General features: G+C 42.9%; 2 pseudogenes; both read left to right on the top strand.

Annotated features, from left to right (window-relative positions):
• The first annotated feature begins 27,631 nt into the window (after positions 1-27,631).
• Positions 27,632-27,769, top strand: LOC127204826 (uncharacterized; annotated as a pseudogene).
• Positions 27,770-27,985: 216 nt separating this feature from the next.
• Positions 27,986-30,469, top strand: LOC127204249 (high mobility group protein B1-like; annotated as a pseudogene).
• Positions 30,470-72,089: the final 41,620 nt, after the last annotated feature.

Consider the following 72,089-nt stretch of genomic DNA (forward strand, 5'->3'; position numbering starts at 1 on the left):
CCAGCTATTCCACTCCTTGGAATATACCCAGAAGATGCTCCAGCACACAACAAGAAAATTTGCTCAACCATGTTCATAGCAGCCTTATTCATAATAGCCAGATCATGGAAACAGCCTAAGTGTCCCTCAGTAGAAGAGTGGATAAAGAAACTGTGGTACATATACACTATGGAATACTACTCAGCTATTAAAAACAAGGAATTCCCGAAATTTGTGGATAAATGGATTGAGCTAGAAATCATCATAATGAGTGAGTTAACCCAGAAGCAGAAAGACTTAAAAGGTATATACTCACTTATATCTGCATACTAGCCCAAGGGGCATGTCCCATGAAAGCCTTCACTTACCAGGAAACTGGGACAGAGGGGAGGACATCCTCCTGGGACTCTAGATGAGAGAAGCATGGGAGAATGGCAAAGTAGAAGGATCCAGAGGGTCCTAGAAACCTACAAGTAGAACATTATGATAGGCAGATTTGGGCCCAGGGGTCCCGCTCAAACTAAGGCACCAGCCAAGGACAATACAGGCGGTAAACTTTAAACCTCTACCCAGATCTAGCCAATGGTCAGAACAGTCTCCACACTTGAGTGGAGAGTGGGATATGACTTTCTCACGTACTCTGGTGCCTCACATTTGACCATGTCCCCTGGAGGGGGAGACCTGGTGGCACTCGGAGGAAGGACAGCAGGTTACCGAGAAGAGACTTGATACCCTATGAGCATATACAGGGGGAGGTAATCCCCCTCAGGAACAGTCATAGGGGAGGGGAATAAGGGGAAAAGGGGAGGGAGGGAAGAATGGGAGGACACAAGGGATGGGATAACCATTGAGATGTAACAAGAATAAATTAATAATAAAAAATTAAAAAAAAATGTACAGGCTTTTTTCCCTGTCGTCATTTCCTTAACACTATGGTCTGACAGTTATTCACATTGCAATGGGTGTTGTAAGTAATCAAGAGATGATTTAGGATCTACAGTCAGATGTGTGTGGGTCACATAGCTACTACAGCATTCATATAAGGAATGTGAACCTTCATTGGCTTTAGTACCTATGAGGGGTGATGGGCAATATTCTGAAAGTGACCCCCCTCAGACACTGAGAGGTGACTGCTCTTTATTGCAATTTGCAATGATTTTTGATGACATGGTTTGCTCCCTTAATGGATGATCCATGCCTCCCATTCAACTGCTAACCTGTGAACATAACTGCATCTGCTTTGCTTCAGAGCAGTTCCAAGATCATGTATCCAAATACTTGACACAACACAGAACTACACTGCAGAATGAATAAATAAAAGGGTGAAAAAGTGACTAAAGTATGGGCTCCTAAGGTACGTATTTCATTTCCATAGCTAATGAAATCCTTGTGTGACAATGGCCTAATTACTTATGAATACTGGCTGCCACTTTGTGTTCCTTTGGATATGAGACTTTTTAAATTGAGCCTCTGAGATATGCACCTCTCTAGGTTTTTCAATTATTTTTGCTATGCCTAGAGCATTGTTACAAAAAAACCCCACAATTAATAAATGTTATATGTAAGCAAATAATTTTGAGCCTTCAGGATCTACATTTGAGTCTCCAAGGTTATGTGATAAAAACCAACATGCTAAGATAATTCAGACTTGAGCACCTTTGCGATTCTGAAAGCAAACCGTACTAGCAAGAAAATAAAAAACAAAAAGAACCACTTTCTGAACACTCTTTACATGTCAGGCACTGAATTAAAGCTTTCACACACACAGCACATGTATAGCTCTCATTTGCCCAATGAGGGAGGCCGGGTACCCTTCCCATTTTAGAGAAGACATTAGAAAACTGAGGCTTCGAGGCTTGGTTAACATGATCAGGTTCACCCAGCTTGCAAACAGTATAGCCATACTGTGTCGCCAATCACTGGGCTGGTGAATAGGCACTTTCAATTCAAATGACAGGAGACGGTGCAAAAGGAAGACAAAAGACAGCTAGGCCCCAGCCTTGTATCTTGCAATTATCCCGTCCATTAACAAAAGTGGGTTTTCTACAGTGAGTGGCTGTATCGGTTTTTTTCTAATTTATCTCAGTCATTGTTATGCAAACCTCATAGTTCTCATTTGCACAAAAGTCCTGGGAAAAATCTCTAGCAGGGCTATCTTTAGGCCTTGGAAGCTATTCTTTCCTTTCCAGAAGGCTCCAAAGTGACAGGCTAATGGGAACTGCACTCTTTTGCCCTGGAAATGTGTTCATTGGATCATTTTTCAGAACAGGTCCCACGGAGAAGACATAGAACCAAAAGCTTGGGAGCAGATGGGCCTCTGACAAACTGCATCCCTCAGCCCTGAGTTGCAGTCACAAGGAGGAAGCCTGGAGATTAACAGGCACTAAGGAGGCTAGAATTGCAGTCTGTTTTAAGCAGATTCCTTTTACCTCATACTGTGCTGTCTACAGAGTCCTTGTGACCAGCGGATTCTCGTTCATCTTTTTGCTATCTTTGCATCTGAGCAGACACGAAGTTAAGTCATACTGTCAGAACGTCAGGCTTTGCTCTGGGTGCTCACACAGAGGAGGGTCAGGAAGATGTTGGAACCATTACAGGCGACAGCTAATGCAGATGTAGTGGGACACGGCTACATCTATCAGCTGATTGCCTGGCTTGATAGGCTTTTTTTTTTTTTTTTTTTTTTTTTTAGTTTAATTATCAGTGACAATCGCTGCCATTCGCAGGTGCTGTGTTGCATAGAGACACCTGAGAAGGGGTGAGTCTTGGTTCTTCTAAGTCATGTTGAGCTGGCTCTAAGCTCTTGGGCCTGTGAGGCAGTATCATGTACCAAGAACAGAGGAGAATAAAAGCACTCACCTCACAACCAGAAAGCAAAAGAGAGGGAAAAGAGTACAGATATCCCATAATACCCTTTGAGGGCACGCCCTCAATAACTTAAAGGCCTCCACCTCCTAAAGCTCTACCACCTCCCAGATGTACCCTCCGGGCAGCAAACCTTTACCATGTGGACCTTTGGGGGACACTTATGTCGAAAGGATAACAGGACATCTCTCAAGGCTTCTTCTTGTTGCTATTGTTTGGATCTTGCATGTATCCCAAGTGTCTGTGCTAATGGCATGGGTCCCAGAATGCCACTACTAGGAAGTAAAACCTTTAAGAGGAGGAGCCTAGTGGGAAGGTTACACCAGAAACTGCTTCCTTCCTCTTCCTTTTTGCTCCCTAGCCTGAGACCACAGACCTCTAGCTGCCAGCCAGCCTAGCTACACCTCCCTGTGGCCCTGGTCTCTGCCTCCTAGGGATGTAACTGCCCTTCCTTATCTCTTCTACTCCCAGAAAACAAGGGATGCTTTTGTCTTGAGCAGGCTGTCCACCCTCAGATTTCTCTGAAGGCTTATAGTGAGGGGCTTGTCACATGACAAATCCACCTGCAGCGCTGAGGACCCAGCATAGCCTAACCACTTCGGAAGAAGACAACAGCAGACTGGGTACGAGTGCCTTTTTCTTTTAGTTCCCCCAGCATTTTTCTGTGACGTGTGGATGTCATCCAAGGTCATTGGGAATTTTGGAATGATATACGCAGGGCTTTTTTTTTTTCCTTGCTGACTTTTGGAAGCACTGCAATTAAAGCTGGCCACACTAACCAAGAGCTCTCAGAAAAAAGGAGCTGTGTAAGTACCTGCTGGGACCCAGGATTCAATGTTTCAAAGAATCCAGAAGAAAGAAGTGTGACATGACAGCTATAATCTCCTCAAAGAATTATCAACTCCCAAATGAATGTTTGATACCCTAGAACCCACAAACCATCCAAAACTTTTCACATTGTGCTTACAATTCCTGAGTTCTGAACCTAAAATAGCAAAGGGGGTAGGTTAGACCCCATTTCAACTGCTTGCCAGAAAAAAAATAAATTAAAAAAAAAAAGGCATCATACAGCCAATGGCTATTTTTGAAAAATCCACTCTCCTCTATCTCCTCTAGGGATGAAAACCAAATCAAATGGCTTTTCCACTTGATCATTCTAAAATGTAAAAATAGAGGGAAGTGTGCTTCTGTAAGAGACTCTAATGTATGACCCCATTAAAAATTCACATTTTAGAAAGGAACAGGGCTGTCTCTTGAAGGCCAATGCATTCTTTATCCAAATGGTCAAGCTATAGGCTCCACTTATCCCTGAAGACCAGAGCCTAGGTATGTGATGTCTTTTTTCTATTCCTTAGTATGCTCCTGTCTCAGAATGCTGAAAGGTCACAGAAGCAAGCACCTTCTCTCTGACCATAAAGCAACACATAGAAGCAGCAACATACTCTTTCCTATGATGCCCACAGAGCCAAGGGAGAGGACTCTGTCTGTCCATTCCTGCACCCACAAGTGTTGGCTAAGTACAGGCTGATAATGATATCTTTCTGCATGGGAGCCTTGAATCTGGGGAGAGAGTTTAAACTGGGGTAGCCATCAACAGAAAAAAAAAAACAAAACATGTTTTCTCTATAAAATATAACAGTATGTGAGCATAAAAAGCATATGTCTAGAGAACTGTTAATGAAATTTTAAAATAATTTCTAATACTAACTTTTGTAAAACTATTCATAAAAAAATGGACTCATGTTTTAAGTTTAAATAAATTTAGCATTCCTTGGTGAATTGTACAATGATTCTTCATTTTAAACATTATATACCTTTGACTGTTCTGGAGGGGAAAATGCTTTATCCACAAAGAGTAGTTTCCCACCATCAGTGGTTATTTGCCCTATGAAAATGGTTATTCTCTCTCCACTGGAATCTCAATGGCTATACAAATCACACTTAAGTTTGTGGTGGGGGGGTCCCCTTTTCTGAGGGGCAGTGGAGCAGGAATATGGGGGTGAGGGAGGGATAGAGAGGAGGGAGAGGGCTACAACTAAGATGTAAAGTGAATAACTAAATAAAAAAATTTTAAAGGCCACTTAAGAGTAGGCCTCATGCCCAGCAATAGATGGTCAATACAAAAATGAAGTTAATGGTATTTTGGGAGGGTGTTTTTTGTTTTTGTGTTTTGTTTTGTTTTTGTTTTGTCTCATAATTCTTTGTCTGGGCATATTTTTTTTACCTCATACATCTTTTGCTTATACCATGGTTTATGATTTTGTGGTTTTTTTTTTTTAAGATTTCTATGTATGTGTTTATATCTGCATGTGTTTCTTGTGCTTTTTCTTTAGCTATTTTTCCTATTTGTTGTTTGTTTTGTCCTATTCTGGTTTGTTTGTTTTTATTTTATCTTATTTTATGTTTTTTAGATGCCTGTTTGTTTTCAAATGAGAGAAAGAAAGGATGTAGACTTGTTGGAGTGGGGAGGTAGGAAGAGAAAAACATAAGAAGAATATATGGTATGAAAGAATCTATTTGCAAATTAGAAAAAGTTGTTATTCTCCTGTGAACCTTATCACAATTTTATGAATGACATCATATCCATGGAAGGGGCTCACAGCTTCTATACAATATTATCCCATGAAGTGCACATCTACATTGATACCTAACTTATGATTACAAATACAAATTTTGTTCACATGAAATAAAACAAAACCTAAGAAAATACCAAAATAGCACTGGTAGTAAAAAGGAGAACAGCATTAGGATCATGTCATAGGCCCATAAACTATCCTAAAAGCCTTGGCCCAGCATCATCCACCTCATAAAGGAAAGAGGACTAGGCAATAAAAATAGAAAACACAGATGTCTCACAGAAGGAATGGTCTGCCACAATTTTCCCCAGTTTTCCTGGATATATTCAGAGCCAGAAGTGATAGGACAGAGGAGGGTGGTACCAGGCAAAGGATGCTGAATCTGTGAAGAACACTGACTGACATTCAGAGGTCCAAGCATTGGTGGAGGAAGGAGGAAAGAGATGGTACATACAGATCCTCAGCATCACTCTGCCCAGAAAACCTGGTCAGACGAAATCACACACAACACAGGCAGCAACTAAGAACTGTATACACCTTCCAAGCCAGGTGTTCTTTTAGAGAAAGGATGGGTCTGGGTTAAAGTGCAGAGCCCTTCCTGCCTCTGGAAGAAGCCAAGCTGGCTTTGGTAGTGTGCTGGCTCCATTGCTTTATCATGGAAATAAATGAAAGGGGTTGGTTTCTTCTCCATTGCAACGTGAAAAGATAGAAGCAACCACCCTGAAAGAGCCAAGCGCTGCATTACTCTTCCTGGGTGGCTGTGGGGCCCTTTTTCTTGTCACCTTCATTCAAGCGTCCAGTCTTTCCATGGACCTCTTCCAAATGTTCCCTTTGTGTCGTTACTGCACCAGTAACATCTGTGTGTCTGCTGGGAGGGCTGTGTCAAGACACAAGGTGCCAAATGCTGATGCAGACAAGAGGGAAAGGACCTTGAGTTTGCCAAGCAGTGAGCCCAATAATAGGAGAGGAGACCTGAGCTGGTCTTTAAATATTTTTTAAGGCAAATAAGCTCCCTCTTGAAGGAGGATATGACTTTAACAACTAGAGATAGGAAGAAAAGAAAAGAAAAGAAAAAAAAAAACTCCCAAAGAAATGGGGCTCAAGCAAAGGTTTGGGGCGAGAAAAGGTAAAGTGTGATTAGGAGGTGAGGGATTGATTGCTCCGATACAGGGAGACAATGTCAGGTAATGATGACAAAAAACAGATGAGAAAATAGCACTAACAAGTGGGGCTCTTAGGAAATCAACCCAAGGTAAATTTATAGGTAGACTTCGAATGTGTTGACGACGGGTCTCATACCACCAGAGTTCAACCATAAAACTGGAACACTGGAGAGCAGGAAAAAGAATGCAAGAGAAACAGTGCATGTCTGTTGCAGGTTGTAAGAGCCTGGAGGAAGAATAAAGGCATACAGATGTGGAGAGGCAGATAGTAAGATCTGGTAGGCTTGGTAACTGTGGTGCAGTGGATAGCCAATCCCTCATTCCCATATCTGCCCTCTTTACCATATGAAAGTGCACGGAAGAGGTGGGTCTACTTAGCACCTGGGTCTGGACTTAGTCAACATGAAACAAAGATTCCATGGGGAATTAGACCCCAGACACCTGTATGCCTAGGACAACAGCAGGAAGTGGCAAGGAGAGTATCTAACAGTATCTCACTGTTAGAACATCCTTTCAAATGTTGATGTGACACTCAAAGAGGTGACTCAAATGTACTCCTGGCAATGGCAAACTATAGCCTGGGAGACAAATTTAGTGGGATGCTTATTTAGATGAGTAAAGTTTTGTTGGAAGAGCCTGATTTTGTGCTACACAAGTCAATAGTTATCACAGATTCTAGACAGCAAGCTCGAAGTTCTTTTTCTCCCCCTAATCTGATCCTATACAGAAAAAAAAGAAAAAAGTTGACTCAGCCCAGTCTTCCCTCATCCCAGCATTCTTACTCAGTGCAGCGAGACCATAGCCAGTCCTCCTCAATCATCTTCTGACTCTGGATTCAACCAACAGGAGGAGACAGAAGGCGACACCACTTGCCTATTTCTAGTCAACAAAGTGACTGAGATTTTTGGCCTGTTTTTTAAATGGGTGCCATAAATAATTCCCACTAGAGAGATTATTCTTTGCTTTAGATTTTGCTACTTTGCCACTGCCATGTTTACATGTACTAACCATATCCTCACGGCAGGAACATGCTACGCCTCAAGGAGAACGTGAATACCTAGCCAAAAGAACGGAAGGCTGGCCCAACAGCTCTCCCAGCCAGATCAGAGGTCTGCCTTCCTCCCCTAGGCTTCTTCACTGGTGTTATGGCATTTCTGGTTGGGTTGGCATTGAAAACAATCAGCCTCGCATCAGGCATATATAAGCTCATAGAAAATTTTGCTACATTTTTGTTCTATTTATTTTTCTTCCCAGGTTCCATTTCCCTCCCCCCAGGTTTTTAATAAAGGGTTCTCATCATCTCCCTAAAGCTGTCCTGGAACTCTCAGTCTTCTGCTTGCTCTCCCAAGTACTAGGCTTACAGGCATATTATGCTATCATTCCTGAGTTTCCTTTATCAAAATGTTAAAACACAGATTAAAAACTCACTGGGGCTAAAGATACCATTTGGTGGGTACACAAGCAGGAGACCAAAGTTCTGTCCCCAGCACCCACAAAGAGTCAGGCTTACACACGCACACACACACATGCACAGACACACACACATACACAGACACATACGCACACATACACACATACACACCACAAAGAGCCATGCTTACACAGACACAGACACATATGCATACACACATATACACACACATACACAGACACATACACACACAGACATAGACACACACACACATACACACAGAGACACACAAACACACACACACACACTCTCTCACAGGGGGAAAGATCATTGGTTACAAAGAAGGCAATAAATAATGATAACTACAGTTACTTGAATTGCAAATGAGAAGTGGCAGTGTGTGTTTATGTCTTATTAACTGGCTCGTGGTTATAAAGTAAAAACTCCAGAATATATCTGGACTGTGTGATTTGGACTTATGTGTTACTAGTGGGGAGTCAAGGTAGAAAGGTTTCTCAGTCATATAAATGTTTGCATTAGGCTGGTAACTAATAGGGTTATCATGGAAATGCCCAAAGTGCAAATTCCCTCTGGTCTGAGGTTTAAAACTACGTAAGGGCCTAACACTAGTAAGAAAGGCTGTGTTATAATTTGAAGTGTGCAGAGGTAGAAGTCAAACTCCAACTTGGCACTGGTAGGTACAGGCTAGGAGAGCCACCTCAACATCCCCAATTTGAAAACACCCAGATCCTAACACCTTTGCCCAGGTTACCTTGAAGGCTGTTTGTAAGATGAAAAACAGAGGGCATCTCAAATGTGCATTACAGGAAATGAGTAATGTTCAACTGTTAATATATCTAGGGAGGTATTTATAAATGTGTAAGCACACACTATCAGGAATTACCTATGCCAAGTCAAATTCAATACTGGAAGACATTTATGCATGACATTTTAATAGACAGTTTCCTTCAGCATGTTCCAACAGGGGGGAAAAAATGTCTGAAATAGTCTCAGCTCTTAATAAGCTGGATTTCTAAAGCTGGTGACGACTTCATATGCAAATCGTCAAAGACATCTGCTGGTTATTTCAACTAAGTTTATGTTGATCACATTTCTAATTGTGGTTTCCTAGCCAGCCTGTTGACTCACACAAGCGCATCAATAAGCTGACCTCTATAGGAAGTAATTAGGAAATTATTCTGGCACTGTGCTGTGATTGATGTCTCCAAAGTTTCAAATTAGCCTTTAGAAATCTCCTAAGGTATTGATTGCTTTGTAATGTCACCTTAGAAGAGTAAATAGCTATTTGTTCATTCAAGAGCACCTGGTGTGAACAGAAGCACTATCCTTGGCAGGTTCTGAAGCCCTGTGGTAACAAGAGACCACTCCCGGCACGGGTCTCTGCCAATGCACATAGAGGAGGGGTCTTCATCTGGAGAAGGGATGTCGCAAGTAGACACCTGAAACTGATGATGGCTGGTATGACCAAATTCTAAACAGACCATAATTTCTTTAATAAAAACATACTTCTGATAAAGATCAACTTATGAATCTGGCACAGTAAGAGATTAAAAATACTCAGAATAAATTATGTCATCTAGAACAAAATGGATGCAACCAGGGAGTGTTGTGTCATGAAATAAGCCAAATAGAGAGAAACAAATATCACATGTTCTCTTTCATATGCAGAAGCTCTCCCCCAAAATAGTCTAAGCATAGAAGAACCAAGATTAGAGACTGGGAAGGGTGTGGGGGAGAAGAAAAGGAAGAAGTTGCATAATAGGCACAAAAGCCCAGGCCGCAGGCGTGAATTCTGTTGTTGAATGGCACAGAGGAAGAGTGACTATTCACAATAACCTAACCATTGAATGAATAAACCGAAGAGAGGCCCTGGGGGCTCTGTATGGGTTATCCCAGCTTATCAACTTGACACTCCTCAGGAGAAGTTCAACTGAGGAGTTGGCCCCATCAAATCACCCTGTGGTCATGACTGTGAGGCATTTCCTTGATTGTTGTTGATGTGCTAGACCCAGCCCACTGTGGGCTGTATTATCCTTTGGCAGGTGAGCCTTAGGAATATAAGGAAGGCAGCTATCAAACCAGGGAAAGCAAGCCAGAAAGCAAATCGCCCCCTCCACCCGCCAAGGTCTCTACTTCAGACTCTGCCTTAAGTCCACGCTTTGGCTTCCTTCTATTGTAAACTATAAGCTAAATAAAGCCTTCCTACTCCAAAGGTGCTTTTGGCCAGTGCTTATTCACAGCAGCAGAAAGCAAACTAGATAGCCTCTCACCTAAAGAAACAATAAGGAGGAGAAGGTGCTAAATTCCCTTACATAAGAATTAAAATATCACACTGGCTGGGTATGGTGGTCCATGCATTTAGTCCCAGCCCTTGAGAGGAAGGGGAGGGGATTCAAGGCCAGCCTGGTGTACATAGAGAGACTCTGTCTCAAATAAACAAATAAATAAAATATTATACTGTAACCCATAAATATATATAATTACTACATATTAATTAAAAATAAAAATCCAAAAATCAATTATAATAATTAAATAAGTATAAAAAATTGTCTAAAAGTTATATATGGTTTCTTTCTCAAAATAATGTATTTTATTTTGGGTTTTTAGTTTTGGTTTTGCTTTTGCTTTTCAAGACAGGGTTTCTCTGTAGCCCTGGCTGTCCTAGACTCACTTTGTAGACCAGGATGGCCTCAAACTCACAGAAGTCTGCCTGTTTCTGCTTCCCAGAGTGCTGAGATTACAGGCATGTGCCACCAGGCCTGCCTTCAAAATAATGTATTATACTTTATCTAGCCTTCTTGTGATGATGTGAAAAGATACCAAATGAGAGTACTTTACAGTTTGCTTTTGGTATATTTAAATAATCACTTTCACTGGTCTTGCATTCAGAAGTCACTTATATCAAACAAAGATTATTTGGATATAAATATTACTATACATTTATATTTATAGTCAATCTACAGACAAGCAAGATGGCTACTGAGAGATTGATTAATGGGTAGGTTGCCTATGCAGGACCAATACAAGGATGACTTGCTCTCAGGATGAAAGAGTATTAACCATTTAGTTCTAGAATTTTCTATGTAATATTTTTGGATTTCAGTTGACCATCGGAAATTGCGGGAAGCAAAGCCATAGACAAACATGAAGTGCTGTATAGGAAAACCCATCCCATAAGGTCAACCTTAGAGAACTGGTCTGGAGGTAGGCTGTCCCTGTGCAATCACTAACCAGCCACGTGAAACTGAGAAGTTCCGCTCATCTGGGAATCAGGTATGTTTGAATGGTTGGCTAAAAACATTGCAGAGAAACGGGAAGTGTTTGGCACACATGGTTAAGTGAGTCCATGTGTGTGACTGCAAAGGTCTCTGTAATTCAGGATGAAGGCAATGTTCTCGCTTGATTTCTGTTGCTGTGATAAACACCAAGACCAAAAACAACTTGAGGAAGAAAGTGTTTATTTGGCTCACACATCTATATCACAGTGTATTATTGATGGATGTCAGGGTAGAATCTCACACAATAACCTTGAGGCAGGAACGAAAGCACTGACATGGAGGAACATTGCTTCCTGGATTGCTCTCTCTGGCTTGCTCAACTTGCTTTCTGGTACAGGCCAGGCCCACTTGCCTATGAATGACAGCACCCATAGCCTACTGGGCTTACATCAATTAGCAATTAAAGAAATGCCTCATAGATCTATGGCTGCTGGTCAATCTGATCAAGGCATTTCTTCAGTTGAGTTTCTCTCCTCACGAATGATTCTAGGTCTGTCTCTGGTTGACAACTGAAACTTCTTATGACAGGCAGCTACAGGCTAATTCTCCACTAGTGTTGTCTTGAACTCTGCATAGTAAGAAATTTCCAAGTTCAAATCTAGCCTCTCCATTTACTGTGAAAGTGGCCTTGTCAGGGGTATCTTAGCTAGAGATGGCTACCATTTCTACAGATTTAAATTTTTAATATATAGGCTCTTGTGCATCTTCTACTCCAAGGCCTAGAAATTTTACAGGTCACCTACCCAAGGTCATACATCCCTAAAGGCAAATGCTTTTTTTTTTTTTTTTAAGATTTATTTATTTATTATTATGTATACAGTGCTCTGCCTGCAAGTACATCTGCACTCCAGAAGAGGGCACCAGATCTCATTATAGATGGTTGTGAGCCACCATGTGGTTACTGGGAATCGAACTCAGGACCTCCAGAAGAACAGTCCGTGTGCTCAACCTCTGAGCCATCACTCCAGCCGGCAAATGTATTTTAAAGACAAGAACTCTGATGCTAGCTGTTCCTCTGCTTAAATCTTTTTCCTACTCAAATTTCTCCTTCAGCAATTTTTTTCAACATGTGCATGTGTATACACACATGATATGTGTGCACACTCATGTGAGTGTGCGCATGCATACCATAGCACTCCCAAGGAAGTCAGAGGACCCAGCTCAGGTATCCGTAACTCATAATCCACCTTGTTGGAACCAGGGTCTCCTTTTGTTTTTACGTTGCGTATGCCATGCTAGCTGACCCCGAGGTTTCCAGAAATGCTTGTGTGTCTAGCTGCATACCCAACTTTTTCATGGATCCCAGAGAATCAGGATCAGTGGCTCATGCTTTCCCAGCAAGCATTTTAACCTACTGAGTCATCTCCACAGCCCCAAATTGCTCAGCTTTTCCAAGGATTTGTTTCTGCATGTATCAAAGGACAGTAGTAGTTAAGACAAAATGACACAGATGACACAGTCTATAGAAAACTCTTACACTTAGTAGGTCCTCAACATATGCTAGTTTCTATGGAATAATAATAATAATAATAATAATAATAATAATAATAATAATAATAATAATAATAATACCTTTAAAGGATTGAAGTAATCCAGTGAGCATACTTCCCGGAATTTTCCAAATTGAGTTGAACATGTATGTCCAAACAAACCTATGTATAAGAGAGTTTACAGGAGCTTTAGTCCTCGAATGCACACATGTCCCTACACAATGTTCTTCATGAGGGATAAGCATGATGTGGGAAGCCATGAAAGGCCATGAAGGCAGCAACATCAAGGAGCACAGCAAAGGAAGCCAGCTTGAAAGGCTAAGTTCTGCTTGATTCCAGCTACCAGACAAGCTGAAGAAAGCAAAACAAGGCAGCAGTAAATGGTCAGTGTTGCCAGGGCTCAGGAGAGGAAGGAAGGATGAACAGGCAAGGTAGAGATTTGGTTCCTTATGGCACTGAAAGCATTGTATTTAATACTATAATTATAATTATAATTATGTAATTTCATCAGATAGTTGTCAAATCCATGAGGTATACATCTCAAAAAAAAAAAAAAAAAATGAAGTCTAGCGTGAACTATGAACTCAGGTAATAACACAACAGTCCTGGCCATCGGTTGCAGAAATATACACTTTGCTTAATGATGCTGATGCTGAGGTTTGCTATACATATGTGGGGGTGGGACTATAAAAGGGCTCTACCTTCTATTAGGTTTTTCTGTGATTTTCTAACTGATGGGTGTTTTTTTTTCCCCCCCAAACTGGTTCTTTTTTTTTTTTTTTTTTTTTTTTTTTTTTCATTTTAGAGAGAATCAAAGAAAGTAAAACCTGTCACATCTACTTTGCCCTCCACCTCGTTTCTCCCTCCACAACACAGAGTGTCTGCTGATAGAGAAATTATTTCAAAGATCAGTAATAATGATTTATCTGAAGTGAGAAAGTTTAACTCATTGACAGAGAGAGAAACTTGTTCAAAATGTGAGGCAGATGTTCTTTCCAGCTGCTTGCAGATAATCGCACCAGCAGTGTCAGACTTGGAGTTCCAGAAATACAAAAGTGCTGAAGCAGCAGTAACTTACAGCACAGTTTGCAGCCAAGATTTTAGTCCTTGGAGGGCACGGAGGGTAGCTCACACTTCAACGATGGGTTTTCATTAGTCTGTAGCCTCCGTTGGCAAAATCAGTGTCCGGGGTGTTGTTCATGTTGTTGATGTTGTTGTTTCCCACTAAATTGACTGAGGGGTGTTTGAATGCTCTTTCAGATAACACATGGTTTTAGTTTTTCAAGTCATGCCTATAAAAAAAATGGTTAGTACGGTCTGGTGAAATTGAATTCGCACCAAAATCTCAGGCCCCTTCAGCAACTGTGGGGAGGCCGCAGAACATATGCAGAGAAGCCAGTGCTGCGGTGCTTCGGCCTCCAAGTTCCTACAGACCCTGACGCTCAAATGGAAGCACTGTTTTCCCCAGAACTGCTGCTCAGAGATGGTAGGAAATGGAAGAATGCAACTATTGTGCAAAGCTTCCAATGGTGAGAGACATCCAAAGATGTGAGCCCCGCCATGCGAGTCCAGGACATGGGGATCGATTGGAAGGCTATAATCTCCTGCCTGTCTGCTTGCTGTTTTTGTTTTCGTTTTTGTTTTTGCTTTTGTTTCATTCCAGACAAAACAAATAACATCAGAATAAACAGAATCTAGCCTAAGAAAGCAAAGACACACCTAAGCATTTCTGTTATATATGTAAAAGTAAATTAAAGCAATGCAACGCTTCAAGAAGCTTCAGGAAATGCAACAACTACAAGGCTACAAGGCATTCCCTTCCTTTAACAAAAACTCTAGTGCTTCCTGATGCTCCACCATACAACAAGGTCAATTGCTCAACTGTGTTCATAGCAGCTTCATTAGTAATAGCCAGGAACTAGAAACAACCCAGATGTCCTTCAGCTGAAGAATGGATAAAGAAACAGTGGTACATCATCTATACAATGGAATCCTATTCAGCTAATAAAAACAAGGACATCATGAAATTTGCTGGCAAATGGATGGAGCTGGAAAAGATCATCCTGAGTGAGGTAACCAGAAGGACATGTACGGTATATGCTCGCTTATAAGCAGGTATTAGCCATATAATACAAAATAACCATACTACCATCCACAGACCTAAAGAAGCTAATTAACAAGGAGGACCCTAGGGAGGATGCTTGGTTCTCATTCAGGAGGTTAAATAGAATAGACACTGGAAACAGTTGAAGAGATAGAACAGGACGGAGCCTACCATAGATGACTGAAAGACTCTGCCAAGCAGGGGATGGAAGCAGAAGCTGAGTTTCACAGCCAAACTTTGGGCAGAGGGCAGGGAATTTTATGCAAGAGTGAGGGGATAGAAGGACCCAGAGGGGACAGGAGCACCACAAGAAGACCAACAGAGCCAACAAATCTGGGCCCAGGGGTCCCTCCGGAGACTGATGCACCAAACAAGGACCATGCATGGAGAGAGGACCTAGGCCCCCTGCTCAGTAGTCATCTCAGTCTCCATATGGGTCCCTTTGTCTCTGCCATGGACTCTGTTGTCTGCACTTTGATCAATTTCCTCTGGTGGGATACTTTAAGAGGCCACAGAGGAAGAGGATAAAGGCAACCCAGATGAAACTTGATAGGTTGGGGTCAGTTGGTAGGGGAAGAGGGCTCCCCCTCTCTAATGACTAGGGGAGGGAAATGGGGGGAGGTGAGGGAGGGTAGGACTGGGAGGAGACGAGGGAAGGGGTTACTATCAGGATATAAAGTGAATATATTTTTAAAAAGCAAGGTCATTGCTTTCGCGCTGACTGGCTGGGAGTGTTTTTAGGTTCTGAAGAAGGAAATGAACATTTTTTTTATTTCTTATAATGAGATTATTCCTAATGGAGAATATGTTAGTACAGTGCCTCTGGGCCTATAGTTACCCACACAGAAATCACAGGGTAGCTGTCCTTCCCACTCAACATTGGTAACGCTTTATTTATTGCCTGTATTTTGATTCCACAAATGAAATATAATACTGAAAATCTGGAAGGGCTCCAAAAACAAAAACACAAAAAACATGCTCCCAAAAGGGGACTATGAAATAAATGAGGCCTATTTAACCTAGAAAAGAGGAGGCTCACGGGAAAGTTAGTGGTTTTCTTTAAATAGGTAAAGGGCTAAGGTAAGAGTGACACGAAGGTGATTGTCTCACTGATAACAGCTTCTTAGCCAACATTGTAGCAGAAAGAATCAGTTACACATCAGGGACTTAGTAAGGTGTGTGATCTCCAGGAAACTATGAAATAGCAGGCATGATTTTTAATAGGAGGCATTTAAAGAAAGGACTTCTCTGAGAGGTGTCTTCTTCCCATGTGGAGGGGATGCTGAAATGGGCTTCTGTGAGTCTGGTCTCTGAAGCACAAAAGTTCTTAAAATGAAAATATAGTACTGCGTCAGACATGTCCTCAACCTTAGAATCTTCATCCCTTACAGAATGATGTTAACACACTAAGTAAACGCCACCAGTTAGGCAAAGCGTTTAAGAGAAAGCACACACCATAGTGGTTTCTTAGGCATGTCATAAAGTGACGCTCAGACAAGATTTTAAGAATTCAGCAGGGAGCTTACAATCACATGAAACATCAATTTTGATCCCTACAGTTTCATACAAATGGATTCTTCCTATGGTTTGTTTGTTTGTTTCTATCTGAAGTCAAATTCTCTCCCCAAGCCTATTCTTAGCTGAAACAATGGCTCAGCTAAAATACGCCAAAAACAAAAGCAGGGAATCCTTTGAGTCACTTCAACATCTACGACGCACGAGATGTACACTGTATGGCAGTCCCACCATGCATCACATCAAAGAGTCAAAGCTCAGGTGCATATGCAGAACAGGATTCACTCAATGGGCTGGAGCTAGTGGCCTAAAGCTGTAAGTCCCTTCCTAGGAGTCAAGCCCACAGATCCTTGATGGTAATTTTTTCTTGATTCTCATGGGATCAGTTTACGTTTTTTTTTTTTTTTTTTTTAACATTTGCACACAAGGATGTTACTTCTACATATTACCTATTGTGGTAGATTGACTAGGAATGGCCCCAATAGATTCATGTGTTTAAAACTTGGTCATAAGGAGTGTCACTATGATGAGATGGAGCCTTGTTGGCAGAACTGTGTCACTGTGGGGCAGGGGGGCTTTGAGTCTCATATGCTCAAGATATGACCAATGTGGCATTCTTCTTCTGCTATCAGCAGATCAAGATGCAGAATTCCCAGCTCCTTCTCCAGCACCAGATCTGCCTACCTGCTGCCATGTTTCTTGCCATGACTAGAATGGAATAAACCTCTGAAACCGGTTCCAGTTAAATGTTTTCCTTTACAGGAGTAGCTGTGCTCATGGTGTCTCTTCACAGCAATAAAAACCCTAAGACACCATGCACTTCATCTTTTCATACAAATACACACTGTGATGTCTGGTCTGTGACTATCAGGGATCCCTGGTCCCTCTCGCTGGGGGGCAGCAGGAAACCTTGCCAGAAATTTCACTTGTAAGGTCCTGTTAAGCCACATCATCAGCTTTGTTTTTGTGTTTATCCTTCAGAGTCCACGCAAAAACAAACACTTGGGACATTTCAAACTTGAAAACAATCTCATAACACAGCCCAGGAGTCAAGCAAGCTTTCAATTACTAAAACCATCACAACGCCTCCTGCACTCACCTCTGTGGTAGAGATCTGAACATCAGATGAGTGATTCTCAATGACTAAGACTCAGAGCAGGGGCTGCTGTGATGGCAGAGAGGTGGTTTTCACTAAAGGAAATTGTCAGCTCTGCCTCGGACCCCTTGCATTAGAATCTTAGTTGGAGGGGCCATGTACTTACATTTAAGTAAACCCCTGTGCCCACTTCCCCTCAACCTTCCTGTCCACCACCAGGAGTCTACTGGTCTCTAAAGCTTGAGAGACACTGAATTAGATTTTGATAGCAAATAAATGGATTATCCTGAAACAGAAATCCAAATGTTTTGAACTTGGGATGGTGAAGAACCAATACCCAGAAGGCAATTGCTTAATGGACGGCAGAGTGCCACTGCTAACCTGCTGTGTGAGGACAGAAGGGACAACTCCCCCTTAGAGGATTTAGTGAGAAGTGATCTAATATTCTGGAAAGGACCTACAACGTCCCTCTAATGGAGGCATCTCACAGCCTCCCATGCCATGGGGAAGGATGAGTAATGGCGCTCCTTTCCAAAAGGGCAGGCTCCAAAGCCCAGTGGCAGTTAACACTGCAGATGTAAAATAGAGTATTTAAAGAGAAGGGAGAGGAAGTTAAAAAAATAAATAAAAATACCGTGCTAACTGGCAACTCTATTTCGGTTTTATTACGGTTTAGATATGAGTCAACATTTCATGTGCTGGAAATTTGGGCCTTGATCTGGTAAAGTAAGAGTAGTAAGCCAGACATGGTGGCACACGGCTTTAATCCCAGAAAATGAGGGAGGCAGAGGCAGGCATATCTCTGTGAGTTCAAGGCCAGCCTGGTCTACAAAGTAAGTCCAGGACAGCAAGGGATACACAGAGAAACCCTGTCTTGGAAAACCAAAACCAAACCAAACCAAACAAACACACAAACAGACAAACAAAAAGAGGATGGGGGAGTGTAAGGCCTTTAAGAGGTAAAGCTTAATGGGAAGTTGGCATCCTTCCAAGGAAATCAGGGCACCAGTTACTTCTCAAAAAAACAAAAAACAAAAAACAAAGTTGTTTGATTAAAGCAAACTCTGTAACATTTTCTGTTTCTCTACCCTGTTATAACTCAACTAGCTACTGGGGGCTCGTACCAGAATCTGACAGGACAGGTCACCTCGTCATGACCTTCCAGCAACGGCTCTAATGTACAATTTTGTTTTGTTTGTTCCTTCCTGGGGATACTAAGAAACACGTTTCCCTCCCAAGTTTATAGGAGCTATCAAACGGGGATATCGTGCAGTAACGGGGAGGAAGGAACCATTCCGTGAGTCCCTCCTGTTTCATGCTTGCAGCCGTGTGCTGGGCACAACAGTAGCTCAAGGCTCAAGAGAGCAACACGAGGGTGCCAGTCCTAATTGGAAATGGAGCCGATCTAGCCTGATACGTGGAAGCCAGTTTCTTCCTTAAAACCTCCTCATTTCCTTCTTCTGCTTGTTTCCAGAAAGTTAAGAAAGGGGAGAAAAAAGTGCAAGGAGGAGAGTGACTAGCTAACCCGGCACAAAGATGCAAAGCATTCTTGAGAAGACACTTAAGCTGTGACAAAGAGTTAAACAAACAAGCAAAGCGCAGTCTCCAGCAAATGCAGCAGCCTGCCACACCACATTGGAACACTTTGGGGGGTTTTCATGTTACAAGTGTTCACATTTCTAATCCTTTGTGTTTAGAAGAAGAAAAAGTTCATCGAGTCGTGTTGTCTCTTACCTACTTCTCCTTAACCTCTCGAAGATGTGCAGCCTATTTACCCCCAAGGTCACTGACTATTGGTTAAAGTGAAATCGGCATAAAATGTTGGCTTGCTCATATTGCTAATTTTCTGGACATTAAAGATTGACACCGGGCCTGTATTTATACTATGTGTGAGCTCTGACACTCAGCCACCCTTCAGTCTGTCTGAGCCCTATGAAATCCTTTCCCAAAAGCTTATCTAGAAAAGTCTGGTTCCTGAGTTTGAAAGGGCTGTTGTCTCTATAACTCATCCAACGCACAGTCACGTTCTTGTCCTCACCTTCCTCCTCGCCACAGTTTCCCCACACCATGTGTATCATCAGATACAGACTCTAAGCACTCCAAACTATCTCGCCGTGTTTGGACCTACCTAAAGGAATTTTAAGCTTTGCCTGTGTGTGTATGGATTCCAAATGCTGTGACAGAATATTCCTTTCAGGCTAGCCCCTGGTGTAACTTCCGGTTGCTTGAAATCTAGATGTTTGCATGAGCCTTTGGCTTCGGCTCCAGTTCGCACCGGCTAGGCACCGCAGATTCAAAACTGAGACAGTGCTGTGTACCATCCATAGGGTCCATCTAAAGCCAGCTTTGCTGGAAGAAAAAATAAAGTGAAAGCAATATACATGGCCATTGAAAATAAACACCGATGCCTGGAAACTGTCAATAAATGAATACTTGGCTGGGAGAAGAGGACAAAAGAAAGATAATTAGATTCCTGATGGAGTCAGAAAAAAGCCAGTGCCTGGAACACCAGGGCACGACACAGTCCGCTGCTCACATCATCTATGTCCCTGGGTCCTCCACAGCCTCTTCCCTCGGAAAACTCAGTCCTGGCCTTCAGAGGAGACACGCTTGGATTACGGTGCTAGCCTGCTCTCAGCTCCTCCCCTGCTTTCTATTTCTAGCTTATAATTGGCTCAAGCTGCAGCTGCAGCACTAAAGCCTACTCCACTCCCCAGGCTGCTCACGTGACGGTCACTTTCTAATAGATAGCATCATTTCCGTTTACTTTATAAAATGGGCTTAAGATCTTAGTGTTTATACACCGAGCATGTCTATAACTGCTCTGAGCGTGCTCAAAGGGCTCTTTCCCTATCTACCACCAAGCCTGTTCTGATTCCTGTGCAAGATTTACAGCTGGCTTGAGGACGCAATCCAGTTGTTCATCCTCCTCTGGGGAAAGGCGGGGGAGGGGATAGAACTATAACTTGTGCCTTTTTACGAGTTGCGGTTTAATATTGTCCTAGCTCGCTTTCTGTTGCTGTGCTAAATACCATGACCAAAAGCAATTTGGGGAAGGAAAGTGTTTATTTCGCCTTACACTTTATAGTCCATCACTGAGGGGAGCCAGGGTAGGAACCTGGAGGCTGGAACTGAAGTAGCGGCCATAGAGGAACGCTGCTTATTGGCTTTCTCTCCATCGTTTGCTCAGCTTATTTTCTTATCTACCCAAAACCACCTGCCCAAGGGTGGTACCTCCCACTGTGGACCTTGCCCTCCCACGTTAATCCTTAATAAAGAAAAGTGTCCTATGGACTTGACTATAGGCAATCTGATAGAAGTAATCTTTCAATTAAGGTTCTCTTTTCCCAGATGACTCTAGCTTGTGTGAAGTTGTCAAAAAACAAACAAACAAACAACTAGCCAACACAAACATCATCTCCTGCCAGTTTAACAATGTCATGATGTAGTGTCACATGTCATATTCCCAACTTTCCTCCATTCCTGCTACTATTTTGCCAAAAGACAACGTGCCATAAAAGACTAAAAAAGCTATTCAGGAATCAGACAGAATATGAGCTTTAAAAGGAGGCTAGTCCAGCTTTAACCCCAGCTCTTAAATCCAATCATTCATTCATTTTACATTTAGTTGGTAATTGCTGAACATCTGCCATATAATAGAAAGTTTCATGGGCACTGGGCTTGCAATAATAAATAAGATACACTCTACTTGGCCCTGTGGAATACAGGGTATACAGTGGGGTGTGTGCCTCACTGGTGGGATTCAAGGAAGCTCTCAGAACACAGAGAGACACCCCACATGGACTGAGAGGGAAGACGCCAGGAGACATTTGACCTGAACTGGTAATGAAGGGAAGAAGGGAAAGTGAACAGCAATATGAGGATCTTAGAAACATGTTTTGGTCAAGGAGGGTGGGGAGAGAGAAATCCAAGGAGAAGACCTCACAGCAGGGTGTGGAAACTCAAGAAGTCTGCTGTGCATGAAGAGTAAAGGATAAGAAAGACTAGCCTGGCAGAAAATGGTGTAGAAACAAAGCCGTACTCATTATCCCAATGTGTCTGAAGTGAATGCTGGTGACATCTGTGGAACAGTGTGCAGAAGAAGAACTGCGGAGCTAGAGTTCTGTCTTTACAAAGATCGGTATCAAGGCCGTGGAAAGAAGAAATTGAAAAGCAAGGGAGAGAAGTTGGTTGGATGTTACAGCTATAATCCAAGTCACAAATGATAAGAACCGGAATTAAGTCTTTGGCAGAGGAGAGAGTTGCATGTGAAAGAAAGTTAGGAACAAGAACAAACAAGCTGAATATGGGGAAGAACACACAAGAAAGAAAGAATGGCCTCCAGGTTTCTGACTATTGCCATTCCAAGGAGAGAGACTCTTGAAGGATGTGCAGATTTTGGAAAGAGGAGAATGGAACGTTAGAAGGGTTAAATTTAAGATGCCAATGACACCATCAGCTACAGAAGGCCAATGAACATGGGGCTAGCTTGTCTGGAGCTCTGATACTTAGGTTTAAAACAAATCATTAGCCTGCAAGAGACAAATTAAGGCATGCAGCAGGTGAAACAGCTCAGAAAGGGTTTACAGAGAAAAGGAGGAAATGTGAGGAGTAACAAACCTGTGAGTCTATGAATCAGATGATACGTGGATACAACTAACTCTAATGTCCCTTCTCAACAAAGCGCACTGTGAGTATGCTGTGAATAGTGCATTTTATCACCATTGTTACCATTTCTAATAACATTATACTTGCAGTTTCACAAGGCATTCAAGTAGGTGTCCGACATTTCAGGCAAGATCGAGCATGCTCAGGGTGGTAAAGCCACAGACTGTGACTAATTTTTAATAACACCTCTCAGTGCAGTTAGATGAAATCTGGACATCTATAGTGGAGTTGAGAGCTATCCAGGATGAAGACCTCTCAGCAAAACTGCACACCTGAAAAAACAAACAAACAAAAACAGCAAGACCATGAGAGTCCAAGATAAAAACGTAAGATTTAGTGCATAAATTACTGTCTCGTTGATTCTAGTCTACACATGGTCAGTTCATGGAAACAGCTGGTGGACATATAAGGCTGAGAATAAGATTCAGAAAAGGAAAAATGTAACAAATATCAGCTACAAGTGGCACAGAAGCTGTCTGTAGGGAGAGTAGAAGGCCCTCCTTTGCAGAAAGACACAAAGCATGGGTAAATGGAAGAACGAACCTCAGAGATGGGTATACACAGCCAACTCAAAGAGCTCTCTGTCTAAGCCTTTCCTCGGCAAGACTCATATGAGGTCCATTATAAAGCTGAGCTTCCTGCCATCCACCCACGTCAGTTCTCTTTCTCTAAGAACTCACTGCTATTGCCACCCCACCAGATGCAGACTCTGGGCTCTGTAACCCCCTTATCATGAAACCACCTCCTGCCATCCATGCCAGTGCTCCAGCATCATTGCAAGTCAGGGTGGACACTCTACAACCTGAGCATGCCCACTGCACTCCCCTGCCCAGTGCGTTCAGTGGCTCCCCGTTGCTACAGGAAAAAAATCCAAAGACTTTGGCAGTATAAACGACCTTCTCCAGACAGACCCTTGCTTGCTTCACATAAGCCCAAACACCCCCCTCCCAAGATCCCCATATTACAAAGATCATGAGACCCTCTGGAACCTCCAGGCATTTCTTGCAGCCACTGGAGGTTCTTTGCCATGTCATCTGCCAGGACTCTGTCTCTGGGATACCTGTCCATGAACTTGCCTGATTACCATCCTTTCCTGTTATCATGGGTAGAAAGGATCTTTCACTAGAGAACACCTACACTGTGCCCTGTAGCAGCCATCATATCCTACCAGAGTTGCACACAACCATGTACCTCCTTGTTATGAAGTAACCATTTGAAAGGAGACTCACTACCTGTCCTTGTATCAGCCAAATTTAACCCGTATAAAAATAATTTTATTCTCCTGGCTCAATTGTTATCCAGGAGGCTAACTGCCTCCTTCTGCTAACCTAGGCCTAGACCCTGGAAGCTTCTAGCCTTCATACAATCTAACCTAGGCCTAGCACGTTTTAGCCTCTGAGACTTACTGCTTAATAAGCTCACCTTTACTTGTTCTTTCTGATCTATGAGCTGGCTGGTTCAACTCAGTTGTTCTCGCTCAAACTCTTCTCCCAGCTGACTTATTTAATCTTGCTTCTCTCTTGGCCCAGAATTGCTCTGCTTGACCTCTGACTAACTCAGCCATCTGCTCTAAACTTCTGCCTTCTTCTAAATCTATTCAATGGAAAAAGGATAGCATCTTCAACAAATGGTGCTGGTCTAACTGGATGTCTATGTGTAAAAATGCAATTGGACCCATATTTGTCACCACGTACAAAACTCAAATCCAAGTGGATTAAAGACCTCAACATAAAACCAGAGACATTAAGTCAGTTAGAAGAAAAAGTGGGGAAGAGCCTGGAACATATTGGCACTGGAGACAACTTCCTGAACAGAACACCAACAGCCCAGGCCTTAAGGTCAACAATTAACAAATGGGACCTCATGAGGCTGAGAAGCTTCTGTAAGGCAGGAGACACTGTCAAGAGAACAAAGCGACAGCCTACAGACTGGGAAAAGATCTTCACCAACCCTACATCTGACAAAGGTCTAATATCCAAAATATAAAAAGAACTCAAGAATTTAAACACCACCAAACCAAATAACCCAATTGAGAAATGGGGCTTGGAACTAAACAGAGAATTCTCAACAGAGGAATATCAAATGGCTGAGAAACACTTAAAGAAATTCTCAACCTCCTTAATCATCAGGGAAATGCAAATCAAAACAACTCTGAGATTCCATCTTACACCCATCAGAATGGCTAAGATCAAAAACTCAAGCGACACCACATGCTGGCGAGGATGTGAGGAGAGAGGAACACTCCTTCATTGCTGGTGGGAATGCAAACTAGTACAGCCACTTTGGAAATCTATCTGGTGCTATCTCAGAAAAATGGGAATAGGGCTTCCTCAAGACCCAGCTATTCCACTCCTTGGAATATACCCAGAAGATGCTCCAGCACACAACAAGAAACTTTGCTCAACCATGTTCATAGCAGCCTTATTCATAGTAGCCAGAACACGGAAACAGCCTAAGTGTCCCTCAGTAGAAGAATGGATAAAGAAACTGCGGTACATTTACACTATGGAATACTACTCAGCTATTAAAAACAAGGAATTCCTGAAATTTGTGGACAAATGGATTGAACTAGAAATGATCATAATGAGTGAGTTAACCCAGAAGCAGAAAGAGTCAAATGGTATATACTCACTTATATCTGGACACTAGCCCAAGGGATATATCCCATGAAAGTCTTCACTTACCAGGAAAGTGGGTCAGAGAAGAGGACATCCTGTTGGGACTCTAGATAAGAGAAGCATGGAAGAATAGCAAAATAGAAGGATCCAGAGGGTTCTAGAAACCTACAAGAAGAACATTATGATGGGCAGATGTGGGCCCAGGGGACTTGCTCAAACTATGACACCAGCCAAGGACAATACATGAAGTAAACTTTGAACCCTTACCCAGATCTAGCCAATGGACAAGACATTCTCCACAGATGAGTGGAGAGTGGAGTCTGACATTCACATGAACTCTGGTGCCCCATATATGACCACTTCCCCTGGATGGGGAGGTCTAGTGGCACTCAGAGGAAGGATAGCAGGCTACCAAGAAGAGACTTGATACCCTATAAGCATATACAGGGGGAGGAGGTCCCCCTCAGTCACAGTCATAAGGGAGGGGAGTAAAGGGAAATGGGAGGGAGGGAGGAATGGGAGGATACAAGGCATGGGATAACAATTGAGATGTAATATGAATAAATCAATAAAATATATTTAAAATAAAATAATAAAACTTTTGGCTTCTTCTCATTTTCTGGCTCACTCTGTCTTCATGTGAGTTCTCTTTCTGCAGCCCATCTCTCTATTACTGTCCTGGTTTTTTAAAAATTGCCTCCTCCTTCCCCTCCTCCTTCTTATTTCTCTCTCTCTCTCTCCCTCTCTCTTTCTCTCTCTCTCTCCCCTCTTTCTCTCTCTCTCTCTCCTCCCCCCCCTCTCTTTCTCTCTCTCTGAAAAACTGCCTCTTAAGTAGCCTCCATTTCTACTCACTTCTCATGAGAGTTAGGCACATCCTATTCTGTCCAATCCTCTCTATTCTTTACCTTTTCTGCCACTCAATTAGATGTCACTTTCAAACATGGGTGCTTCCTTCTACCAAATAATTTAACCTTTGTTTGTGAATAAAGGCATTTATCACCACACCTGGATCTAAGCTTTTCTTTAACTGATACTTGCTCTATACCAGGCTTACCTTGAACTCAGATCTGTTTGCCTTTGTCTCCTGTATTAAAGGCATGTTTGTATTCCAGCCAGAACACAGAGACCTAGAAGATCTTTGAGTATGATCTCTTGCAAGTTGGTCATATAGACCTAGAAGATATTTGGATGTGACCTAGTGACAGAGCAGCCATGTTGCGAATTAACATTCTTCCACAAGCCAGTGTTTGGCATATAGCAGGGGCTTGATTTGTGGTTGCTTTCTTTAACACCTTAGTTGTCATTCAAATGCCTTCTGCTTTTAGCAATGAGACCTTTACTTGATGCTCTGTTCGGTAGTCTCTTGTGAATAGAGTTTGGGTGAAACCATCACAGAGAGAACTGTCACCTCTTAGTACTCTGATCAATATTGATTCTAAAACTTAAAAGACATATAAATCCCTAAAAGTACCTCTTGAAAGATCACAACCACATCAAAATAAATTTATCTAATGAGAATCATCTAACTGTACTAATGTTGTCTCTAACTTTAGGAAAATTACAATTCACTATATACAGGGACACTTAAGGGAGTTCTTTCAGATTGAGCAAAACAATAAATGGACTGATTAGGGGGTGTAATTTTTTTCCTTTTGGTTTTTGAGACACGGCTTCACATAGCCAAAGCTGGCCTCAAACTCCTTATATAGCTGAAGGCAGACTTGAACTTTTGCTCTTCCTACCTACACACCCCCACAAGTGCTAGATTAGAGGTATGTGCCGCCATTCACGGATCTGACCTGATACATCATGAAGAAAGCTATAAAAATCTTCAGAGAGATATAAAAATATGTACTATGTGAAAAAACAAAATTTGCAAAAGTATAAACTAACAATTCACCAAAGAACAGGAAAATGCAAGAAGACATTCTCTGTCAATAAGACAAAGTACTCTTAAACAATACCGTTTTTAATCCAGCAATGATTAAAGAGGTACGTTGTGCCTGGGTTTGGACAAGCATACAGAAGCAATCTCATACTGTCAGTAGCAGTGTAAATTTACATTGTACCTTTGTAGGGAAATTGAATTCTATTTTTAATAGTAAATATCATTTATTCCTCATTTCTAGGAATAAATAAATGTGTGAATATACACAGTACACATGCATAGCATATATTCACAACATAGAATAGCAAAGAAGTTTGGCATAATTGTACATTCATCATATGGTGCTAAATGACTTTTGGTCCATCTAGGCAATATCACTATATTAAATGTTTCCATTCAAAAGAATGAAAGGAGAGTCCCCAACTCCTGCAAGCATTCCCTGGGAAATCTCCGGCCATTGCATACAGGGAAGCATGAAACTAACTACAGATATTCACCCCTTCATTCTTTCCTCCAAATCCAGTCCCCAGTCTCATCCCCAGCTCTCTAGCAATTCACCTCTTATGGCCTCCACTCACTCTCTTTCCCTTTCCCTGTGGAACTAAGCAGATCTTGAATGAACACCCTGCTTTCCTTCCTTCTCTGGACCCATTCACCACCACCTCCCACCTCTCCTAGCCCATCCTCATTTCTAAGTGTCATCTTCCAATACTTAGAAATACTTTTTATCCAGAACTCTTGGTGGCAACACCTAGGAGAATCATAGAAGAATTCCCTACCAAGCAACAAACAGCTATCACATCTTCCTAAGAACCAGAGAGGGCAATAGAAACCAAGGGGTGGTGGGGAAATCCACCCAACAAAGACAAGACCAGATATCAGCACCTAGAATTACAATCTCCTAAAACTCCTAAATCAAAACACCAGTGTAAAAACACAGTATAAGTCGGGACAATATGTCTCCCCTAGAGCCCAGCAATCCTACCACAGTAGGCCATAAGAATTGCGACATATAGTAGGTGGCAGAGAAGAAAGAAGCTATGTCCACACTCAGTGTTCTGACCTGTGAACATCTGAATGATTAGTAGCCTAATACTTCCTGAAAAAAAAAAATAATAAAGAGCCTGAGATGACCACCAATATGGTGCCACTCTAGCCTGGAAGAGCTTCTGGGGCAGGCAGTGAGCTGGAGAATAGAAAAACCCTGCCTGGCACTACAGGCCTCAGCAGGAGTGACCCTGAGAGAGATGAGCCTCACATGGGGCCACTTGGGCTGCCCTGGAGAGGAATGAGCCTGAGGTGTGGGTCAGACCATGCCTGAGATGACCCCAACTCAGAGCTTTAATGTCCAAGAAGGGCATTACACTCCTGAGACAATGCCAGAAACTCAGAGACACCAGGCACCACTAAGAGGAACAAGTAAGTGGTGGAGAAATGGAAGAGAAACAAAAACAGAAGGATGTGGGCACAATGAAGAGAGGCAGAACTGGAGACTCCAGGGTGGTGAGGAACAGCCTGATATGAGTAGCCAGAGATGCCACCTGGGACAACAGTGGGATCCTGCCTGTGCTGCCACCTGGGGCCATGTCTGGGGCCATGGCCCCTTAGCAGCAGCGATTGGTTACCACCAAAAGCCAGATGGACATCCCTGGTTTGGGCTACCACCTAGGGACATATTGATGTCTGAGGGCTGTGCAGAACTGCCCCACCCCTTGCCTGGACATTGCAGGAGATCTGGTCCTCGGGCCTGAGAACAGGAAAGTTGACCCTTCCCCTACCCAGCTGCAGCACTCAAGAGAGCAGCTCAGCACATTTTGGGAGTTGCGGGTGAGCCAGCCTGAGGATATGAGCATGGGAGGGCTGGCCTTGCCACTCTCTTCTGCAGAGGCACGGATGAGGAAGAAATATCCCCTCCCCCACCCCTTACCCCTCACCACCTTCTTACCCCTCACCACCTACGGCAGGTGAGAGACCTGGCCTTGGGGTCAAAAGAGTAGGAGGGCTGTTCCTGCCCCTCACCAGCTCAGGAGAGAGGGCCCTGCACCTCACCTGGGCAGCACAGTAGAGATGACCCTGGTAGTAGAGGCACAGGTGAGCTGGCCCAGAGGGTGTGAGAGAAGGAGAGTCAATAGACCAATCAGCTCAGCTACCTCTCAGGCCCAGATGCAGGGCTTTGAATTGGCCCACCCCAACATCTCTCCCATGGATGAACTGCTGGAGTGCATGAAGGGACTGGTCCTACAGATCCAAAAGTTCAGGCTTTCCATGACACAGAGCAATAACAGGATACCCGAGAGGACTCCCAGTGAAGCTCCAGTATCTATTGACTAGCAGAAGCCAGAGGCCTTGTAGCAGACCAACAAGTCATTGCAATGGTGATTTGTGAGTAAAGAAGTGTGGACAAACGGCTTATCATGGGACACACTGTGATACACTACAGCTTCCACGCAAGATTTTTTTTTTCTCTGTTGAGGGGGAAGTGGCAAGGGTGGAGGGTAGGTACAAGAGGAGGGGGCATGGAGTAGGATTAGGGTACGTGGTATGAAATTCACAAAGAACCAATTAAAAGTCTTCTTTAAATGCAACATTTAAAGCACAAGACAAAGGTCTTAAAATAGGCTTCATGGATATGATAGACGGCATTGAGGAGACAATGAATACACATGTTAAAGAAATCTATGAACATGCAAACAAACAGTGGAAGTAAATGAGTAAAATAGTTCAGGACCTGACAATAGAAATAGAATCAATAAAGAAAAACCAAACTGAGAAAAGTGTGGAAATGAAATATTTAGGAACTCTAACAGGAATCTCAGAGGCAAGCCAAACCAACAGAATGCAAGGTATAAAAGAGAAAATCTTAGGTATTAAATACGCAATAGAAGAAATTGATACCTTGGTCAAAGAAAATGTTAAATCAAAAAAAAATCATGCTACAAAACATCCAGAAAATCTAGGACACTATAAAAAGACCACATCTGAAATAGAAGGAGGAGAAGAAATCCAGCTCAAAGGTACAGAAAATATTTTTAACAAAAACTACAGAAGAAGAGGAGGCTGCATCTGGCTCCCACTCTCACAGTCATTGCAGTGCATTGAGCTCCATAGAGACAGTGCCGGGGCAAGCGCAAGCCCGACGGGCACCAGGCGACTACGAGCCTTGCGGACGAACATCAACTAAACACAGCCAAAGGGGATCCTAAGAATCCAAGAGGCAAAATGTCTTCATACACATTCTTCATGCAAACTTGCCGGGAGGAGCACAAGAAGAAACACCCGGATGCTTCTGTCACTTCTCAGAGTTCTCCAAGAAGTGCTTAGAGAGGTGGAAGATTGTGTCCGCTAAAGAAAAGGGGAAATTTGAAGACATGGCAAAGGCTGACAAGGCTTGTTATGAAAGAGAAATGAAAACCTACATCCCCACCCCACCCCAAAAGGAGACCAAAAAGAAGCTCAAGGACCCCAGTGCACCCAAGAGGCCTCCTTCGGCCTTCTTCTTGTTCTGTTCTGAGTACCATCCCAAAATCAAGGGAGAACACCCCGGCTTGTCTATTGGTGATGTTACACAAAACTAGGAGAGATGTGGAACAACAGCGCTACGGATGACAAGCAGCCCTGTGAGAAGAAGGCTGCCAAGGAGAAAGAGAAGTACGAAGAAACTGCTGCCTACAGAGCTAAAGGAAAAGCCTGATGCAGCGAGAAAGGGGCTGGTCAAGGCTGAACAGAGCAAGAAAAAGAAGGAAGAGGAAGATGAGGAGGAAGACTGGGATGACAAAGAGGAAGATGATGATGAGTAAGTTGGTTCTAGCGGTTTTTTTTTCCTTATCTATAAAGGATTTAACCGCCCTGTACACAACTCACTCCTTTTAAAGAAAAAGAAAATGAAATGTAAGGCTTTGTAAGATTTGCTTTTAAGCTGCACAGTGTCTTTATTCTATAGTTAACACACTACTGAATGTGTCTTTAGCTAGCCCTGTCCTGGTGTATTTTCAATGGCCATTGACCTTGCCTGGTACAGTCTATGGGTTGTATATTGCTATGGAAATTTAAAGCAGGTTCTTGTTGGTGCACAGCACAAATTAGTTATATATGGGGATGGTAGGGGTTTTTTCCTTTTTTTTTTTTTTTTTTTTTTTTTTTTTTTTTTTTTGGTTGTTGTTGTTGTGTTTTCTTTTCCTGTCTTGGTTTTTTTTCCCATCTTCAGTTGTCTGTGATACAGCTTATATGAAGATAATTGTTGTTCTGATAACTGAATACCACTCTGTAATTGAAAAAAAAATGTGGCTATTTTGTTGACATTCTGAATCCTTCTAAGTACAATTTTTTTTATTTAAAAAAAAACTACAGAAGAAAATTTTCCAAGACAAAAGTAGATACCTATCAAGGTACAAGAAGCATATAAAACACTGCACAGACTGGGGTGGAAAAGAAAGTCCCTTTGGCACATAGTAATCAAAACACTAAACACTCAGAACAAAGAAAAAAATGTTAAAAGCTGCAAAGAAAAATGCTAAGTAACATATAAAGTCAGACCTATACGAATAACACCTGAATCCTCAATGGAGACCTAAAAGCCTGAAGTAATGGAAGAGAGGTTCTACAGAGTGTAAAGAGACCACAAATGCCAGCCCAGATTACTATGCCCAGTACAAGACCCAGTTTGTCACAATAAAAACAGATGGAAAATTAGGACATTGCATAATAAAATCAAATTTAAGCAATATCTATCCACATTGACCAATAGGAAACTGGGAATAGCCAGGTGGTGGTGGTACACACCTTTAATCCCAGCACTGGGGAGGTGAAGGAAAGCAAATCTGAGTTCAAAGGCAGCGTGGTCTACATAGGGAGCTCCAGGACACAAGAGAAACCCAGTCGTCATCGTCATCGTCGTCATCATCATCACAACAACAACAGACAATTAATAATGAGATTCACCAGCACACCTGGAAGCTTTAGAACAGAAAGAATAGGCATGGAATAGAAAAGAAAAACCAAGTAAAATAGAACATGACAAAAAATAATAATTAAACGCAGGGCTGAAACCAATAAAATAGAAACAACAACAAAACTACAGAGAAACAATGAAACAAGGAGTTTGTTCTTTGAAAAAAAATCAATCAAATTGACAAGCCCTTATCTAAATTAACTAAAAAGTGGAGAGAGAATGTTTAAATTAACAAAACTAAAGATGAAAATAATCGCTTAATAACAGACACTGGAGGAATCTAGATAATCATAAAGACATTTTTAAAAACCAGATTGGAAAACCTAAAAGAAATGGATACTTCTCTTGATACATATCACTTATCAACATTAAATCAAGATCATAAAAGCAATTTAGACATACCTATAACCCCTAGTGAAATAAAAGAAGTGATTATGGGGCTGAGAAATGGTTCAGCAGTTAAGAGCACCGCTTGCTTTTCCAGAGGTCATCAGTTCGTTTCCCAGAACCACATGATGGTTTACAACCATCTACAATGTGATCTGATGCCCTCTTCTGGCATGCAGCTGCTCATGTAAATAAAGCACTCTTATACATTAATTAAATAAATAAATATTTTTTAAAAAGAGTTTATAAAAGAAGTAATTAAAAGTCTCCCAAGCAGATAATGCCCAAAGCCGAATGGTTTTAAGAAAGAATTCTACCAGACATTTTTTTAAAAAGTTAATGCCAATACTCCTCTAATTAATCCACAAAACAGAAACAAAAGGAGCATTGCCAAATTTGTTTTGCAATTCTAACCTTATCTTGATGCCCAAACCACATAAAGACTCAACAAAGAAAGAACTACAGACCAATTTCCTTTATGAACATAGATGCAATAACTCTCAATGAAATATTCCATCCAAATCAAAGAACAATTAAAATGAATATCCACCATGATCAAGTATATCTCATTTCACAGATACAGGAATTGATCTGTATATTCAATTAAACATATATAAATCAATAAACATAATACACCCACCACATAAACAAATTAAAAGACAAAAATCACATGAGCATCTTATTAGATGAAGAAAAGGCCTTTAACAAAATCTAATACTCTTTCATCATAAAATGCCTGGAGATGTTAGCAATACAAGGGACATACCTCAACATGACAAAGACAATTTACAGAAAGCACATAGTCAACATCAACTTAAATGGAGAGAAACTCGGGACAATTCTACTAAAATCAGGAACAAGATAAGGCTGTCCATTATGTCCACTCCTATTCAATTAGTACTTGAAGTCTTAGCTAGAGCAATAAAGCAACTGAAAGAGATCAAGGGGATACAAATTGGAAAGGAACAAATCAAAGTATATTTATTTATGGATGATATGATGATATACATAAGTGAACCAAAAAATTCCACAGAGAACTCCTACAGATGGTAACATTTTCAGCAAAGTAGCTGGATACAAAAAAATCAGCTGTCCTCCTATATGCAAATGACAACTGGACAGAGAAAGAAACTAGGGAAACAAACCTTTCACAATTGGCACAAACAATATAAGATATCTTGGGGCATCTCACCAAGTAAGTGGAAGACCTATATGATAAAAACTTGAAGACACTGAAGAAGCTATCAGAAGATACAAAGACTTCCCCTGCTTATGGATCAATAGAATGAATAGAATAAAACTGAGCGTCCTACCAAAATCAGTCTACAGATTCAACTTAATCCTCATCAACATTCCAACACAATTTTTCACAGATATTGAAAGAGCAATTTTCAGCTCCATATGAAAATACAAAATACCCAGGGTAGCTAAAAACAATCCTGGATAATAAATACAGTGGGAGATATCACTATCCCCAATTTCAAGTTGTACAACAGAGCTATAGTAGTGGAAACATCATACCATCAGCACAAAAACAGACATGTGGATCAATGGAATAAAATTAAAGACTCGGGCATAAATCCACATACTTATGTACACCTGCTTTTTTAATAAAGAAACCAGAAATGCACACTGGAAAAAAGACAGTATCTTCAACACATGATGCTGGTCAAAGTGGACAGCTGCATTTAGGAGAATCGAAATAGATCCATACTAGCACTCTGCACAAAACTCAACTCCAAAATTGAATTTTGCTCAAAGACCTCAAAATAAAACCACAAAGAAGAGAATACCCTTGAACTCCTTGGCACAAGGAAAGACTTTTTGAACAGAGCACCATTAGCACAGGCACTAAGATCAACCATCAATAGTTTGGACCTCATAAAATTGAAAAGGTTCTGCAAGTCAAAGGATACCATCCTTTGGACAAAGAAGCAGCCTATAGAATATTTTTGAAAATGGGGTTTTACCAATTGCACATCTGATAGAGGGCTAATATCCAAAATACATAAAGGATTAAAATAAACTAGATATCAAGGCATCAAATAACCCAATTGAAAAATGTGGTAAGATTCTCAAAAGAGAAAACTCAAGTGGCTGAGAAGCAAAAGAAATATTCAACATCCTTAGTCATCAGTGAAATGCAAATCAAAACTACTTCAAGATCTCATCTTCCAGCCATCGGAATGGCTACAATCAAGAAAACGAATGACAACTCATGCTAGAGAGGATGTAAAACATGTGTTCATTGCTGATGGGAGTGCAAACTTGGACAACCACTATGAAAATCAGTGTAACGGTTCCTTAAGAAGATGGGAATCAATCTACCTCAAAATTCAACTATATCACTTGGGCATATACCCAAAGGATGCTTTATCCTGTAATAGAGACACTTACTCAACCATGTTATTGACACTCTATTCAATATAGCCAGAAATTGGAAACAACCTAGAAGTCTCTCAACAGGTAAATGCATAAAGAAAATGTGGTACATTTATACAATGTAATACAACAAAGTATTATTTAGCCATTAAAAAAAAATGAAGTCATGAAACTCGCAAGTAAATGAATATAATGGAACTAGAAAGAATTCATCTGAGCAAGGTAACCCAGACCCAGAAAGACAAATATGGGATGTATTCATTTATATGCAGATATTAGCTGTTAAGTCAATGATAATGAAAATACCATCCATAGAAACACAGAGGTTCGGTACAGAGGAGCAGACAGGGGAAGAGCAGATAGATCCTCTGGGAAAGAGAAGTAGAACAGACAGCTATCGATGGGTGTGGGGTGGGCTGGAACTGGAGGATCAGATGGGGAAGGTGAAGGAAGAAAGGGACAATGGAGGGAATGTGGAAAGAGACAGCTAAGTATAAGGGTCATTTTAGGGGTGGAATGGAAATCTAATATACATACATAACTGAAGATGAGCTAAATCAAATAGCCAAATAATGGGGGAGACAGAGCTCCAACTGGCCATCTCCTGTCACCAAATGAAGTTCCCAGTCCCAGGATTAGGTTACATCTAATTGAACTGCGGCCAAAGGGGTCCCATGAGAATCTCCAGGCTGTTGTCAAGACTCTAGGAAGCTCTCTCCCTAGCAAGGCCTCACTTCTGAAGACAACAGCAACACAACTCATGGAGCATAGAGAAATTGAGCTTGTGACTGCGTAGAGCCTTCACCCCTAGATGTTAGTGTCTGAGGGACTGAAAGATAATTCTGCACACTACCAAAGAATAAACGTAAACACCAACTCAGCCACAAACCCCTGGATCTAAAATCTGTCCTGCCTGCAAGATACCTAGTGCAATGGTGGCACAAAGCTTGTGCCAGTGTCCGACTTGACTTAAGGCCTACTCCACGAGATGGAATCCATACTTGACACAGTTTCAGTGACCAAGGACCTTGGGTAAACCCAAATACTATTGGTCTAAAACCTACTGGTCAAACAAACCAAAAACACACAGCAATAAAATGCTGCTAATGACATTCCGTTTTACTCATCAATCGGTGACTCGCTTGCCCATTGTTAGAGAGCCTTCCTCCTGCAGCAGATGGGAACAAACACAGAAACCCCAAAACTAGACATCATATAGAGAGTGAGAGACCTTGAACACTCTGCTTTAAGTGGAATGTTTCTATCAAGTTCCTTGCACTGGGTCTCAGGGAACCCTGTGTGAAAAGAGGCAGAAAGAGTGCCTTTGCAATATGTATTAGAGCTACCAGTTTCAAGTTTTTATGTGATTCCTGAGTGTGCAAAAGAGGAGGTTTCTATGTCTATGTTTCTTGTACCTTTCTTGGGCTCTTTTCCTTCTCTTTGTTTCATCCTATTCTAAAGTATTAGTTTTGTTTTAGCTTATAAACTTGATTTTGTTTGATTTTTATCCCTTGCAAGCCTATTTATTTTCTAATGAGAGACAGAAAGAGGAGGGTAGATTTGGATGGGAAGGGACACAGGGAGGAATATATTAGGAGAAAAAAAGCTATTTTCAATAAAAGGAAAAAAAAGAAAAAGAAAAAGAAAAGAATGGCTTGAGGGCTGTCAAGCTGGCCTGGAGGGTAAAGTGCTTTCTATGCAAGGCTCACAACTTGAATTCAAACCCCAGAACTCACATGAAAGGAGACAACAGACTCTTAAAAGCTGCCTCTGACCTTCACACAAAGCACACATGCATACATACTCCATAAAAAGTGTCTTAAAATAATGAAATAAATGTGTTCTGAGAGAGAAATATGCTTAATATGGTCCATATAAAAAATTATAGAGTAACTGTACAAAATAAGTTAACTAAAATAAGAATAAATGCTTATAAAACTATTAATTTCTTTAGTATTAGAGTACCATTTGTGATATAACTATTGTCTTGAAACCAATTTTTACATGGATGAACCTCAACAGAAAAATAATTACAATCATGGAGTCTTGACTTCAATATGAATGTTTCCCCGATATACTCAAAAACAATGCAGATTATTAAAATGTGGGGCTTAGGGGTATAGCTCAGTGGCTGAGCATATATGTAGTGAATAAGAAATCTGGATTCAATCCCCAGCTCCCAGAATATAAAATGAAATGGTCACCTCCCCACCACCTAAATTCATCTATCCCATTCACACTGATATTTCTCATCTTGAGTTTGAGAACTCATGTGACTATGGGTGGAGAAAAGTCAGTGTGGCAAGTCCTTCAGCACACCGGAAACACTGAGACCTCTGCTGTGGGGTGAGTGGGACACTGTGAGGAGGAACTCCTCCATCTCGGCTGTCTGGGGCATTTGAATTTGTATAATGACCACACAGTGCCTTTGTACTCAAGAATTAATACATATTTATTCCGAGGTCTCCCTGGCTTGGGTTATCTGTCAGAGAAACAAATAGACTAGCTAGACCTAAGAGGATGTGCAGGAGCTGCAAATGAGTCACCTTTGAAATGTGGTCCAGGCTGTGCTCTGACCACAGGCGATGGCTGTCGACTAAGTGTCAAGCAGGACCACTATGTGATCCTGAGTGACGGGTCTGCATGCATGGCCAGTTTGGTAATGAAGTCGCTGCTGCATTGCTATCCATGACAAGGCCACTGATTACTGTCCCAGCTTCACAAGTCTTGGGAGAAAATAAACTCCCATCACAAATGAGGAAAATCTGCTTCCAAAGGCATTTGCTGCTGCTCTGGAAGATCATAACTGTGAGTGCCCAGGCAGGCAGAGGCAGAGTCTTTGACAGTTTACACGTGAGAGAACAGCCCAGGAGAGCAAGAGGAATGGTAGGTATAGTGGCCTGAGTGTGTACAGCCTTACTGCACACTTTGATCCCTCCACAGAGACATCAAGAGCTGGCATCGTGCACGCATGCATACCCTTCACCCTCTCCACACAGAGGACAGGGCTCTATGCACTGTGTCTCTCACTAGAGAGGCCAAGTTAGACACCGTGGCAGTGGATGGAGGAGGGATGCTACCTGCTACCTCCAAGGAGTCTAATCCTGCAGAATTAAACCCCAACGTATTGTCATCATGTGAAAGCAACTTTTTTTTTTTTTTTTTTTTTTTTTGGTTTAGTTTTTGGTTTTCAGAGTCAGGCTGTCCTAGACTTGCTTTGTAGACCAGGCTGGCCTTGAACTTGCAGCAACTTGCCTGCCTCTGCCTCCCCACTGCTGGGATTAAAGGGGGTGTACCACCATGCCCAGCTGCAATATTTTTAAAAAAGAGTTTTAAGTGTGTGTGTGTGTGTGTGTGTGAGAGAGAGAGAGAGAGAGAGAGAGAGAGAGAGAGAGAGAGAGAGAGAGAGAGAGAGAGAGAGTTTGTACACATGATTACAGTGTTTGTGGAAGGCAGAACAGGGAATTGGATCCTCTGAAAGGCAACGTATGAGATCCTGGGTTGCATCCCAGCACTGCATAAATTAGGAATGGTGGCTTACACCCGTGATCCCAAAAACAGGGGAAGTGGAGACAGGTGTATAAAAAGTTCAAGGTCAGGGCTGGAAAGATGGCTCAGAGCTTAAGAGCCCTCTCTGTTCTTCCAAAAGTCCTGAGTTCAATTCCCAGCAACCACATGGTGGCTCACAACCATCTATAACAAGATCTGGTGCCCTCTTCTGGCCTGCAGGCACACGTGAGGGCAGAATACTGTACACATAATAAATAAACATACTCTTTTTAAAGTTCAAGGTTATGCATCCTCAACTACACAGTGCGTCTGAGACCAGCCTGGGCTAGGCCATGTGAGACCTTACAGACCAGCTCCACTATCCAGGACTTGTATCAGGTGCCAGCTTCAGGGCATCTCTACCACTGTGCCATTGCTTTTTTGGACAAGAAGGTAAATCCTAAGAGGATCGTCATATTTGTCTGAATTTTACAAAAATGGTGTCTGACTCTAAAAACCCTAAAACCCAGATTTTTAGGCTGAACACCTATGGGGATAGGCATGGGCAATATGTGTCTCAATAACTTATCATAGTGATCCAAAACAGAGTGAGGCAGTGGTCTCTGTTCCCCTTCCAATGGCCTTTGTGGCTCCCCCACGCACATCCTGCCTGTTGCCATGGAGCTGGTATGGATCAGTGGCCATGGGACTACTGGGTGGAGTCACTTTGCTTTAAGAGCTGAGACCCGGGGCTCTTTCCTACATGTCTAGTCCAAAACATCAGCACACGCTTAGCGTCAGCACCCACTCTGCTTGTTCTCACACCTCTTCTGGGGAAAGGTCTTGGCACATTGGACTAAGGTCCAAAAGGGACTGCACACCAGCAGTATGATTACATGATCCCATTTTATAAGAATCACCTAATTAACGTACCTTTTCAAAAGGATGCAGCACTTTACACAGGCTTGTGTTAGAAGTAGCTTTCTGGGTTGTTCTGCTTCCTCACTTTGCCCCAGCTTTGAAGATGCCCTACACAACTCTTCAGTCTTCTATAAGTATGGATGCATTTGGATCCCTTCATATAGTTCTAATCTATTTCTTCTCACATGCAAGTGGTGGATGTGAGGTTGTGAGCACCTAGCAGGAACACAAAACGACATGGGACAACTCTGGCAGAGCTTTCCCCTTCAGAAGAGAGGCAACTATATAAGCCCAGGGATCATTTGGATAAGCTATATTGAAAATCAGTCTCCACAGTGTCAATGATGAAAAGTAAAAAAATTTTATACACACTTCACCCTTTGCAATAACTTTTAAAAATCAGCATTTCTCTTCTATATGGAAAAAAAAGGTTTACCCTTTACCCTTACAGTATTTACTATAAGTCCTAGACAGACATGTGTCCTCCTTGGCTACTTGGGTTAGTCATAGCAGCCATGATGCTCATGACCACAGAGTCAAAGGCAGCTCTTTAAAGCCACTGGACTTTGACAAGCCACTGTTACAATGTGCCCGGTGATGCCACAGCAAGGACAGGCCAGTCACAGGAGTGTGTTCCATATGCCTGCAGGCACTCCTCTCACCCGGGGCCCTTTGTCTCTCACAGAGAGGACGGAGGCTCTGAAGCAGAAGACGTGACTGGCAGGGTTCCCAGCAACGGGCTGTTGCCCCGAGGCTCCTGATGCTCCACTGCTTTAGCTGAACAATTTTACAGAATGGTTCTGTCAGGACAGTTCCTGCCATCTGAGGTTATGTAATAGCAAGCTCCCAAACAAACAGTCATTTGAATTTTATATAAAATCATCAAGTCCCAATTGTGGGTCTGAGAGAAGGAAGGCAGCGGCAGGGTCTGAAATGCCTGTCTTTGGTAGCTGGCAGCTCATTATTTTGAGACAAGGTGTCAGAGGTTTGCTCTCCTCCGCTCCCTTTCACTGACTTCATACACAAGCAAATACATGTGGCAGCTTGCATCAGAGCATGTGGATTCTTCTCTGCAAGAAGAAAACAGTTCAGAGGACATAGTCACCAGCTCTGAAGGACCCAGTCACATCAGAAGAAAGTCATCAGGCTGACAAAATCACTCGCCCGGAGTGACTTCAGATGGACAATAATTTTAGGGAAGAAAACACTCATGTTCCTATGGCTTTAGGTGTGAAAACAGAGGTATATGCCCCTGAAAGGCTACATCAGCTGATGTCTATGAAAGGCAGGGGTTTCATGGCTGCTCAGGGTGGGAAAAGGAGTAAAGAAGGTCTGCGAACCTCAGACAAGATGCCAATGGGTCTAGAACCACTGGTCACAGCCACATGTGCTCAGCCAGGATTTTCCATAAGTAATGGATGGCCCCGTTTCCCCTCTGTACCTTACACCATCAGTTAGATGGCCTCTTCCACAGTTCATGATTGTCCCTATTTTTAGCCACTTCCTAGGCTCTGGAACAGATAGCAAAGAAGATCTGTGAGGAACTATATTGCATGTAGAGTGGAATTTGTCAGGGGGAACCTTTGAAGGCCCTCATTACCCACAAGACCAGGAAGTGCCAAATGTGTGGTGCAGTTACCACAATCAAACTAAGACAGCCATAGAGGGCAGTCACTGTTGGAGCAAAAACACAGCTCTCACCTCAAGTGAGATAATCCTGGAGCCAAACATGAGTGACCTTGGCCACAGAACACAGAGTTGGAAGACCCCAATCACTGTTTTTCAACATAGAAGTAGTTTCCTGGTGGTTTTATAGTGACAGAACAAAGATATCCATAAATCAAGGCACTTTAAAGTACATTGGTAGAAATACTAAACAGGCGGTTCAAAGAACATGGAAAACTTTTTTACCTATAGTCCCAGGTGCTATTCGATGATGCTTCACCTTCTGGTGGGTAAAAACTAAGGTTTTGCTAGGTTAATGCATTCCAAGAGGTTTTTATATGTTAGTCAGAGGGCCTTAGGTAGGTCTGACACAGAGGTAAGCAAGGGGTGACTATTTTGGAGGCTAAAGAGAGCCGAAGATATAATTAGCTGGGCTCTGGGCCTGCAGTGTTTCCACCTTTTCACATCACTGGAGTTTGAATCCGCCAATCAGCCTCTGTAGACACAGCTTCTTTCCAGGAATTCTCACCCACAACTCATGTCCAGATGTATTGTGTACAGAATATTAGACATAGCATTATTCTGACAGTGTTCCTTCTCAAGTATCTCATTTTTTAAAAAAGCCATCACTGTTAGTATGACTTCAGCTAAAACTGTCATCCATGACTTACAAAAATAAGCTTTTCAGAAACCCAGCTCCTGTTCCTGCGCTGCACTTGACTTTGCTCTTCATGCATGGCCTTCATCCACCAGCCAGTAGACGGACGACTACACCAGCCCAGGCTCAAGCCCAGAGGGAGCAAAGCACATAAGCAGAGAAATGTCACCTTTCCTGGTGTCTCTGACTTAGCAATAAAGGGTTTTCAGATGCCTTCCCTGCCACAGCACTCTCCCCTTACATCCTCCTAGCCACATGTGGCCAACAACCCCACTTTGAAAGTAGCCACTGAAAAGAGGGATGGGACTCATGCTATTTCCAAAGACTAACAAGAAGCCACAGACTGCTTCCGCAAACACGCGGACACGAGAAACCAAGATGGCTGCCTGAGCACATGTAGGCTCCGGAAGAAGGAATGGGTAAGAGGGAATGGAGGCACGACTCCTGTGTTGTAGCAGTGCCTGCCATGGATTCTCACCGGTCCTATGGATGGACAATAGAAACATGCTCTGAGTGGTCAAACCCTTATGTGAACCAAAGCCCCCTGCCCAGAGAACTCTTATAACTAAAGGTATCTAAATTTAGAATCCAATAGCAGTCAAGAGTTGGAGGACAGGGGAGAGGGGGTAGGGAGAGGATTCCATAAGCCTCTTCCTAATCCATGATTGGCTGTTGACAAGTCTAATCTTGTACAGGCCCCATGTGGGCAACCTTGATTGCTGAGATCATATTTCCAGTGGCTGAATTATGCCCTGAAAATGGCATCTCATGGTCCTTTTCTCTGTCGTCTGTCTCTTAGATTCTTTCTGCTTGCTCTTCCCCAGTATTGTCTATACCTAGAAGGGGATGCTATCCATGTCCTTTATAGAGCCAAACCCTCAGCCATCCCTTAATCTCAGCACCTTCAGCAGCCATGAGCCTCTGCATTCACCACAATTGACTGCAAAGAAAAAGTTCTCTGGCTAAAGGTAGAAGCGATGTTTGTCTATAGGCATAAACACACATATTTAGAAGGCAGTTAGGCACCATGTCAACTTAGATGAACGACACTAGTAATATTGCCCCTGGGGCCTAAGACCTCATCAGCCATGTTTTTGTTTTGTTTTGTTTTGTTTTGTTTTGTTTTTTGTCTAGATTTACAGTGTTAGGCATTTAATCTGCTCTGATGGAGCAGGCCTCAAATCTCATCAAACTGGTTAGTCCCATACTGGTATTACTATTGCACCAGTAGACCATAATGGACAAAATCACAACTTACTTAGCTGGCTGACATTGTCTTTTGTAAGGTTCACAGTTAAATAAGACAATTGATGCTTTGTCCACTCCAAAAGACTGCATAGCGCTTGTGGTATATGAAAGCTGTCCAGGAGGGGGATGCTCCCAGCTCAGTTGCAGTTCTGTTTCTCTATATCTTACAGCCAAAGGATGTGATGTCTTCAGCAATGGGTCTTACTAACATGCTATCTGCATTCCTAATGGCGGGCCTACTGAGTTTCAATGGACAACTCCAAACCCATTGGTCACACAAACTGGTTAAGAAGCACAAAATAAAACATAAAGACATGAATGTAGGAAAGGGATGTGTAGGAAGGAGGGAAGGAATGATAGGGGTGGGGATAAAAAGGGTGGGGTATAAGAGTAAATAGAGTGCACTGTATGGATGTATAAAATTGTCACACATACACACACACACACACACACACACACACACACACAAACTAAAGAAGTTATTGACAACCAGAGTTTCCCAGTAATAGCTCAGCCTCCAACATAAGACAAAGAGCTCCCTACCACTGATGGGTTTCACCTCTGCTGCCAAAGAAGTCTTCCCTAAGGCCTTTGGCATTTTTATTTTTTTTAATTGAGTCAAGCCATTTCAATAAAATGTATTGTTAATGACATCAGCCATACTGTTAGTAACTCATACTTGGGGAACACCTCCCTGCACAGTGTGCATTTATCTAAAGTTCCCAAAAGAAAGAAAAATCCTACAAACACTTAGAATTTGGAGGCTCCTGTTCAGTAATGAAGTTGGTGTATAGGCTTAACTCCAGTGAATGAGTACAGCCCAAAAGAGTGACTCAGGCCAAACCAGTTCCGCTCAAAGCCAGTGCCAACTGCTGACCTCGCCCTGCTCACTATTCTCCTTAGTCCTAGGACAAAGGCTGCGACAGTCAAAGTATCTTTCCTCTCAGTACCCACCTGCCTATAAGCAGATGACAAGCTTTTGGAGTTTGGCCTCCAACTCGATGGCCATACAAGCCTGAGTGAGCTTGATCTCGTCTGAATTTAGCCTCCATCATGCCCTCATATTCATTGTTCCCCTCCACTCTCACTGTCTCCCACATGAGGGCATGGATTACCTACCCCTTAGCCCACTGCGACAATTTCCTTAACTTGTTTCTTTGGCCCAAATGCAGGCTGAACACTGCAGAAGCCATGAATTTCCCAAAGCACAGCTCCGGTGACATTGCTCGTCTTCTCGAAAAGCTCCACCAGAGAAACACAGCTAAGAATAGCAGAGGCGACAGAAATGATTACCCTACCCCACCCCCCCCCCCCCCCCCCCCACCCTTGTGTGCACCTCTATTCTCACCCTTGCCTTCACTATGCTCAGTATGGTTACAGAAGTGCTATGGACCAGCATCACTATGGGTCTGCCACACTTCCGTTTTCCAAACAGGAGTATAAAATGCTCCCACAACTACATATGGGAAAAGGAAATTAATATCTCCTCCTTTTAGTTGATAGGTACAAGAAGATTCTATTTGAACTAATAGAACTTATTGTAAATATTCTGGAGATCCTGGACCTTCGGATGGATATAGTGACTGGATTGATCTTCAGATTGTCTCTTTTAAAGTAACTGTAAAGAGATTATTATAAGAGCAGATAGAGCAGACACAATTTCACATGTCAGCCAAATCTCATCTCCTTTCCCTTGACCATGTAGGAAGATCACACTTGTCAACATGCTTGAGAACAGCTGGGACATCATGACTAGGTGTTAATAAGACATTTGCAGTAAATTAAGCATCTCCAACTCTCAATGAATAAAGAAAATGTGGTACATTTACACAATGGAATACTACTCAGCTAATAAAAATAAGGGCATCATGAAATTTGCAGGCAAATGGATGGAATTAGAAAATAGAATGCTGGGTGAGGTAACCCACACCCAGAAAGACAAGGATGGTATGTAATCACGTATAAATGCATATCAGCCATAATGTACAGGATAGCCATCCTACAATTTACAGACCTAAAGATGCTAAGTAACAAGGAAGGCCCAATGGAGGATGCTTGAATCTCACTCAGAAAGGGACATAAATACACATCTAAAGTAGATGAAGGGAGGGAACTTGGTGGGTGATGGAGTGGAAAGGAGAACAGAAGGTAGAGATCAGGGGAGAGGACTGGGAGAGAGAAGAGAAATCAGTGGTGAGGCATCTCTAGGATGGAGCAGGTTCCTGGGAGTCTATAGAGGCAAGGAAAGAAGAAGAAGGAAGGGGGGGGGGGAATGAGGCAATGCAAATTTGCTCTGAGGGACTCAAAGTTCCTCTTAAAATTAAAAGCTCATGTCCACATAACCAGCATATTTTACCTTAATGACCAAAAGTTGCTATTCTTAGTCAATAAGGAATTCCACCAAGTATGAAAAGAGAAAGAAAAACCATTTTTTTTTTCTCCTTAGTGTCTGAGAAGTTGGTATCTGGTGACAATTTAAAAGGCAGGTCAAGCTGCTATTTTTGAGCTATACAAATTTTGAAAGTCCAAGGTTACAACTCAACATTAAAAGACTCATCCATATACTGGGTTGTCTTTGGTTTTGGTTCAAAGTTTGAAGTAATAAACTGCTGTTGTTTTGCAGTGATGAAGATTAAACTCAGGGTCGCTGAGTTGTAAAATATCCAATCTAATCATGAAAGGTAGAAAATCTTATTAACCTAAAAGATGGATGCAACTTGAATCATAGCATCAATTTGTTCTCACGGAAAGAACATCATTAAACACTTTCGGATAGACCCTGAAAGTGACGGAAGAGCTATCTTCCCTAGCTGAGATTTAAAATAAATTGGGCTAAAGCCCAGTGCATAGCTGTAATTTATGACAATATAACCCCCCCCACCTTTGCTCACATACAGCCCTGCAAAGATGTGAATAAGGTTGTTGGTGTTGCCACTGGGAATCTTAGACCCATGGAGTCTCAGAATTATACCATTATACCACTGTTACCAACCAGTGAGGCATTTCAGACTTTCTTTCTTCTTTTTTTAAAATTTATTATAATTAAGATTATATATCAGTTGTTATCTCCTCACTTGTATCTTCCCATTCTCACCCTCCCTCCCTCTTCTGTTCTATTCCCCTCCCCTAGACCTCTAACAGAGGGAGACCTCCTCCCCTACCACATGACCACAGCCTATCAGATCTCTTCCAGATAGCCTGCTTCTCCTTCCTCTGCATGTCTGCTGGGCCTCCCCACCAAGGGGAAGTGATCAAATTGGGGGCACCAGAGTTCAAGTCAGAGGCAGGCCCCACTCCCCACACACAGCTGTGGAGAATGAGCTGTCCATTGGCTACATCTGAACAGGGGTCTAGGTTCTCTGCATGCATTGTCCTTGGTTGGTGCATCAGTTTGTGCAGGTGCCCTGGGTCCAGATTCACCAGCCCTGATGGTCCCCTAAACCCTCTGTGTCCTTCCATGCCCCACTCTTCCATACCACTCTCAGCTCTCTGTCCAGGGTCTAGCAGCAAGTCTCAGCATCTGTCCCAGTCCCCCACTGGGTGGAGTCTCTAAGAGGACATCTATGTTGGGCTAATATCCACTTATAAGTAAATATATACCATGTGTGTCTTTCTGGGTCTGGGTTACCTCACTTAGGATGATCTTATCTAGTTCCATCGATTTGCCTGCAAATTTCAATTTTTTCCTTGTTTTTAAAAGCTGAGTAGCATTTCATTGTGCAATTGTGTAAATGTACCAGAGTTTCTTTATCTGTTTTTCAGTTGAGGGACATTTATGTTCTTTCCAGAATCTGGCTATTACGAATAGTTGAGCAAATGTCCTTGTTGTATGGTAGAACATTTCAGACTTTCAAGTGGACAGACTTCACCCAGACAAAGACTGATCAAAACAATTACCTTGGGAAACAATAAAGAAGCAGGAAACACACACACACATACACACATGCTAGAAGGTAGAAATGAGGAGGGGTTTCCCATGGATCATCAAGCAAGCCATTACCAATATCCTTCCAGGTAAACAAGGAAAGGAAGCAATGAAGCACTAAGGAAGGCCGCGTGGAATCAGCTGGGTCCTAGTCTAACCTGAGTTTACCACGCTGTGAAAAGTTACCACTTGAGGCTGCTGAACTACGGACTCTGTGAGTAGGAAGACCATGAATGCTGCAGGTCCCTGTCTAATGCAAGATGTTTCTTCAAGTTGCCTGAAACGCTGAAATGTTTTCCTCTGGAGCCAGGAAGTGGCCATGGCAGCATGGTGACATTTCATAGGAGCCAGCGTAAGATTGATGAAACCAGCCTAGTGTTCTACCCACCCACCCCCCTCGCTGCCTTGTTTTGGTGGTTAGGGGAGCATAAAACTAAGATAACAAGGCAGTAAATATGATGGAGTCCATTTCCAGTGAGCCTCTTAGCACTACAATGGACCTGAACATTTCAAAGTCTGGAAAGTAGACACTAGGTATGGTCATAAAGGGGGAACTGGCCAGGAAAGCGCTAAACTCCTTGGATCCCAGCACTCAGGAGGTAGAGGCAAGCAGAGATCTGTGAGTTCAAGACAAGTCTGAACTGCATAGTAAGTTTCAGGCCAATCATGGCTATGTAGTGAGATAGCGAGACCTTGTTTCAGAAAAATGAATAAATAAACTTAATATGTTTTAAAGGGATAATCAAGAAAAAGAGGTGAAAATTTTCAGAACAAAATTCGCTGGAACGTGAAGATACAAGATTGTTTTAGTGGGAAATTAGATGGAAGGTGCTATGTTTGTAGAGAAATGCCTCCGAATTCTAGCCGCTAGTGATTCCCCAGGGAACTCCTTGTCCGTTGGCTCTTCTCACTCCACACGCTCTCTGCTGATGGTTGAGTAAGTATCCTCAGTCCTTTGGGAAGGTTCAGCCCTTATTAGCAGCAATGAGTCACTGGGAGATTCCAACAGCCACTATCTTACATCAATTGTGGAAGAAGAAAAAAAAAAACTAATGCATCAGGAGGATTTTGACATTTTTCTCATTCCATCTGACAATAGTCACCAAGGAAAAAGACATGGCAACACAGTTAGAAATTGCTAACTTTATTTTCCCTGGTGTCACATCAGCAAGGGACAGGACCATACACACAAAGTTCTGGGAAAGAAATCATCCTCCACCCTGCTTCCTATCCCAAGGCTCTCCATGCTGTGGCCTCACTCTGTCTGCCCCCATTACTCTTTAAAGTCTGCTCTAGATCTTTCTCCAAGATGGCACCTTGACGCTTACCCTCCCTAATTAGTGTTTACTCCTTTCACTGGCTCACCTCATTAGAATATCTTGTTGGCAGTGAGGGGTCTCAAACCCATAACCAGGAGCCCAGCAGGTGCCCTCCACTCTATAATGAGACCTCTGATCTATCTGGCCCTACCTTACTTATCTGACCCTTCAGGTCATAAGAATACACATAGGGTTCCTATTCATTTCCTTGATAAACTGAGCATCTCAATATATTTTTTTTAATTCCAGGTAGTAGGTCATCAGTGTCCTACTTTTTATCAAGCCTCTTACAAATACAAACAGTAACATTTATAGAGACCACAGAGTGCTCTTGCTTCTATTCTAATACGATCTTCTCTGTTTCTCCGTGGGCGATCGCACCCAAGCACATTTTACTATCATCTTTAGATGAGTGACTTCCAAGACTATAGCATGTACATTTCTTCTAAATGCCAGTCCATATTTTCAGTTATTTATCTGACACACTCCCCTTCCCTCAGATTCCATAGGAACTACACAGATATCTATTAGGTCAAGTAAGTTATTAGGGGTATTTTTGGTTTTAGTAACTATGAAGAAGTGAAAGCTTCAGAGCAGAGAGGAGAGAGGTCAACCTATGAGGCAGCCATTGCAAAGACTCGGGCAACTGTCTACCCCATGAATAACTAGAATGAGCCTTCAAACTTTCCCATTGAGGCAATAGGCTCAAGCTTGGCACTGCTAGTTTCCCATGCCTCAGCTTGTAGGCTGCCCCCAGGAGCATTAGCCTTAAAGGAGGCAGCAGCCTTTAGCCTAGTGCAATTCCTGAACTGTGACATCCATCTTTCCCAGAAGAAGAGATAGGTAGTTAATAGCTTTTCCTTCTCCTTATCAGAGGCCATCACCCTGCTGAGATAGTGACAGACTTCATGCAACCTTGGCACAGGAGGCTGAGCTAAGCACAGCCATTGCTACTATAATATATGCTTTCCTTTGGGTTCCTGGTAGAATTCTCTTATGACAACAAGGACTTCCAAACCCAAAAAGCCCAGCATTGAAGAAATCAGAAGCATATATTCTGCAAGAGGGCCAGTAGAAATTATGATAGGACCACCATCTGCATCTATCCTTTGGTGTCCAAGGCTCTCACATGTTTTCCTTCTAGAGACATGCACCATGTTTGCTGACCATTTATTTAGCAGGTAGATTGCATCCAGGTGGGATACCCACCTGGCAAGGTACTACATCCAAGCTGGAGGCATACCTGCATTGTTGAAAGGTCTCTCTGTTGCCATGTTTGGCTGTCACTGCCTGGTAGCATGGTAGAGGTTTAGAGGTTTGGTGCAGGAGTCTCCTTGTCATGGGTCTACTGTGACTTTGGGGGCTGTAAAATATGTCTGGATGACAGACACATCAGAGCAACACGTTCAAAACTGGAATTACCATCATTGTTCCATCTCTTCTCGTTACTGTGTTTTCTATTTTGTAGTAAGTACTCTAACGTGCTGCTCAGATGAGATGTTCCTAGAAAGACAGCGTCATCCCCATGGCAGCCCTGGAACTGCACCTTTCCTGGTACATGGTTCTGTCACCCCAGAATATGCTACAGCATCCTGAAGAAGCAATTCTACCTTAAGAAACATTGTCTCCAATACCCATCTAGAAGTAACAAATACATTTTGCAGATCAAGAAATGTGGCACATTTTAAAATTAAACAAATGCTTCAAAGAGGATTTGTTGTCTACAACACTGATGTGGACAAAATACCCAGAACATCAAGGGAAGATGTGCACTGTCCTCTGTCTTCAGATCGGTCGGTGGAGCTTTGGTAGGAAAATGAGCAGTGAAGGGGCACTTTGGAGTCAGAACTCTAGATTGAGCGTTTCATTTGCTGCCACTACTTAACAACCCATACCTCCATCTCCTCGTTCCAACACCTACTCTTGGGTGTCTCAAAGGCACCTCAAGCCAAACTAATCCTTAACCCCTCATGAACTTCATCTGAAATAAGGCTCCTCCGCTTTCTTCCCCACACCACGCTCACTTCCCATCGCTCTGCCCACCCACCCTCTACCTCTCAGCCCCTGCCCATACTGTACTCTCTGCTTGCATCTCTTGCTCTACTCTTCACCGACAGACACTCAAAAGCCTGCCACCTCCTCATGTAAGTGCACTGTCTGGAGTGAAAATAATCTAAGAAGGACTGTGCCTGCACACACCTGATATAGCTACCAGGCTATGGATCTGGAACCCAGGAATTGAATCCTCCCCCAAGGAGTCTCATGCTGAAAGAAGGAAAATTCTGGAGACCTAGCATCAGCCAGAAAAGCCATTTGTCTCATAGGAAGATTTCACCCCATGATGACAACCTACTGGATGAACCTGGAACTAGGAGCCCAGACAACAATGTGTCAGTGATGTGCAGGACCCCACTTTGACCTCTATCTAAATCTAAATGTTGTATCAGGACCCCAAAGATGGACTTGGAAAGGGGAGGTAGTCCCTGGATCTCTTTATTTGCTCTTCTTCTCAATGTGGTCACACTGAATAGCAGCCTCCTTTCCCTGCCTTTCAGCACTGCTTTTCTCTTCAATTAGCATATCGGGGACTGGGACTGGCTGAGCCAGCTTGTTGGGGCCAGTCAGGGCCTAAGCACTAATCTGACCAACTTCAAATACATCCAGAGGAGCTTGGTTTTTGTTTCTCTCACCGTGTAGCCCTGACTGACCTGGAAGTCATGGAGATCTACCTGCCTCTGCCTTCCAAGAGCTGAGATTAAAAGTGCATAGGAACACACACAGGTAGGATTTGCTGAAGGAGGTGGAGACAGAAGGATCATGAGTTCGAGGCCAGCTTGGTCTACACATTTTTAAAAGCTGGGCAGTGGTGGCACATGCCTTTAATCCCAGTATTTGGGGAGGGCAAGGGTAGGGGGCAAGGGCAGGTGTATCTCTAAGGGTTTAAGGCCAGTCTAGTCTACAAAGAGATTTCCAGGACAGTCAGGGCTACTCAGCTACTCAGTCTATTTTTTTTTAATGTGCATATCACCATACCTTGCTATTAACCTCAAAGGATACAGAACCCTTGTGACCTTCATAGTAGAAAGTGACCTCTTTCTAATGCTTGTCAAAGCCACACATTTACTTTGTTTTGTTTTTTGAGACAGGGCTTCTCTGTGTAGACTTTGCTGTCCTGGACTCACTTTGTAGACCAGGCTAGCCTCACACTCACAGCCGTCCACCTGTCTCTGCCTCTCTGAGTGCTGGGATTAAAGTTATGTGCCACCACAACTGGCACCTGTATTTGGTTTTTTGATGGATATTCCTCTCCCAACTGAGATGACTATCTGCAAGGATATTGGCGATGTCCAGTGCTGCCACTGAGGCAACCTTCTTGTTGTAGAACAGAAAAAGGGAAAGAGAAGAGAAGGAAAGAAGGAATGCAGGAAGGAAGGGAGAGAGGGAAGAAGGAAAGGAGAGAAAGGAGGAAGGATAGAAGAAGACAAGGAGCAAAGGCAGAAGGAAAAAAACAAAGGTGGAAAGAGGGAGAGAAGAAAGAAGCTAGGTCACATATTTATTTTAAAATGCTGTTTATTGCTGGGTGTGGTGGCACACACCTTTAATCCCAGCACTCAAGACAGAGGCAGGCAGATCGCTGTGAGTTTGAGGCCAGCCTGGTCTACAAAGTGAGTCCAGGACAGCCAAGGCTACACAGAGAAACCCTGCTTGAAAAAATAAAAACACAAAAACAAAAGTGTTGCTTATCCATCAACAAAAGCTTCTTTAAAAACAACATAACTTGTTATTTGAATGTTGAAAGGACTGAATGAGATAATGCATGCAAAGCCCTTACAAAATACTTTATATAGATCTTAGAGCTAATTTAACAAAACAGTGTGTGTTCTCTGGTCCTTTCTTAGAGGGTTTAGTCACGGGTCATAGTGAACACTGTAAGTGCTCTACATATCAGAGGATGTCTTTGGCCTCCCTTAGGAAGAAAAGTCTCCAGAGGGACTTTCTGTTGATGCCGAGCAACAGAGGGATGTGAACCACCACCACCCCCAACTCTGTTAGATATGGGTAAAGTTGAGACATAATTCGTACTCTGCTTCTCTTGTGGAATCAAACTGAGTGTGAACATGTTCCTGGAGTGTTGTCACACCTGCCCTCTTCCCCATCCTGCCCTTCTATCCCCTTACGTTTCTCCCAGAACTGCTTCCTTCATTAATTTCTAGCACAGATTCCTGCTTCAGGGACTCCTTCTGGAGAATGCTTGCCAGGACGTACCTCATCTTCCTGGGTACAGGGAAGAAGAAATGGCATCTTGGTCGATGCCTCTAAAGAAGAAATAGTTGTGCCAAGCTTGATGAGGTGATGTCCTCGGGTTTAGGACCTGGATTTAGGACACAGGTTCTTCACCACATCTCTTTGGAGATTAAATAGACCTAGGATCAAAACCGACCCTTTTGGAGTCGTCCTATCTGAAATTTGAAAAATATATGCTCTTAGTTTTTCAGCTGAATGTTCTGAGCTGCAGCATCTCCATCTGTGAAGCTTTCAAACTAACAAGTCTCACGGGGAGTTCACGGGGAAGCCGGCAAGAGTATCTTGTCGTAAGATTTTAAAGTTAGTGTATTTTCTCTCTACAACATAATCTTCCTGGGATTTGTCAGCCATCAGCAAAACCATTGCAAAAAGAAAAAAAAAATACTTACCAACACAAAGGTGACCACAACATAGAGGCAGTTATGCCATGAGGATGAGGCAAGCATGTGGCATGTCTCTACCTCCACAGGCACTGTCACCATTCTTTCTGCCTATTGTCCCATTAAAATTCAGAAGATGCTTGCTGAACTCATTCATATTCTCTCTCTCTCTCTCTCTCTCTCTCTCTCTCTCTCTCTCTCTCTTTCTTTCTCTCTCTCTCTCTCCCTCCCTCCCTCCCTCTCCATACTGAGAACTGACATAGTCTTTGGCTTCGTGTAACTACAGACACAAATAACCAAATAAAAGAATAATTATCAACCACTCTCTATGTCAAGAAGAAAAATGCACATGGTGCTAGGGCATAAATGAGGTGGTCTTCCCTGTGGTGGATAGGGTAAAGGGAGGTACCCCAGAAATAGCTATCAGAAGAAAGGGGGAAGAACAGGTGGCCAAAGAATGCAAGGGAAAGAACCATGGAACGATGTTGAGGCATATGAAAGCATAGAAACCCTAGAAATGAAAGAGAGGTGATAACGCTAAGTGAAAAAGCCACATGAATGAGGAACAAAGTAGCCCTGAGATAATCTGGACTCAGACCTGACAGGGCCAACAACCACCAAGTTCTGTCTCCGGCCCTACATCCTGCTCAACTGGAGTTTGCCACCATGGCGGAGCACGGCTCAGCCTTCCCCAGCAGCTCACCTTGAGCTCAAACCCTAGATCTCTCCTCCTGGACTTACCCTGGGCCCCTTGGCCTCTCCTGTGATATCATCTCAATCTTTCCTGTTACTAACCAGTGCAGAGTGAGGAACTCAGTGCTGTGCTGACAGAAATGATCGGTGTAGAGAGCTTGAACAGCGAGAGCAGCGCTGACATAATGCACAGTCAAACTGCAGCCGCAGTCCGGTCCTGGCCATTAGTGGTCCCTACCTAGAACTCTGCCCCTCCTCTCCTAGAGCTTATCACGCCAACAGTTCCACTTGTGCTTTGCAGGCAGATCTGGATTACCCTACTCACCAGAGAGCTCCAAGCACTTGATTTTTTTGTTTGTCTTAAAATGCACACAAGTGGCATTTAGAGTGAGGTTAAAAAGCTGCCGCTTTGCCAATAATAACCCAAGTAAATGTGAAGGACCCTCTTTGCTGTGGGTGATGTATACAATGCTGAAGAAAAGTCAAGGGGCAGGGCCTCGAGATCATCCCCAGACATGAAAGAGATGGCAGGAAAGCCAAGGACCTTGGCTCAGGGCTCCTGAGGGCAATGTTATCTCTTCCCTTTAGTCAGTTTTAAAATCCTCTTATTGTGTTCCAGGGACAGGGACACTAAGGAATCCCGGGGAGTACATTAGAGGAGCTACGGGAACAGAAGCCGTGTAGCCTTTATGTCCAGGGGTCACGTCTTCTCTGTCTCGAGTAAAAGCTTCATGGAAAGCTGGTCCTCAAAAGCAGCATGCCCACCAGCAAGGATGGGTGACCCCAGGCCACTGTGGGTGAAGATCCGGGTCAACAAAGTCTGCTGTTTTACAGAAAATCACCTTCTCAAGAGGTGGAAGTAACGAAATGCACAACAGAATCTACGTAAACTCTTTAGACACCTTTAGGAAAATAAAATAAACTGTGTGAAGGTAGAAGGCTGTTGAGTGCCCAAGTGAGGGACCCAATGAGATTCAGTTTAGATTCTTAAGAGTTTAACGTTTATTTTGCAACAAGGTTGCTTTTTTTTTTTTTTTTTTTTTTTTTTTCTTCTATCAAGTAAGCATGCTCATAAAAGGGGATTCACACCAGGTAGCCTTAACTTCTGGTGTGTGTCGCGAGGCTAGCTGAGCTGGCACATGTGCCCTGCAGGTCACCCTCAACCTTCAATAGAGATAAGCCAGCTTAGGGGGGTTCCCAGAACCTGTGGCCACGCAGCTAACCTTCTAAAGCAAGGGGCAAATTATGGGGGGGAAGATGTTTTCCAAATCATTCCTTCCAAAGGGCCCTCCGCTGGACAACTGGGTTGGAATTTACCTCCCAACAGAATGCTCTCACAACACAGTGGGCACTGGGGAGAATACCTACATAAAAACAGACTACTGAATCTCTGGAGGTTAAAGTATAGTGAGCCATAAGACAGGAATAAGTCGTACAGATTCTCTTCTCCGTACTGCTCAAGCTTAACTGAAGACGCACTCTCAGGAGAGGGAAGTTGGAATGCAACTTATGCTTTCTTGTCCTGACGACAGGGCGCATAGCAGAAGAGGAGGGCCAATGGTCGGGGAGCAGCAAATAGATTAAAGGTCAGAACATGGAAACAGCCTAAGTGTCCCTCAGTAGAAGAAGGGATAAAGAAATTGGTACATTTACACTATGGAATACTACTCAGCTATTAAAAACAAGGAATTCCCAAAATTTGTGGACAAATGGATTGAGCTAGAAATGATCATAATGAGTGAGTTCACCCAGAAGCAAAAAAGAGACAAATGGTATATGCTCACTTATATCAAGACACTAGCCCAAGGGGCATGTCCCATGAAAGTCTTCATGTACCAGGAAAGTGGGTCAGAGGGGAGGACATACTATTGAGACTTTAGGTGAGAGAAGCATGAGAGAATGGGGAAATAGAAGGATCCAGAGGGTCGTGGAAACCTACAAGAAGAACATAATGACAGGCAGATCTGGGTCCTGGGGTCCTTCCTGCTCAAACTATGGCACCAGCCAAGGAAAATATAGGCAGTAAACTTCGAACCCCTACCCAGACATAGCTGATGGACAGGACATTCTCCACCATTGAATGGAGAGGGAGGTCTGACTTTCATACAAACTCTGGTGCCCCATTTCTGACCATGTCCCCTTGATGGGGATGCCTGGTGGCACTCAGAGGAAGGATAACAGGTCACCAAGAAGAGACTTGATACCCTATGAGCATATACAGGGGGAGGAGGTCCCTCTCAGTCACAGACACAGGGGAGGGGAGTAGGGGGGAAGCAGGAGGGAGAGAGGAATGGGAGGATACAAGGGATGGGCTAACAACTGAGATGTAATATGAATAAATCAATTTTTAAAAGGCATCAGTTCAAACTTAGAGGAGGAAAAGGAACCCTACTTACCCTACACAAGGCTCCTGAGCTCAAACTGGACCTCTTGGGGTTCACACGGGGTGGGGGGAACACTGAATGCCAGGCTCTGGGTCATCACATAACAGTGCATTTCGCAAGCTCTTACTCACACACCAGGTATTGGTTAAAGCTTTTTATCTTTATATTGTCACTTAATCCCCACAGTAATCTCACAGATCCCTTTCACCAGTCCCACAACATGACTAAGGATACTGAGCCCCCAGAAAAGGTCAAATAAATTGCCTGGGGGCTAAAAAGCAGAACTTTAAACTCAGGATGGCCACCCACCAGGCCACCAAGGACCAGGACCATCTCTCCAGCCCAGTCAGCATAGCAGAAGGTCACTCAAGCTGGAATGACACAACTCAATTTGTTCAGATTCATGTCTAGTTTCTAGTTCTCATGGAGACACATGCTTTCTCTAGCAGAAGAGCAGGTAAACCAAGGCCAAATTGTCCCCAGACTATTTGATGAAGAAAAAAAGTCACCAGGTAGGAACATTTTCTAGTTATCACAGCCACCAGGGTACAGTGCTTTTAAAGGCCAAGGCAGTGTGCGACAGTGTAAAACTTGGGCTGGTGGGCAGTTGGTGTCTGTCTATAAAACTATTCACCCCATGGCAGGACTATCTAAATCAAGAAAGGCACCTGAAATAAACAGGGCTGGACCCAGAAGGCCATCATTGAGCTATGACCAGTTATTGGCAGCATTGTGTGTGCCTTCCTGGTAAATTAATAGTCAGAAAATAAGACCCTGGTGGTCAAGAGAAACTACACAACAAGGGTAGCAGCCAGCCCAGGCTAGGAAGGGTCCAACGTGCACTGGAGAAACGGACCACGCAGACCAGGCGGTGCCATGCTCAAACCCACCCCAATGTTGACTATTCTGATTCTTTTGACCTATTGCAGGAATTTCAGCAGGGTTTCTAGATGGCAACTGAGCCTAAAATAGTTCTAGGAAAATGAGAAAGACTGTACAGATGACCCACGCTTCAGGGTTTGAGAAAAAAACATGGAGTGAAGGCCATTCTTGAGACGCCTCTTTCTCCACCTCCCCCATCGCGTGGGATCTCCACATTTGCATACATTGGTGTAGGTGTAGGATACTTGTTATAGAATATAGATTCCTGAACTTCACTCTGCTCCGCATGACTCCAGATCTCCAGGGGCCTGGGCATGTGTGTTTTAGCAAGTACCACAGGTCCTTTTAAGAGCAGATGAGCCTGGCAAACATAACAGTAGCACAGGTCTATCTCATGAAGTCCTCTCTAACACAAGATATACCAATGTCATAACTTTAAAAATAAGACTCTTCAAGTTTGAATTGAATGCTTAGTGGTTTCAGAGGGTTTTTTTTTTTTCCTTAAGGATAAAATGAAACATAGTAGGATTGCAATTTTTGAGAGAATAGATTAAATTAATACAGACCACTTAGCAATTATTTTCGAAAGCCAGATGATTTTGAATAAAAACAGCCAGCACAGCATATGCTAAAGACTTGTTCCCTTGAAGCAAGCGTGCTAATAAATGTGCTAATAGGCAAGACACGTTTGGAATTCAAATAAAGGTAAAAGGGAGACCTCACTGGAGACTGGCTCTATTTTTAGTGCACATTTTCTTAGGAACTTCACAGCTGAAATTAGGAAGAGCAAGTTGGCCCTCTGAGAGCATCATTGTAAGAAGCTCTTGATGCCAGCCTAGCTTGCATGACTAGATGGAGGGCAGGAGACTCTTCTCCTTGACTCTAGGAAGCTAGATGAGGTGAGTGTGGCAGTGTGGGTTTTAATGGGGCTACCCAAGGCCACTAATTCTGTGGCCTTTAAATTCAACCTGATTTCATCATCTGTAATGCAGGGTAATGAAGGCGCCCCACTCTCAGGGTTGTCTTATGCCTAGAACACCAGTCCATAGCCTCTGTACATAGTCAAGGCCCATAAGAACTAAACCATTTACACTGTAATTGCTACGCTAAGGGGTAGGGTTCGGGGACTATGTGGCTAGCCTGAGCTACATAGAGAGCTCATGGCCAGTCTGAGATAAACAGTAATACACAGTCTTAAAAATAAATAAGTGATATGTAAGATTTCTTTAAGGTGGGTGTCATGGACATTTCCTGTGCTGAAAGGTTAAATGTATAGATTTATATGTAATATATTTCCTGTGACTAGGTTCTCACATTCTCCATTAGCCAACTCCATTTCTTCTGTCCCTTCTATACTATATCTTTCTCCCCTGTTCCCAGTGTATAAAAGAATCGTACCTTACCGACTACCATCTTTAGTACTCACTGAGGCCTGTAACAACTATGTATCAAGTTCCATCCAGGCACGCCGTCTGCCTTTGATCCCGCACTCTTCTTTTCCTCAGGACCATGGCTTCCTCTCTACACTAAATTGCAACTTTGTTGTCCTCAGAGGTCCCACCCAATTCTTTCCTTACTCAGCGCCTAGGAAGTGCTTTCCACCCTTCAGGTGGGCCTTCCAGGAAGAGAAGACTGGGTTCCTAACCCACTGGCCTAAGCGGGCTGGTTACCCAGGATCAAGTAACCTTGTCTTTGATCTTCCTGGCCTTTAAGACATGAAACAATTTAACTTGACATATGTTTCCAAGCTTATTTGCGCCATCCAGGGCCCCAGAATCCCCACAGAGGATGGCCTCCCCCTGAGAGAGCCAGCACAGAGGAATGCTCAAGAAATGGAATCCCTTCAGAACGGTGTCAGTATTCCACCCGATGAAGTTGAGTAGGTTACGTAGGCGCTGGGAATGTTTCCTTGTATTGCACAGTGTCTGGCTTTGGCTGACCTGGACTTTTCTGTACACTTGCCTCAAAGCCAAGGCAATCTTCTTGCATCAGTCTCCCATGCCCCTGGGCTTGAGTCCTGGGATAACAGGAATATCTATCTCAACGCACTCTACCACATGCTTGATTTTGCTTTAATTAAAATCTATCCTGATAAAAATTTTCTGTCCCCTCCTTTATCCTTTCTCTTTTCTTTCTCAGCAGGAGGAGGAATTACTGGGTTAACCCTCCAGCCAACACCAGTTTTGTACTCCGTGAAGCATGACCTGCTCAGTGCTTGGCCAGCTATCAGAAGAGAGACAATTACAAAAGTTTAAATGCCCAGAAATACACTGAGATTCCTTTCCCCATTTGATTTGTCTTACTTCTCATCCAAGCATCAAAGAATCCAATCTTTTACTCTGTTTACATCCTTCACCCTCAGAGCCAATTTATAATGGATTTTTGAAAAAGTAAACCAAGTCTTGGGTGATAGGAGTTCCATTAAGTCTTATTAGCTACTAGGGTTGGCATCATAAATCCCATTTGCACCTGATGTTTGAATTGTCCGTCAACTTTCCTATGCAGAACTTTTTCCGTGTTCCAGCAATGTCTTGAATTTCTGTACAAATTATTCAAACGTCACCTGACCTGCATTGCCAGATTGGCCACCAAGGCCATGAGGCCAGGCTCTTCAGAGACACTGGTCTTCCTGATGTGGGATGAGATGTACTGTGACAATAACCCTGTTCTCCGCCAAGCAGCCAAGATTCACTGAGTCAAAGCAGAGAGCAGTGTGTGGGCGGATCTGTGCAGAGTCAGTACCATGACAAGCAAATCAGATCACAAGCTGCCCTCAGTAGGATGATCTTCAGATGGTGGGCCATGTACACCACACTTCACTTCACTTTTAGCCTGTCCTGACCTTCCCTAAAAGCCGGCGGTGAAAGAATTTAGCAAGCAGCTCATGTGCACAAAACTCAAGAAAAAGTCACCACAAGGTTACATATGTTCTTCAACCCACTGGCTCCTTTCACTCAGAAATATGAGAATGCACCTGTAATTTATGCAGATTATAATGCAACTGTGGGCTCAGGTTCTTGCTAGTGGAAGGACACTGTTGCTTTAAAACTGCTTCTCTTGGTTTAGGTGATGGGGAAAAGGGACCAGAAGACCACATGTACCATGACAGAGCATGCAGGGACTATGAAAGGGACTCTTGGTAACCTTTTTAAATCTAAGTGAGCATAGAGGCAGGAAGCAGGGCTAAGTATGGCTTTATGCTAGTTACTCTGTTTTGTTGTCCCTGGGGCTATTGGAATGCAATTAAAGGTAAGAAGTGTGTCCATCATCATCTGTCTCTAAATTGGATAACTGGAATCCACAAGCAACAACAACAAAGGGAAAAAAATCAATTCAAGTAGTCAGCCTATTTTTGAACTTTTACCCATTTCTCATTGATTGGGAACAACACTGGTTAGACTGGATTTTTTAAAAATATCATTATCATATTAATTTTTGCAGAAACAGAACAGCTCCCTGAGTTAGTATGTTTGGTGACAGGCTCTTACAGCTTTTAGAAGGTCAAAGTCATTCAAAATGTTTCTCGCCCCTTTCTTATAAAGAATGAGCTCATCTGTCTCCATGAGGGCCGATGTGATGGGTTATAAGAAACAAGAATCCTCTTTTCTGTGCTGCTCTCGACCTAACAACTTCTTTTCTCCTTCTTTCCCCACAACTCTCTCTTGACCCATCAATATGCCATTCCTGTGGACAAAGAATGTAGGCCCCTGAAAACAGAAGGATGTTCATGGTGAAGGAGAATAAACTGGCCTATGTGAGAGGGGACAGCCACAAACTTCAGTTCCCCAGACAATAGAATAAAATAACTCCAGTCCTACCCTGGACAACACAGAAGAGCACAAGACAAACACAGCTGAAACCAAAGAGCCATTTTAATCCAAACAAGAGTAATTTCATGAGTGCTCAGAATCCGGCAGCATTCGGTGTGGCTTTTCTGACCCTCTGTCTGAAGAGTCAATAAAAATCTGTCAAGGGAAGTGAGATTGGCTTGGCCCTCTCTGGGAGAAAAGAGACAGTTACAGACTTCCAGTAAGGATGCTCAGACACTAAATGCTTACCCTCAGTGCCAGAGCAGAACAGAACTGGGAAGCAATTACTGAGCGTTCGTATACAGATAAGAGAGGGCACACCGAGCCAGACCTAAGAAACACAGCTGCTGCCCACAGCAGCCTAAGAAAGGAGATAGTCAGCTGTGACAAACCTGCTCCTGCCACTGAGCTTTGGTTGGCTTCATTGTGTTGACTGGGCAGACTGAGCTTCCGTGTCTACAGAGAAGGCAGCTCCCGAAGCTAAGGAGGATGTTTGTTATAAATGTCCAAGGGATGTTTGCCCCCTTATTCTTTTTAGAAAAACAACAACAACAACTAAGCTCAGAGGCGAAGCACCTTTCCCCTTTGCAGCCTGAGAGCACCTCACATACAGGACTGGGCTCCCCTTTTTCTTAAGAGGAGGAATGGAGTTTCAGTTTCCTGCCTCCACCCCATAATATTGCTTTAAGATATATGACTAGCATATGTAAAACAACTCAGTCTAACATCAGGCATGCAGCAAATGCTCAATAATATTATCAGCAATTATCATTGTTAATAAGTGGGTAACGGTCAAAATTCTAGATTCTTTTTGAGACAGCATATCACTAGCAACCACGGTGGTATCAAACTCACTGTGTAGCTCTAGCGTGGCCTTGAACTCATAACTAGCCACTCCTGTTTCAGCCTCTAGGATCATAGGGATGTGCCCCCATCCATGCCCAGGAAGAGGTTAGGAATTCTGATGCATTCATGGAAATCATAGTCTTCTAAGATTGTGTGCCCAAGGACTTTCAGAGTCATCTAACTTTCAAGCTCTTATTTTATGGTCACTTGTCCAAACTGCTATTTTGGTGACTAGGGTGTTTACCGATGTTTAGTATTAGATACTGTAAGGTATTAAAAATGGAGTTGTGTGGAAGGAAGGACTTAGAGAATGCAAGATCCGACACTGGGGGTGTTGTGTTTCTTGCAGAAGTTCTAAATTTTTGTATACCAAAAATATTATTAGACAGCCTATCAATCCCACAGCCTCAAAGATGCCAAGGACGCCAGCACACTAGACAAGTACGAGTTAGTGCTATTTTTCCTGCGTAGCTCCATATTTGGGCAAAGACACCTAAGTAAATGGAAAACTAAGTAAGTATTTTTTATAAGCAGTTTGTCATTGCAGCCATGGTGACACAGAGTAAAAGGGGGTAGTCAGAAAACTCAGGCACCAGTGCTGCAGCTTCCTCAGCTGCTAGGGATTCATCGCCAGAGGTCAGAACAGCCAGCCAGGAATGTTCTAGTTTATCAAAAATTTGACATTTGGGTTTTTGATCCAAAGAACAAAGGAAATGTCGCCCTCATAAATCCACCTCCAGCCTTCTCTTACGTCAAATCAGCGATTGCTTGCTTGCTCTAGAAGCCATGAGCTGATGTGAAGTGACATTTTCAGAGAAGTGGTTCAATATGGTCACATTTTATAAGTAAATAGGCAATGTAAAAATATGTGTTTTTAACTCAGAGAGCTGGCCTTTATATAAATAAATCACACTACTGACGCATGTTGAATGATACGATGGTCTTAAGAATTACTGTTCAGGAGTAGGCTGTGGTGGGATATGCCTATAATTCTTGTACTTGGGAGCAGAGGGAGGAGGATCAGGAGTTCAAGGCCATCCTCGGCCATAGAGTAAGTTAAAGACTTCCTTGAAATACACCAGACTTTGTCTAAAAAAGAAAGTTACTGTTTAGAAAAACTTGAACTCACCCCACAATTTTATCTTCCTGCATCCCTATGGTCAAAGCTCATCGTGTTTTGCATCAGGAGGATCCTATGGTCGTGAAGATGGTTCCTTCTGTGGAGCATAAGTGCTCAGAGACAAGGGTAAAACACTCCGTGTCAGCCTCACATTTCCTGTTCTACCAGGAAATCTCCAACATGTGATTTAGAGGAGGGAGACAGGGGATCCCCACAGTATGTGCACTTACCAGGTGATTATCATTGTCTGTTCCTGGTTGAAGGGTCCCAGGAAGTTGGTCGGAGCACAACAGAATTAGAGGGGTGACATTTTTTTTTAAAGCAGAATTTCCATGTGTAACCACCTAAGGGTTGGTCATGACACAAAAGGAATTCCGTCCACTGAGCCACTCAGACTTTCCCACACCCATCCTGGTGTGTGGGCATGAGAGGTGACACTATGCTTCTCTGAATGGAAGGTCTGGGAAGAAAGCCAGGAAGGGAGTCCTGTCTCTTTTCCTTATGTCTCATCTCCCCCGATGTGGCTTCCTTGTTTAAAGTATATCCACAAATGATTTGATTGTATTTCTCTAGTTTCTTCCTAAATGAAGTGAGATTATCTGGGCTGGAACCCCTATTGTGACTACTAGAATATAAATAAGATGCACACAATACGCACACATGCACACAACTGTACAAGCTAAACCATGGTTTTCTTGTCACCTTTAAGCTATTCTGCACTTGGGGCCTTCGTAGTCTTCACTTTAGAGTGTTTACCTGCTGTGCTCCAAAGATGGACTCAGAATATTCCCACCCACATCAAACAAAAATAGATCATGTTATATTTGGGTTGATGGCACTCACCCCCCCCCCCCGCCTCCTTAGAATAGGCAACGCACTCTGAGTACTATTTTCCCACAGGTACCTATAGATTAAACTTATGAGATACCTGTACCATTGTTGCTATGAGAGGCCTCGTAAATATAATGTTTATTTATGAAGATTGCTTCTCTTGCGACCAAAGATTTTATCTGAAGGATGTCTTTCCCTTCTCTTTGTATTATTCATCATTGAGTAGTTTCCTTAAAAAAAAAAAAAAATATTGTTTGTTAAGCAACTATTTGATTCCCGGGACAAGAGTTATTTAACATTGACACCAACCCTTCAGCTAAATGTGATAACCACATTTAGAAGATAAATGCGCATCCAAGGCTCAGAAGTGCTATGTGTTGGGGGTCACAGTTCTTAGGGGAACAGAGCTAAAACTCAAATCTAAGTGTCTCTATCTCTAAAGTCTATACCCATAGGCTCTTCAATATGCAGAGACGCCAAGAACAGACCTGCAGGCCCAAGGCTGAGCAGGTCATGGGGCAGCTGGTACCTATAATGACTCCAGACACTCCTTGCTTCCCAGCCATGTCTCCAAGACTGCTCACCTGCAATTTTATTGGTGTTCTGACCTAACCATAATCTCTTTCCTTCTGACCTCAATTGCTAGTTGTTGTTTGTCAGTAGTTGCGATTTGTCCTAAATCCTGGCTTCTTACTTGGGTTCGGTCAACCCTTCCATGGTTGACTACTGGTCAATCTGAAATCCTCATCTGAATGCTTGACACGCAAGAAGAGCTGATGAATTTTCATAGTAAGCTATTTGGGCATGTGAATGTGTCTATGCATATACATAGGTAAACACACATTGTAACTTTAAAAAATATATAATTCATTCATAGCACTCTATCCAGCCTGAGGCAAGTCTACAAGGAAACCCTTAGCTCAGGTCAAAGGCATCCTTGAGGCCCTGCCTGACTCTGGGGATGCAGCTCTACCAGATAGAAACTGATTTGTTAAGCCTCAGGTTCATGTTATTTTTCTTTTTTTTTTTTAACATTTTTTATAGTATTTTTTTTCCTTTTTATTATTTTATTCATATTACATCTCGATTGTTAGCCCTTCCCCTGTTTCCTCCCATTCTTCCCTCCCTTATGTTATTTTTCACAGGCCTCTCTTGCCACCTACTGGCAAGAAGCAGGAGCAGGAATCCAGGATAAGGACAAGAGAAAAGGTATTGAACAAGGCCACTGCTCCCTGCCAAAAGTTAAGATCCAAGACCCAGATGGCCCAGGCACTGAAGAAAGGCTGAGGTCAGTCAGAGAAAGAGGCTCTTGTGCCTAAGCTACTATCAGCGTCTATGTCTCCTTAAAGAAATATAAACAAAGTAGTGGCTTTTATCCCTGAGACTGACAGAAGAGTTTCAACTGGCCCTGGAAACCCAAGGTACAGCATGGTGCTGTCGGTGGTGATGCTGACCGGGTATACTCGAAACATGCTAAGAACAGATACAAATGGTCCTAATATCCAACACAGATGGATTAGTTACTCATCTTGTTGCTGCAATGAGGAGTTTAAGGGAGAGAGGGTTATTTTGACCTATAATTGGAGCGTATAGTCCACAATGACAGAGAAGTTACAACAGCTGGAGCTTGAGGCAATGGTCACGTTGCATCCACACTCAGGAAGCAGAGAGTGGCGAGTGCTGATGCGCAGCTACCTTTCTATGTTTTACGAGGTCCAGACCCCTAGGCCCTGGAATGGTGCCACCCACACTGACAGCAAGCCACTCTCAATCAACCTAAGCCAGATAACATCTCTCAGGCACACCGGGAGGCTTGTCTTCTCGGAGACTCTAGATTCTATCAAATTGACAATCGCTGTTAGCCATCACAGTGGGTGTGCTAAGTATCTGGTCCTGATAATATACATTGTTTTTTACAGTGCATCTACCAAAACATTACATTGTACACTTAACTCAATAATTTTTTTTTTTTTCTAATCACAACAGTAATGCTGGGGGAGGGGAGTGGAGTCAGGACAGGAACTCAAGCAGGACAGGAACCTGGAGGCAGGAGCTGATGCAGAGGTCATGGAGGGTGCTGCTTACCGGCTTGCTTCTTGTGGCTTGCTCAGCCTGCTTTCTTATAGAACCCAGGACCACCAGACCAAGGATGACTCCACCCACAATGGGCTGGACCCTTCCCCATCAACTCTATAGCCTGATTTTTTTAAAGATTTATTTATTTATTTATTTATTTATTTATTTATTTATTTATTATGCATACAATGTTCTGTCCGCATGTACGTCTGCAGGCCAGAAGAGGGAATCAGATCACTTTACAGATGGTTGTGAGCCACCATGTGGTTGCTGGGAATTGAACTCAGGACCTTTGGAAGAGGAGACAGTGCTCTTAACCTCTGACCTTTGGAAGAAGAGACAGTGCTCTTAACCTCTGAGCCATCTCTCCAGCCCTACAGCCTGATTTATAGAAGCATTTTATTTTATTTTTTAAGAAGCATCTTCTTAGTTGAGGTTCCCATCTCTCAGATGACTTTAGCTTGTGTCAAGTTGACATAGAACTATTCAACACAATTGGTGCACAAACACATCACCACTAAACCACAACCTTCTCTTTCTCACTCTTTCCCAAGATTTCACATTAAAAACATAAATAACTTTAGAAGTCCTACAGTTCCTATAAATTAAAACATATTAAATCTCCAGTCTATTTAAAATATCCAATCTCTTTAAAAGTCCAAAATCTCTTTTAAAAGTTCAAAGTCTTTTGGCTGTGGGCTTCTGTAAAAATTAAAATTAAGCTAAATAATTTCTTCCAAGGGGAAGAGCCAGGGCACAGTCACAATCTGAACAAAGCAAAACCAAACTCTCTAACAGTATAAATAACTTAATGTCCAATTATCTGGGACTCACGATATTCTGGTCTCCTCCAAGGGGCTTAGGTCACTTCTCTAGCTCTGCCCTCTGCATCACACAGCTTGTCTACTAAGCTTGGGCACATTCCGCGCTACTGCTGCTGCTGTTCGTGGTGGTCATCTCATGGTACTGGCATCTCCAAAATGCTGGAGTCTCTGCTGCATCTGGGCTGCACTTTCACCAACAGCCTCTCACAGGCCCTCTTCATGCTGTCAAGCCTCAGCTTCTCTGCATGACCCTTCAGCCCTGGGCCTTCAACTGCTACTGAGGCCACACTTTCACCAGTGCCCTTTCCTGGCCTCTCATAGTGCCAAGCCTCACCTGCTCTCCATGACCCTTTTATGTCTTCAAAACCAGTATCACCTGAGTGACTCTCAAACTACCAAGTTCAGATGTGAGGTACAATCTTGGCCGCCTCTGGGACACAGCTTCTCTATGCTGACTCTCAGGAAACACTTCCCAGAAGATTTCACCTCAGTGATGCTGGTCTCGTCTTAATCACCACTAATTTCTTAGCTCCAGTTAACCACCAACAATTGCCACAGTAACACAAAGATTCCACGTCAATCGTGCTGGTCTTTTGTTAATCATGGCTGAGTCTTCAGGCCTGGCTGGCTCTTTGTGTCCAGCTGACCAGAATCAAAACCCTGGGATAGCAACCATACAAGAAGTTCCAATGAGGCGTCAGTCAAAAGTAAACAAGGAGGTTCAATAGCAAACCCTTTTACTTGTTCCCAGAACACCACGAGCCAGGTTTACACAGAACTGTGAACTCAAACAGCCTACCAACCAACCTCACAGTCATTGCTGCCATAACCAACTGTAGGGTAAGGAGAGAGAGAAAAGGGAGACTGGAGGTAGGGAAGACAGAAAGGGGAACTGTATTCTAGAGTTCTATTACGGAAGTGTGAGAAAATCATTGAATTGTTATACTTTGTGCCCCACGCCTTTAATCCCAGCACTCGGGAGGCAGAGGCAGGCAGATCTCTGTGAGTTCGAGGCTAGCCTGGTCTACAAAGTGAGTCCAGGACAGCCAAGGCTAACACAGAGAGACCCTGTCTCGAAAAACCAAAAAATAATAAAAAATGAAAAATAAAAAAAGAAAGCATACTCACCCAGCAAATACAAGAAATGTTTGTCAATTAAAACAATATAAAATCTTCACAAAAGGGTGCTCTTTCACTCTTCATCGTTTTAATGACCCCTGGTCATCTGAGGTCCCTAAGTATTAGAAAATTCCAGGAAATATTAGTAAGTTTTCCATTGCTCACCATTCTGAGTAGCATGCTAAAATTTTACACTTCCTCCTCCATCACCTTGGACAAGAGTCACCCTACTGACCTGCATAGCCACTCTGTGTACGCTGCTCACCCATCAGCCACTTAGTAGCTACCGCAGGTGTCAGGTCTTCTGACCTAGTCATAATGTTTGCATTCAAGCAACGCTTATAATTAATATTATAATCATAATTATGGCCCAAAGCCCGAGAGTACCGTTGCCAGCATTGGATCCTGCCAAAGGAAAGCTGTACCCCTTCTCTTAAGGGAGGAGAAAAACATTTATGGTGGGGATAGAGGGAGAAGGGACAGGAAAGGGAAAAGGAAGGGGATGGAGTGGTGGTCTGTGCTTTATAATCCTCTTGTTCCCTCAGAGCAGCTACCGTTTGATGTGTGCTCACACTGGGCCAAAATTTACACCTGAGACGCTTACCCTGCAGTGGGAAGCATTTAGACTCAGGAGCGAAGAAACGAGCTGGGGAGCAAAGAAGCAAGCTGGACACATGCTGTCACCTTCTCCCTTCTGCTAGCTAGCTTCAGAGTTCATCCGTAAGACTCTTTAGAGGGAAGAACCTCCACTGCCAATGTGCCAAAAACACACTTTCTAGAAAAAGATTAGATATGATTTAAACCCAGTCAGCTAAAAGAAATTAAGTGCAGGATAGATGCCCTTAATATGATTTTTTTTTCATTTGTATTATATTCTAAGAGAGAAAAGGGAGAAAAACAAAAAGCATGTCATGGTACATGAGTAGAGGTCAGAAGACAACTTTTAGGAGTTTGTTCTTTCCTTGCACCATGGGGTCAGGATCTAACTCAGGCTGTCAGGCTTATACAACAAGCACTTTCACCCACTGAGATGTCTTGGCAGGCCCTTGCCATGATATATGACAGTCATTTGGAAGCACTTACCTCCAAAGTATGTAATAACATTACCAACTCCATAAGAATCCTAGTCTGAGAAAATCCCACTGTCTCAGGTATGCTAGGGAATCTGGTACAATTTATCTTCTGTAGTGGGGAAGAAATCTCATAAATTCCTTGGTTTTATGTTAGGTGCATTTTCTAGATCAGTATGGCAATTTTTTATGATTGTCAACTTGACTGGATTGAGAAAAGCCTAGGGCCTTGGTGGGACACACACACACACATTATATATACATATACATATATATATATATACATATACATATATATATATATATGTATGTGTGTGTGTGTGTGTGTGTGTGCAGAGAGGATTAGCTAAGGTGGGAGACCCAGTGAATGCCAGCCACACCATTTCATAGGCTAGCATCTCAGGATGGATGAATGGCAGGGTGGGGGTGGGGGGTACAGGGCATCTGAGCACTAGCTTCTTTCTCTGCTTTCTGGGCAGCAACAGCGACCAAGCCACATCTGCCACCATCCCTTCCCCACCATAATAGGTTATGTGCCTCTGAATTATGAGTCAGAGTAAGTCCTTAAGTTGTCTATTGTCAGGTGTTTGGTTAGGGCAAATAGAAAAGGAACGAATTCAAAGGAAACTCTCCATTGTGACCTATGATGACTTTTCAAGGGATCTAACCAAGACAAAGCCTAGTTGCCCCCCCCCCCAACAGAAGAATCCCATCAGTGTAGCCTGGACGTGCTCCTATTCCTGTCTGTCTCCTCCACTTTCTCCCATCACTTCCCAGAATCACCTCCCACATCAACTTGTTACATTCAACACCTTGATTAAAGTCTCTGTTAGAAGGAGCCTGGGCTTAGATAAAGAGATTCCATTAGGTCCAGCCAAGGCCAAGATGAAAATGTCCTGTTAGATCCATCCTAGTAAGATAAAAAGTTCTGCTAGGTTCAGCTGACAGAATACTGTGACATCACTGAAAACAATAAGTACATAGAATTAGGGGGAGACGTACACAACGCAATGTCTAAGAAAGTTGCTTGTCCTTTCTGATCACAACATCAAATAAGTAAATGGGGAATTAAGGAAATCATCACTGCCTTACTGGCTGATGAAGAAAGTTTTCGAAGAGGGAGAAAGCAATGTGAATGTGGAGAGCTCAACGAAAGTGAGTGATGTTTATTCACGGTTAAGTTCTGACTTTTGTGCACAGCAACTGCAATATCTGCTGGTGCCAAGACAACACAGTCCTGGGCACTGCCCAGTGCTTTCCAAAAGCTGCTCATTTGCTTCCAAAGAGAAGGCTGGGAAAACCCAGATGGTTCTGCAGAAAAGGTACAGCATCTAGGCTGGAGAAGCCAGACCAGTGACGTGCAGATGTCACAGAGTTGGAGGAAAGGCTTGACTTATAAATGTAGGACACTCAAACATCAAAAGTTGTTCCACTGAAATTCACATGGCCTCCATCTTAGGAAGTGATCCTCTTTCATTGGGAAAAACAATTTAGCATATGTCAGAGGCAAAACCATAAGTGAAAAACTTACTGAGTTCACCATTAGGACATTTGAGGGGAAAAAATATACCCTAAAAAAGAAAATCAAAAGTTAAGCAATATGCGGGAAGAAACAGTGGCAATATATGCAGCAAGGGTTAAAGATCTTAGTGAGTCAGAGCAGGAGGCAGAGGTCCAATGATCTTTATTCATAACCTCCCTCCCCTCCGCCAGCATATCTGGCCATGAAAAGGGTTGTCAGCTCTCAGCAGATTCTCGAAACTGTGCTGACTGAAGAGGAAAATTTAAATGCTCTACTTGTAACAAGAAGTCAGCATTTATCAATGACCATGCAACTACTGGAGATCATAGAGAAATACAGAAAGACCTGCCCCCCACCCCACCCGCCTCACTCCACCCTCTTCACCTCCCACCACCCTGCCACCACCCCTGTAGGCATGGTTTCTCACCAAATAAAGTGAGGGAAGGGAAATGTCAGTGAGGCTGAGCTGGTATGTGTGAGATCTAAAACAGCTTTTAGCCCATGACTTTGGCCTCCCTAAAAGGGAATAAAGTCCCAGCAAGCTACAGAGAAAACAGGAGAATCACTCAATAATAGCCCTATTTCAATAAGGTTAATTTTTTGACCATTCCAGGCAGCAGTGTTATAAAGGGTTTTGGGGTGGCTTTATTCTTCTCTTCTTATTCTTCTTTCTTCTTCTTCTTCTTATCTTTTCTTCTTCGTCTTCTTCTTCTTCTTCTTCTCCTCCTCCTCCTCCTCCTCCTCCTCCTCCTCCTCCTCCTCCTCCTTCTTCTTCTTCTCCTCCTCCTCCTCCTCCTCCTCCTCCTCCTCCTTCTTCTTCTTCTTCTTCTTCTTCTTCTTCTTCTTCTTCTGGGTCCAGTAGCTTAGAAATAAAAACAACGTGGAATCTGAAATAGCTATTTTGATAAATAAAAGCTACAAAATATGTACATTTCACCAAGAGCAGAGGAAGCCTTATACAGAGAGGCCTCCACTGGAACTCAGCGTTTAACTTACTCAGACCTCAAAAGCCTTTGGTTTCTAACACAAATAGAAGTGAGAATGTCTTTCCAAGGCATTTAAAACTATTCCCTTTGGGAAAGGTGCATTTTGAAGCTCCAAGAAGGAGAATTGAGACTAAAATGGGAACTCTAAAAGGAGCCAAGAGCTGGAGGGAGGGGCCACACTACATTTCTGCCCTTTCCAGTGGCATCTGGGCTTCTCTGTTCCCACACCCACAGGAGCCTGTGAACACCTGGTAAGAACTCAACCTGTGTTCTAGAGAAGATGGTGACGTTCCTGGCCTGGAAGGAAGCTGCCTGAGGATGCTGCCTGAGAACGGACAGTCACAGACAGACTGCCATCGCCCCCACCCCCACTCAACCACCCAGCCTTCAGATCTTTTGCAGAATTTTACAAATCCATGTCAAAGAAGGTTCCCACAAGGTTGTTCCAATCTTAAGAAGAAGGAAGAAGGAAGAGAGGAAGAGAAAGAGGAAGAAGAAGAAGAGGAGAAGGAGGAGGAGGAGGACAAGGAGGAGGCAGGGAGAGGGGAAGGGAAGGGGAAGGGGAGGAGGAGGAAGGCCAGCTCCACCACACTTGCCACTCCAATATTCTATCATTCCAGATTTACCATAGGCAGCATGTACCCCTTTCTGTATTCCACTTCTGCAATAGACATGCACATTTTTCTGAAGGGAAAAAAGAAGGAAGGAAGGAAGGAAGGAAGAACAGCACTTTCAGCAATTTGGGAAGGAAAGAGTGTTGAATAGAGCTCTAAGCACAGCCTTTATGTCCATCAACAGATAATGGATAAAGAAAATGTGGAACATTACTGCAACGGAAATTTATTTAGACTTAAAGAAAAGAGAAATCATGACATTTGTAGGTTCCAGCAACCCGGACTCAGAAAAACAAATACTGTGCTTTTTCATATGGGCCGCTATTATATTCTCATTTTATATATGTGGGTGTAGGAATTGGCCATGAAACTGAAAATGGAACCATAAGAAGTGCTAAAGAAGTACAGGGTAGTCAAATATGTACGACACCTGATTCGCATATAAAGGGGTCAGCGGCCCTCCAGTCCCTTTCCTCTGTGAGGGAGCTCAGCTATAGTGACTCAGCAAGCAGGCAGGCACTGCTGAACTCATGAAGATGGGCTGTGGGGTTCCTGAGGAGCCACAGGGACAACGCATGTAAAGCAGTGATCACAGACCCATTGTGCTGTATGCTAATTTAATAAAGCAACTAGAAATTAAAAAGAAAGTAGGTGGCATGAGAAGTAGTTTATGCAAAATCCATAATTCTCATGTTCATCAGCACACTGTCAAAATTAAAGTCCTCACCTGTCAAGAATATACTGGACAGGTCAGTGAGGGCAGTTAGTTGTACATGCCTGTTTTCCCTTTGTATGGAAATCAGGTGAGATACAGTTGACCAATATTCTTTCTTTTTTGAAGCAGTTGTATAAATAAGGATATCTTTGTTTAAAGTTGTATATGTGCCAGTCATCCATGATTAAAAATAAGTTTTGATAACCTATGCTAGTGGATACATTAAATTATCTTTTTATTCTCTATGTAGATTATATTATAGAATTTTTATCATGCAAAGAAAGGTCATGCAGTCCTAA

The sequence above is a fragment of the Acomys russatus genome, chromosome 20, assembly GCF_903995435.1.
Source record: "Acomys russatus chromosome 20, mAcoRus1.1, whole genome shotgun sequence".
NCBI lineage: Eukaryota > Metazoa > Chordata > Mammalia > Rodentia > Muridae > Acomys > Acomys russatus.